The sequence below is a fragment of the Zeus faber genome (assembly GCF_960531495.2).
Source record: "Zeus faber genome assembly, chromosome: 18".
Taxonomy (NCBI): domain Eukaryota; kingdom Metazoa; phylum Chordata; class Actinopteri; order Zeiformes; family Zeidae; genus Zeus; species Zeus faber.
This window is the reverse complement of record NC_137210.1, coordinates 7,655,752-7,727,840: the sequence shown is the minus strand read 5'-3', so window position 1 is coordinate 7,727,840 and position 72,089 is coordinate 7,655,752. Positions and strand designations below refer to the sequence as shown.

The 72,089-nt window shown below is 43.8% G+C and overlaps 1 protein-coding gene across 4 annotated transcripts; it reads right to left on the bottom strand.

Moving 5' to 3' along the window:
- Nucleotides 1-18,332: 18,332 nt before the first annotated feature.
- acvr2aa (activin A receptor type 2Aa) lies at nt 18,333-64,549 on the bottom strand (the record flags this gene model as incomplete). Of its 4 annotated transcripts, none has more annotated exons than XM_080019679.1 (12): nt 18,333-18,527; nt 20,745-20,875; nt 25,047-25,185; nt 26,744-26,858; nt 27,052-27,197; nt 28,199-28,342; nt 29,178-29,321; nt 34,042-34,065; nt 40,073-40,293; nt 42,586-42,698; nt 48,708-48,921; nt 64,495-64,549. In XM_080019679.1, the coding sequence occupies 12 exons, from the start codon at nt 64,547-64,549 to the stop codon at nt 18,333-18,335; spliced, it is 1,641 nt and encodes a 546-aa protein (XP_079875805.1). The 4 variants fall into 4 exon arrangements, with proteins under 4 accessions (XP_079875805.1, XP_079875807.1, XP_079875806.1 ...); XM_080019681.1 differs by having other exon boundaries at nt 40,073-40,227; XM_080019680.1 differs by lacking the exon at nt 34,042-34,065.
- Nucleotides 64,550-72,089: the final 7,540 nt, after the last annotated feature.

The window sequence follows — 72,089 nt, the reverse complement described above, 5'->3', positions numbered from 1 at the left end:
GCCGTGGCAAACTACACAGACGACAAGAGAGATAAACAATGCTTTAAATTTACACATAGGCAATGACCGATTCGATTACCAAAACCAACATACGACAGATTTTCCTTCATACACCGGCAACATTTGGGTGATTGTGTTTTAACAACGTCAACAGGGTTAGTGCTCCGGTGGCTCAAATGTGTTATGTTTGTAAACCTACAACCGGCAACGATAGCAACAAATACACGTTTCACACGATGTGGCTTCCAGAGCTAAATTTCTGCACAAAATATGATCCCAGGAAATACACCAAGCTGTTCTTAGGAGATCAAACTGAAACCAGTACGCTATTATGACTTGGCTTCTCATGTACATTTACATTTACATTGATTCATTTAGCAGATGCTTTTGTCCAAAGCGACTTACATGAGAGGCTAGAAACAATGAAAGCATTCATCAACCACTGGAGCAAAACTCGAATGTAAGTGCCTGAGCACCTGTTTCTTAATTCAGCCCGATACACATGCAAGACAGCTGTAAGGAATTGGAATAAAAGTTGTGTAATTACTACATTTGTTTATGTTTTTAGTTTTTTAAGATGTTGAGATATCAAGAGATGCTGTTGCTGTTATGGACATATATGGAGATGTTATGGAACTGGATGCAGATATTATGGACCTGTGTACAGATGTTATGGCACTATGTTATGGACACGTATGCAAAATGTATGGAAATGTATGCAGATGGTATGGACATGTATGTAGGTGTGATGGACATGCATGTAGATGTTATGGACCAGATGTTAGGTGTGTGTGAATGAGTGAATGTGAGGCATGCACAAAAAAACATAAAACTAAAGCAGATAAAGCGCTTTGAGTTGTATGATTGGAAAAGCACTTGCATGCATGCATGCAGATGTGATGGACATCTAAGCAGATGTTACGGACCTGTATGCAGATGTATGGACATGTGTGCATGTGTTTTAGACATTTATGCAAATGTTATGGACCCGCATGCAAATGTGATTAATATGAAGGCAGATGTTATGGACCTGTGTGCAGTTGGTATGGACCTGTGCGCATGTGCAATGGACCTGGGGCAGATGTTATGAATCTGTCTGCAGATGATATGGACCTGCATGCACATGTGATGTACATGTAAGGGGATGTTATGGATCTGTCTGCAGATGTTATTGGCATGTAAGCAGATGTTATGGCTCTGTGTTCAGATGGTATCGACCTGTGTGCATATGTTAAGTGCCTGTGTGCAGATGTGATGGACCTGTATGCAGATGTTATGGACCTGTGTGCAGATGGAATTGACCTGTGTGTGTGGATGGTATGGACCTGTGTTCAGATGTGATGGACATGTAAGCAGATGTTATGGACCTGTATGCAGATGTTAGGTCCATAACCTCTGCATACAGGTCCATAACACCTGCATACGTCTAAAACACATGTAAACTGGTGTGCAGATGATATGGACATGTGTGCAGATGTTATGGACCTATGTGCAGATGTTATGGATCTTTGTGCAGATGTTACGGACCTGTATGCAGAGGCTATGGACCTGTATGCAGATGTTATTGACATGTATGTAGATGTTATGGACCTGTATGCAGATGTTATGGACATATGTATGTGTTTCAGACATATATGCAGATGTTATGGACCTGTTTGCAGATGTTATGGACTTGTGTGCAAATGTTATGGACATCTGTGCAGAAATAATGGTCTTGGGGCAGATGATATGTAAACTGGTGTGCAAATGTTATGGACCTGTATGCAGATGTGTTGGACCTGCATGCAAATGTTATGGGCATGTAAGCAGATGTTATGGATCTGTGTTCAGATGTGATGGACATGTAAGCAGATGTTATGGACCTGTATGCAGATGTTAGGTCCATAACATCTGCATACAGGTCCATTACACCTGCATACGTCTAAAACACATGTAAACCGGTGTGCAGATGATATGGACATGTGTACAGATGTTATGGAACTGTGTGCAGATGTTGTAGATCTTTGTGCAGATGTTACGGACCTGTGTGCAGAGGCTATGGACCTGTATGCAGATGTTATGGACCTGTGTGCAGATGTTATGGACCTGTGTGCAAATGTAATGGACATGTGTGCAGATATTATAGTCCTGGGGTAGATTATATGTAAACTGGTGTGCAAATGCTATTGACCTGTATGCAGATGTGTTGGACCTGCATGCAGATGTTATGGGTATGTAAACAGATGTTATGGATCTGTGTTCCCATGGCATGGACCTGTGTGCAGATGTGATGGACATGTAAACAGATGTTATGGACCTGTATGCAGATGTTATGGACCTATGCGCAGATGGAATTGTCCTGTGTGTGGATGGTATGGATCTGTACCAGATGTTATGGACCTGGGTGAAGATGTAATGGACCTGTGTTCAGATGTGATGGACATGTAAGCAGATGTTATGGACCTTTATGCAGATGTTATGGATGTGTGCATGTGTTATAGGCATGTATGCAGATATTAGGTCCATAACATCTGCATACAGGTCCATAACACCTGCATATGTCTAAAACACATGGAAACCGGTGTGCAGATGATAAGGACATGTACAGTATGTATATGTTATGGACCTGCATGCAGATTTTATGTGCCTGTATGCAGATGCTTTAAACCTGTGTGCAGATGTTATGGACTTGTGTGCAAATTTTATGGACTTGTATGCAGATGTTATGGACCTGTAGGCAGATGTTTTGGACCTGTATGCAGATGTTTTGGACCTGTATGCAGATGTTTGGACTCGTGTGCAAATTTTATGGACATGTATGTAGTTATGGACCTGTGTGCAGATGTTATGGACCAGTATGCAGGTGTTATGGACCTGTATGCAGATGTTATGGACCTGTAGGCAGATGTTTTGGACATTTGTCCAGATGTTATGGACCTGTGTGCAGATGTTATGGACTCATGTGCAAATGTTATGGACATGTATGTAGTTATGGACCTGTATGCAGATGTTATAGACCAGTATGCAGGTGTTATGGACCTGTATGCAGATGTTATGGACCCTTGCGCAGATGTAATGGACATTTGTCCAGATGTTATGGACCTGTGTGCATATGTTATGGACCTGTAGGCAGATGTTTTGGACCTGTATGCAGATGTTATGGACTCGTGTGCAAATTTTATGGACATGTATGTAGTTATGGACCTGTGTGCAGATGTTATAGACCAGTATGCAGGTGTTATGGACCTGTATGCAGATGTTATGGACCCTTGCGCAGATGTAATGGACATTTGTCCAGATGTTATGGACCTGTGTGCAGATGTTATGGACCTGTAGGCAGATGTTTTGGACCTGTATGCAGATGTTATGGACTCGTGTGCAAATTTTATGGACATGTATGTAGTTATGGACCTGTGTGCAGATGTTATGGACCTGTTTACAGATGGTATGTGCCTGTATGCAGATGCTATGAAACTGTGTGCAGATGTTATGGACTTGTGTGCAAGTTGTATGGACTTGTATGCAGATGTTATGGACCTGTAGGCAGATGTTTTGGACCTGTATGCAGATGTTATGGACTCGTGTGCAAATTTTATGGACATGTATGTAGTTATGGACCTGTATGCAGATGGTATAGACCAGTATGCAGGTGTTATGGACCTGTATGCAGATGTTATGGACCTGTAGGCAGATGTTTTGGACATTTGTCCAGATGTTATGGACCTGTGTGCAGATGTTATGGACTCATGTGCAAATGTTATGGACATGTATGTAGTTATGGACCTGTATGCAGATGTTATAGACCAGTATGCAGGTGTTATGGACCTGTATGCAGATGTTATGGACCCTTGCGCAGATGTAATGGACATTTGTCCAGATGTTATGGCCCTGTGTGCAGATGTTATGGACCTGTAGGCAGATGTTTTGGACCTGTATGCAGATGTTATGGACTCGTGTGCAAATCTTATGGACATGTATGTAGTTATGGACCTGTGTGCAGATGTTATAGACCAGTATGCAGGTGTTATGGACCTGTATGCAGATGTTATGGACCCTTGCGCAGATGTAATGGACATTTGTCCAGATGTTATGGACCTGTGTGCAGATGTTATGGACCTGTAGGCAGATGTTTTGGACCTGTATGCAGATGTTATGGACTCGTGTGCAAATTTTATGGACATGTATGTAGTTATGGACCTGTGTGCAGATGTTATGGACCTGTTTACAGATGGTATGTGCCTGTATGCAGATGCTATGAAACTGTGTGCAGATGTTATGGACTTGTGTGCAAGTTGTATGGACTTGTATGCAGATGTTATGGACCTGTAGGCAGATGTTTTGGACCTGTATGCAGATGTTATGGACTCGTGTGCAAATTTTATGGACATGTATGTAGTTATGGACCTGTATGCAGATGGTATAGACCAGTATGCAGGTGTTATGGACCTGTATGCAGATGTTATGGACCTGTAGGCAGATGTTTTGGACATTTGTCCAGATGTTATGGACCTGTGTGCAGATGTTATGGACTCATGTGCAAATGTTATGGACATGTATGTAGTTATGGACCTGTATGCAGATGTTATAGACCAGTATGCAGGTGTTATGGACCTGTATGCAGATGTTATGGACCCTTGCGCAGATGTAATGGACATTTGTCCAGATGTTATGGCCCTGTGTGCAGATGTTATGGACCTGTAGGCAGATGTTTTGGACCTGTATGCAGATGTTATGGACTCGTGTGCAAATCTTATGGACATGTATGTAGTTATGGACCTGTGTGCAGATGTTATGGACCTGTTTACAGATGGTATGTGCCTGTATGCAGATGCTATGAAACTGTGTGCAGATGTTATGGACTTGTGTGCAAGTTGTATGGACTTGTATGCAGATGTTATGGACCTGTAGGCAGATGTTTTGGACCTGTATGCAGATGTTATGGACTCGTGTGCAAATTTTATGGACATGTATGTAGTTATGGACCTGTATGCAGATGGTATAGACCAGTATGCAGGTGTTATGGACCTGTATGCAGATGTTATGGACCTGTAGGCAGATGTTTTGGACATTTGTCCAGATGTTATGGACCTGTGTGCAGATGTTATGGACTCGTGTGCAAATGTTATGGACATGTATGTAGTTATGGACCTGTATGCAGATGTTATAGACCAGTATGCAGGTGTTATGGACCTGTATGCAGATGTTATGGACCCTTGCGCAGATGTAATGGACATTTGTCCAGATGTTATGGACCTGTGTGCATATGTTATGGACCTGTGTGGCGATGTTATTAACCTGTATGCAGTTGTTATGGAGCCTTGTGCAGAAGTTATGGACCTGTGTGCAGATGTTATGGACCTGTATGCAGATGTTACGGACCCTTGTGCAGACGTTATGGACCTGTGTGCAGATGTTATGGACATTTATGCAGATGCTATGGACCTGTATGCAGATGTTATGGACCCTTGTGCAGATGTTATAGACCTGTGTGCAGATGTTATGGACCCTTATACAGATGTTATGGACCCTTGTGCAGAGGCTATGGACCTGTGTGCAGATGTTATGGACCCTTGTGCCGATGTTATGGACCTGTGTGCAGATGTTATGGACCGGTGTGCAGATGTTATGGACCCTTGTGCAGATGTTACGGTGTGTGTGTGCAGATGTGACGGGCATTTGTGCAGATGTTATGGACCTGTATGCCGATGTGATGGACCCTCGTGCAGATGTTATGGACCTGTGTGCTGATGTTATGGACATTTGTGCAGATGTTATGGACCTATATGCAGATGTATATCTGTGAAGTTCCACAAACACGTTTGGTGGTAAATGTGTTCAAACCGGGCTAATTTGCAGCAAAAGGTTAGCTCGCTCGGCTAGTAGGAAAACAGTCAGCAGCTAGACGAGTTGACTGATCGGACTCAGATATAAGGACTTAACAGAGGTCGGGGGCCAATTCATCATATTTATATAGGATTGCATGACTGGGGATAAAAAGAGAAGCCTGAGCAACCCGTCAAGCGTCAGATCGAGCAATAAAGTAAAGGCTGAGGGGGGAAGACGATGACCTCTGGTGACTAAACGTCTTCTAATACATGTTTACAATTTTGGTTCTCTTGTATAACACAGATCTTGTTGGATTCACAGTGTACTCACCAGTACAAGCGGCGCTGAGGGAGGAAGCCTCTTCTCCGTCTCTGTCTCGGCTTCAGCTGGGGTGGCGCAGGACTCGCGAACGATCCGTTCGTAGCGAACGAGTCTCTGAAATGACTCCGGAGTCTGGAGCTCTTCCGACATGACTCACAAACTCACAAAAGAATGACTGAGGACCACATTTATTTGAGCACAATTCATACGAAATGTGACTGGTTAACACGTTGCATTCCACTAAAATATAATAACATGACAGAAGTTTAGATTTCTTTTTTTTTTTTTTTTTTCATTCACACTTTGCAATTCTCTGCCAAAATGAAACATTTCGGCAGCTTGAATGATTCTTGCGATGATTCCAATCACAACTGTGTGTTCATCGTCGACAGGAAGTCCTCCCTCGCTCGCCACGCATTAAACACACTGACGCAAACCAACGCCGAGTCGGAAAATCGACTCTTTTGCCAATTCACTCGCGAAGAACCGAGTCTATAGAAATGGAATAATCTTTCATCGGTATTCGGCTGAATCTGCGTCAAGTCACCGGGAGCGTGACGCCGAGCGAGCGTGACTTTCAAAATAAAAGCCCGTTGAGCCGCTCGTAATGTCTCGCCGTGATTGCTTCTCCTTCAAGTATGATCCTATATGAAATAAAAACATAAATGGTTTACAATTGGAAAAAAATCTCATCCCAAAAAAACCCTATCCTATAGGATATAAAAAAGATATATTGACTATTTTATTAATACATTTCTAATTGTAATCAGAATATCCTTGAGCACTTATCTGCAAGTACAGTTGCATTTCCCACTCTGTTACATCAGAGCACACATTTCAGTCATCATATACTTTTACTTCGGTACCAATGTAAATTTGGTACTTTCACAAAGGCCTGAGTACTTCTTCCACCACTGCTGTTCTTTGATATGGTGTTTCCATTATTTGGTGGCCGGGTCCGCCCTTCTCTGCAAGCACGCACTGATGAGCACGCTTTGCAGTGGCAATGCCCCCAAAATTGGGAGATTGCCCCGCCGGAGGTAGAACAAACCACAACAATATTTTCCCCCATCCCTAAGGTCTCCCATTTAAAAAATAGATTCTTGCATAAAAACCTTTTACTGCAAAAATGGTAAAATGTATAGATATTGTTAAACACGCCAAGTCTAAAAAAGAACCAAAATATAGCCTGGTTGTATGGGAGTTGAGACATATTAACTCATGTAGATTAATAATACAAGCTCTGAGAGCTTTCAAACTTGACCTGCAATCAGTCAGGAAGTTTCTCAACCTAAAAGAAAAAACTGCATGTGAATATCTTGATGCATGTAGGAATCTGCCATGGATGTGTCCCAAATGAAAGAAAACGAAACACTGACATAATGATGTCTCCATTCTAACACCCATTATCAGGGTGAGAAGAATGTGGACAAATTCAAATGTTACTGCAAAGAAATGTCACTTTAGGAAAAGTGCTGGTCTATAATGTTAATATAACTGATACATTTCATATGGAAACAAAGATACAATTCAATCAGGTTGAATTCGAAATAAAACACCTTTGTTGAAATATTTACATCCATTTTTTTTTTGGGGCGAAATCTTTACTACAGAATGGAAAATAATAGTGTCACCTTCTCTCTCTGGCAAAAATAAACTTATCTTTGTGATTATAAATTGTGTGTAAAGGAAATGCTTTAAATCAGAGAATGAAAAAAGTGTGATTTCATTTCTTTTGATGTCTCTGTTGTTTGACTTTTCAGTTTGCAATCTATTGCAACACATCACCGTCACTCATCCACATTATCATCAATGACAAAATGCTGGAGTCATTGCATTTTTTCGTCTTTACAGTACAGGGTGGTGATGTCTCGGACTTCTTCAGGTGCCGGTGCTTTCGCAGGTTGAATGGGCCCATCTTTTCTGAGCCTCCACACTCTTCCAACTGGGTTCCAGAAATGAGGCTTGGCCAGATGGCTGTGATGCCCCACTGCTGTTTGGCTCTCAACACATGTTCCTGGAAGGCATCTTCCGCTGGGGGTAGATTTGTTGCTGATGAATCGTTGTCGATGCTAGTGTGTCCAGTACCGGAGCTCATCCAGGTTGCTGCAACGACGCAGCAACCTTTTTCTTTTCGCCATACAGGAGGAGGGCGTACTTTCTTGCCACTGGATGCTTTTCCAGTGGCAAGAAAGTCCTCTAGGATCCGCGCTAGGCTCCACGAGGCAAGAAAGTCCTTTAGGCTTCCAGACAGTACAAAATTGGGCCTCAAATTCAAGTCCCTCGAAAGTGAATTTAGTGATTTGTTTCTCAATACATGTTAAAACGTAATTGCTGAAAACATATTTGTGGTGTGTGGGTGGTGTAGTTTAAGCAGCCACATCTGTCTTGGGTCTAACAGGGCCCAGGATCAGGGTGACCACTGTGGCAGCGTCGCCATCCAAGTGGCATTTTCAGGGCCCTCCAACACAGAGACACAGCGATGGGCTCCTCTCCTGTGTGTGTGAGAATGGGGTTTTTACCTGTTTCTTGTTGATTGCTCTGAGCAACAGGCCTACAGCCACCTTGGTCTCGGGCCCAATTACCCAGACCCAAAAAGGTTGTGGCTGCTTAAACCACACTACCCCCACACCACAATGTGAAAAGACTGTGAGTGATGTAGTACCGAATTGTGCAGTAAGACCGTTAAACTGTTTCTCACCATTTTTTTCTCCGAAGATCATGACTCGATGACGTTGAGCGGTCGTACTTGGCATGGCCCCTCCCCCTAAGACTATATAAACGTCCGGTCGGAATTGGAGCGTGAGTGGTGATAAGCTAAGCTAACAGTCCAGAGTTTGGGATAAAACGCTGTTTTGGGAATAAACACTTGGAGTAAAAGGCATCGTCAGGGAGACAGTGAACTCCTGCCACGGACGCCTGGAACAATAGAGAACCGTCTCATTGGTTTGACCGCACAGGGTTTGGTTACATAAGCATAAGCTGCATGCTAACAGGTCCCGATGTCCTGACCTGTGGAAGAGCCAGCAGGGGCACCAGAGAGAGGGGAGTCCCCAAGCCAGACAGCGGCACATTGAGGTGAGCAACTAGACACACAGGACTGGGTTCAACACTTAAACATGGATGTTACTCCAGTGTTAACGTTTATATATTATTACATGGTTTGCGCGATTGGGCGTATTCAGCGGATACACTCCCAGTGTTCCGGAGCAGGGGGAACTACTTTTTTTTTCACAATTTTGAAACCAAATTTTATATACTTTTTTTAATCATTCAAATTTAGCTGGGTGGTTAATAACACATTTTTCTTTGGTGAGACAAACTCAGAACACAATTAAATTTTTTCTTTACAGGGACTAAGGCAGTCGTCTTCCCAATTCTCTCCAATCTGCTTGTGGTATTGCAACCCGTGAGGGTGTGGCCCACAGGTAAACACTCACAAAGTGCTGCTCCAAGCTTCTGAAATCTTTCCTTTGGGCCATGTCCAGAGTGCATGAACGCTGTTGAGGATCCAAACATCCCATTGCTCGAATAGTCGGGTTAGGGTTAGGGTTAGCAAAACCAGTACATCTGTATCATCACTTTTGACAATGAGACGAGAATGTGACCGTGCAAGGCATAAAGCATTTAACACCAATCTTGTGTCAGCCTCCTCTTGGTCACTAAAAAGACAGACAAGCAGTCAGCGCCTGACTCGCTAACCATCTTCACCTCTGTGTTCTCTGAAGCGATTCTCTGTGGCCCTGTATTGGTCATGTAGTTGCTGACAAAGCTACATTGAGCAGCCTTGTTCCCACTGATCCTCAGCCATGTCCTGAAGTTTGGAACATTTGATTTTCCTGTGATAATATGTGCTGGTCTGCTGGTTTGGATGGTGCCTTTTATTTGCCTTAAGGTCTTTGATTGAGTGTTGACAGTCATATCTGTCAAACACTATAACAACACAGTTGATGCTTTCCTTTCCCATCAACGTTATGATCTTGTTCCAGACACACTCACTCGCCCAGGTCATTGACTGTCTGAAAGCCTGAGTCATGAAGACTCTGTAGAAGAGCCATGCCATCGATGATCTAGCTGATGGTTCTGCAACATTAGGTAGCTGCTGTGTCTCTTCAACCGCAGACTCCAGTTTCTTAACAAGATCAGCTTTTGTTGTCTTCGTCATGCTTTCATCATCATTAAACAAGGGGAGGGCGGAGGGCGGTGCAGCAGCAGTGGGTTCATGAGACATCACAGTCTCCGTGGACACCTCTCTTTGCTTGGAGACGGCAGGTCACCTTCGAAAGAGCACATGTGAGTGTACTGAGTCCATGTGTCTTTTTTAGATATGCTGACTCCAACTGATGTTTTTGTGTCTTTGAAGGTTGCACACTGTTTTACTTTCTCAGGCTCCCAGAAGCTCTTAGTTGTTATGGATTTTGCCAGGCATTGTTCAAGAGAGAGCTCTTTTGCAACTTTCTAGGCAAGGCTACTCTCAGCCTTTTCACATCACATAATATGTACATTGCACAATGAAAAAAATGACTATTTGCATGGTTTTTCTTGCAGCCAATCACCACAAGCGTTCTTCGGTTTAACAAGACGTGTGATTGACTTACTACCGCAGCAGCAGTCTGTTCAAGGATAGGTTCACAATTTTTCAAGTCTGTCTTAATACCAACAGTCAGGTATCGACATGAACAGTGAATGATGTTTTCCTCGCTGTAATCATTCCTCCTGCACTGGCTATTTGTTTAAAATTACTCTGCCCGATTACTTCATTGTACAGTTTTGTACAGTTCTTTTAATACATTTTTCAATAATTTGAACACTTTCAAAATGTATTAGGATCTTTTTGGATCTTTTGGATGGGGAGGAGTGGTGGCATTTTACGCATGATGGGTATAGTAGAAAAAAAGGTATTGAATGAATATTGTTATCGTCATTTTTTAAACAATATCCAGCCCTAAATGTTTTTATTTCTTTTGTTTGGGACACTTCATACAGTGATGTAACTCCCTGACTATGCATACTTTACATATGTGGCATCGCTGGATTCAGCACAGGCTGCATATGACCCTCCCAGGTGTCACTGTAAATGATTACGTCATCTAGGTAGGCCACGACACATGCTACATGCGAACGCAGGACATGGTCCATGAGTCTCTGAAAAGTGACTGGGGCACTGAACAACCCGAACGGAAGTGGGCGAAAGTGTTACTTGCTTACTTACTTACTTACTACCTTGGAGTCCTGAGTCAAGGGAATCTGCACATTGCCCCTGGTCAAATCCAGTGTTGTGAAAAATGAGCCATACCTAACCGGTCAAGAAGTTAATTGACCCGGGGCATCAGGTAAGCGTTGAACTTTGACACCGAGTACACCTTTCTGTACTCTACGCGAAACCGGACCGACCCATCAGGCTTACCCACCAGCACGATGGGGCTCAACCAGTCATTCGTGGACTACTCTATCACGCCCCTGGACCTGTCACGCCTGCCGACAACCCCTCCATGCCAACGAGGGTAGAGGGTCCGGCGGACCAGCGACCTGGACCACGTGGCTGAGTTCCATCTGGGGGCATTCCCAGAGGCTATGGTCGCACCGCCCTCAGTGCCCGCACCCCTGCCCAGACATCTGCGCAGCTCCCTGATTTCCCACGGCGGCACCACCCTGGTAGCTGATGGGGGACAGAGGAACAGCACAGGACCCGGTTGGTAGAGGGGGACCATGCAGGGAAAGGAAAGGGGCATCCCGTGACACCCGTGGGTGCGGCAGAGCACTGGCCGTTCCCCTCTAGGGCGCCTGGGAAGGGCTGGGGACCCGGCGAATCCCGCGTGGGTCCTGGGGTCGATGTTTTCAACCCTATCGTCTGTGTCTCTGTGCCGGAGGGCCCTAATATCGCCACTGTGTGTGGCAGGCAAAACTGTCTATCTATGTATCTGGAGTATCTCTCTAGAGTATCTATACATCCATCTGTCTACATTTTTAAAAGATAAATAAGTAAACTAAACAATTACAATGCTTTTAAAATGCCCCATTTAAGAAAACAGTTTCTAAGCAAATGATAGAACAGGTCAAACAAAACAAACAAGGACTATTGTAGTTTCTTGATGAATTTGATGTGTTGATGAAGAAGGAGAGACCGCTGACGCTGACTTGAGTAAAATAATGGATTTATTACAAAAGAACAGCATCAGACCAGACTTTACCTAGGAAGTCCAGGAGAGAACCAAGCCGGAAGGATTCTCTGTTGAATGGGACACGGGCGGTTTCTTTTATACATTGCCCAAAGACAATGTCGATCATCTGCTTCCCCGACATAGGTCCCAGGTCACATTCCACCACCCTTATCACCAGGACCCCTGGCACCGTCTCTTAGTAATTATCATATACGGTGGGGCTGTTTTGGGACGCCACACATTCCAAGACACCTCACTATCAAATGGGTTAATTCATAATTTAACCATCTTTATTCCCATCCAAATGAAAGACTGAACCGATTAATCAATTCGCAAAAAGCTCTTTAAAGTGACATTCCAATTTTCTCTTCGGTTTGTCGATTTTTTTTGACGTTTAAATTCCACTCGAGGTTTAGATCTTTTGAAATCGATGTGAACGACCCAACAACTGGAGCTAATGTGACCGGGGCGCACGGTTGCCGGTCCCCTTTGTGCTTTTATTTTGAAGTCAACATAAACACAGGAAATGCAATTGTATTTATGAAGCTCTCACCAGGAGCTGTCAGTCAGAGGAGGTGGTGGGTCGGTGCTGAGAAAGCAAAGGGTTATTTAAGTATTTAACAAAAAGTTTTCCATTTTTCAACCCCCACTCTATTCCATTGTATTTCCGTTAATGGTTTTTAGGACATCACGACGTTCCTGTTGTTTTGGTGTGAGCTTACAGCGCTTTGAGTGAAACCGGTGTGAACGAAACCTTCGTTTGTCGCCCACGAAGTCGTAGTGCGCATGCGTGAAACGCGTTCGTTCATTCGTCTTCGCGCCTTCGCTTCAAGGTCGCCCGCGTCGCTCCGCAATCACTCCTCGCTGTCATTGTGACACGCACGCGTCCGTTGTTTCTCAGGCCGCGCGGCTAATCCCTCAAATGGCGAATACTGAACCTGTGTGTTCATAACCCGAGGTAATTCACCTTGCAGTTCATGCAGGTATCAGCAGGTGGGGTTTTCTGCCACCTAGTGGACACAAAGGAAACAGCCGTAGTTTTGGTGAACTCTGAACCTGTGTGTGTGTGTGTGCGTGTGTGTGTGAGAGAGACTTTGACTTTAAAGGTTAATTTACCTTCAGTAAGTCATGTCAAAGCAGCAGAAACTTGATCACGGAGGAACCCCCAAAAAAACCAGAGACAAATCACGGGTCAGCAAGAGCAGAGGTCCCTCGTCAGAGACAACTAGGTACGCAGGGATCTGTTGATTTCGTCACCGGGTTTGAGGCAGCTGCTCACTATAAGTGAAGGCCAGACTTCCTCCTTTGTACCGTTTGCCTCCTTGGAGAGAGAGAGAGAGAGAGAGAGGGAATCATCCTGGAGCGAGCACAGCACCTCCCCAACGCCCCATAGACTTCTGAAAGTGTCCAATTTGCAGGTCAGTTTGTAAAACTCAAACCACACACACACACACACACACACACACACACAGAGAGAGCGAGAGCGAGATGCATGCATTATAGTAGCGACTGCAAAAATATTCACCCCAAGCCAAATTTTGCTTCATGCTGTTGAAAGTTCTCTTTCCTCCGATATGTTAAACTGAACACGTTGCTTTATCAAGTTAAAAAAAACTGGGGCAGCACAGGGTGAGTGTTTCACTAGGTGACGAACAGCTCAAGTGTATAATTTTCTCACAAAATGATCTTGGATGACTGTAAAACCAAAACATGTGTAGAAAAATGAAAATCCGAGACAGCGTTGTGTGTAGAGCAGTCACTATACTTTATTTTTAGGGAGGGAGGGAAGGGGAGGATAGCATACATTTCTTCTGTACAATATTCAACAATCACTTCCAACCAAGCCCTGAAACAAGTTTGTTTAATACTTGCCAAAATAATAAAATAAAAAACAGTAAAGGAAAAGAAAAGATGGCGTGTTGTTTCCTAACAGTGGGATGGCTGTTTCTGAACTCCCTCAGTGTGTTTCGCTGACATCCTCAAAACCAGCGCCTTGGAGGGCAGAAAGAAAATAAAACAAAACTCGAAGAAAAAAAATAAAAAATAAAATTATATATATATATATATATATATATATATATATACCAAAGAGAAGAAAGAATGAAAAAAAAAAAAGGAAAGGTTTGCAGGTCACACGTCAAAAGGTGAGTGTTATCGTGGCAACGCTTGCTCACGAAGCCCATGAGATTGGTGAGCACCAGTAGGGATGTCTGAGGTATTATGAACCCATCCAAAATAAAAAATAAAAAAAAATAAAAATAAAATAGAAGGACTTCACCGGTGTGGGTGGGTGGGGGCGCGCGTACCACACCGCAGCTCCCCCTAGAGAGAAATTAGTGTTCTGAACCTTGGACATAAATTAATAAAAACAATGTTTTTTGTTTTTTTTTCGTTTTTTTTTTTTTTTCTAAAATACCAGTCTTATAAAATAAACAACATAAATCTTTTCTTCTCTCTCTTCAATATTAACATTATAAAGGATTTTATTTTTTCCTCGAGACCAATAAAAAAAACCCAAAAAAAAACAAACAAAAAAAAAACCTCATGCTAAAATTCACAATCTAACACAACAGTCATATGTACATACTGTGCATTTTCCATCCAGTCGTTTACTAATATCATCGAGGGAGGAGGTTTGGCTTTCCGTGCGACAGGGGGAACAAGGTGGGGCTACGGGGTAGTGAAGGTCGGGTCACTCCAAAACTAATCGCAGGGTGTGGAATAGTAATAAAAAAAATTAAAAATGCCTTAAATTCACTGTTTGACTCTCCTCGTTATAACACCCGTGCCTATGGGGAAAAATAAAATAATAATAACGGTAATACCGGAGAAACAGCAGCAGCTGCAGGAATCCCACTCTTCCCTGCGTCTCACAGCGCAGCGCCCCCCTCCCCTCGTTGGCTTTAAAAAAAGTCCACAACAAACCAAGACTTTTGGGGGCGATGCGTTGCTCTGTTCTGAAGGGGCTGCCAGTAGTTCATCGATCTTCCAAAAAATAAATAAAACACCCAAAAATCAATAACTGATGCTGAGGCCATGTTGAACCCGGTGGTACTTTTTGCTGGTACATGTTCATGTCAGGAGTCAAAGACCTCACAACAACAACAATAATCAACACAACAAAATAATGACGACAATTAACACGCTACAGTGAAGTTTGAAAGTTGGCAGGACAGTGTTTGCTCCAACTGTTTTTTGTTTTTTTTTCTCGATTGCATCCGGTTTGAAGTGAGCGGAGAAAGGTTTTAGCGTTGGATCCCTGAATGTCTCCCTGTTTGGTGGAGGAAGCACAAAAAAAACCAAAAAAACCTAAAAAATGTTTAAGTTGATTTTTTCAGTTTCGTGAAACTGAAATGATCTATTAAAAAAGGAGAGAGATGGCGAGCCAAATAAGGGGGAAGCGAGGAGGAGGAGAACAATAGGAAACGACAACAGGAGGAGAAAAATAACAAAAACATATCTGGTACCTGACTCCAGCGAAAAAAAACAATAACTGGAAACAGTGACCTCAGCCCCGCCCCCCAACAGCACTGTGAAACTTTATTTTCTTTATTTTGTTTTTTACTTCACGTCAAGCACAACCTTTCCGGGGTCGAAATGGCACAAGGAGAAGAATTTTTTTTTTAAATTTTTTTCCCTCAAAAAGTGAAGATTTTCGGGGGGACGGGGGGAGGGGTTTTCCTGAGACGGAGGTGCGGAACGGCACCGGAACGCGGGAGGGTGGGGGCGTGGGGTGAAAATGTGGAGGATTACAGTGGATAAGCCAACATCGCAATCAATCCTTTAAAACAAACAAACAAAAGGAGAAAAAGAGAGGAGGGGGCAGGGTCTCTAGAACTGACGCGAGTGTCACTCCTCAGTGTATATGTGACTATCTTCTCCATGTACGTGTTTGCATCGTAATGAAATAAAGAACGAGGAAACAACCGGGGGGGGGGGGGATAAAAGAACAAGCTAAATCCCCAAAAATAAATAAATAAAATAAGAAAGGCATGCCATATTGTATTTGTTTTTTGTGGACACCGCAAGCCCCATCATAAAACACGGGAAGTGCTGCTAGTTCTTCTTTTCTATAGATTTCATATTGTCAGGGAGGTTCCTTTCCAGCGGCGCTCACATTAGGACGAGGGGCGGGCGAGGAAACTGGGAGGAGGAGGAGGAGGAGGAGGAGGAAGAAGAAAAAGACAAAGGCGGCAAAAAAAGAGAAAACACTGCTTTGTGAATGGCCATTACCGTCTCACTGTAGTTGGCATACTCTGAAGTACCCCCACAAAAAGTTCCCGGAGCTCTCTCACCAAACTCTTTTTTTTATTTTTATCTGGATGCTCCGCGGCGGTGTCGTTGTTGCCGTAGAATAACCGTTTTATTGGTAGAATGTGAAACTGAGGTATACCTGGTTGAGAGTGTTTTCAACAAAAGGAGAACTCCCCCTGGCTCCTTTCAGCCCCCCCCCCCCCCCACCACCACCACCACCACCACCGTGCCACTCCCGTGGTTCTTTGGGTGGAACAGTCGTCGAAATATCCAAGGTGGCTTTCTGTTTCGGAACGAGCCGGCTCTGCACCGCGCGATTCCTTTCATTCGACTCGTTCCCAAACGGAGACGAAATCGCGAGCGAGCCGCCGCCGTCGTGTTGGAGAACCTCTCTCTCGCCAGCTTGAGCCAAGGCTTAATTTGGGGGATAACCTACGGTAGCCAAGTCACGACCTTGGGCTTGGACTCCGTGACTGGTCTTGGCGGCTCTTTTCTGTTTCCCAACGAGCCGAATAAAACGACTCGCCGCCAGACGATTTGCTTTATCCAGCTTGTTCCGAGACGGAACTTGATAGTGAGCGGGCCGCGTCTAAAACAGTTTCCATTTAGCGACACTACTGCTGAACCATGAGGGGGGAGGGGGTAGGCAGGGCGGTCATCCTTTCATGGAAGATTTCTTTAGAAAAGCTGCGAGGCAAGTCTGGATAAATTACCTTGATTACACACTTCTGACTCTCTCTCATGGTTTATATATACACACATATATACGCATATATATATACATATATACACATACACATATGTATACACACATATATATATACATATATGTATATACATACATATATATGTACACACACATGTACACACACACACACACGCACGCACACACACACACACACACACACACACACACACACACACACACACACACACACACACACACACACACACACACACACACACACACACACACACACACAGCAGCGATACAGACATTCAGAAGCTGTTTCTTATTGGCATTACATAGTCATTCATAGGAAACAAAAAGAAAAAAAAACAGCAAATGTGTCTAAAAACCAAAGTTGCCCTTTTTCCCCCTCTGGATACTGAATTGAATTGAACCATTATGTAAGAGGGTTTCTTGTCTCCGCGCCGCCTTTTTCTTAGAAAAAGAAGTTGAAAAGTCTGTCTGGGTAATGATGTTTTCTCCTCGAAAACAACAACAACAACAACAACAACAACAACCAAAAGAAAAGAAGCTCGTAGCCAGAGGGTCCAACGTCAGCTGTGGGGAAAGCTCCAGTGTGAGAGTCCTGACTCCCCTCTGCTGCCCCTTGGTGGTCAAACCAGGAACCAGGCGTCCAGTCTGTAGGCACACATGTAGCCAAATGCTACAGGGAGCGGGTCACAAGAAAGGAGGTGGGGGAGTGGGTGTGTCGTGTGGGGTCCCACCACCATTTGGAGGAATTTTTAAAAAATTAAAATGAAAACAAAACAAATGCCGCCGCTCCCCATCCCCCAGCATTTAAAGTAGAGTCTCATCTCATTGCCTCGGGGGTGTGTGTGTGTGTGTGTGTGTGTGTGTGTGTGTGTGTGTGTGTGTGTGTGTGTGTGTGTGTGTGTGTGTGTGAGAGGGAGAGGGAGGTAGCACGGGAGAGTGAGTCTGTAGGTCCCCCTCCTTCCCGTGTCCTGATTGATTGATTGATTGATTGACTGATTGATTGATTGGTTGGTTGATGGACTGGTGAGATTGGTTGGTTGGTCTGGTCGGCTCCTACCTCAGCCTAGTCATAGGCTGGACTCTTTGGGCGGGTAGTCTACGTTGGTTACCATGGTGACCACGGTGACAATCTCCTCCGGCGCCGTCACGTTGGTCTGCCGCTGCAGCTGCACCACACGCTCCTCCACGCAGCCGGCCGACAGCCGCGCCTCCGCCTCGTGGTCCCAGCACTCCTCGATGGTCTCGCAGAGCATGGCCAGGCCCTGGACGGCACCGGGGGGGGGTTACAAGGTCAACACAGGAGCTCCAAAAACCTTCGCCACATGCGGGACCCTTCATTTGACAAGATCTTTTGCCTCTTGGGTCCCGTACTGAGAAACATTTTTATGGTTGGATATGGTTTAGGACAAAGTTCCACACCTGTCTATACCTCACGAGGAGGACACCAGGATGAAAACAGCCATGGTTGCACATTTTCTAGTGGTGCTAACGTCTTGTGAATGAAACAACGTTGAAGCTTAACTATTGGCTATTTTAGCTGGAGACCCCCTGCAGCCTCTTGAAGGACCTGTGAAGCCCATATTGAGAAGCACTGTTCAGAGCGATAACATCGACTTTCATTCTATTGTCAATTACCATATAGTTCAACTTAAGAAACAAAAGACTGGATCCCTCATCATTGCAACACATTATTACTATTATGACTACAGATCCTGAACTGCCTTGATATAAAATGAATAATTACTATTATTAGTATTCGTATTAATAAACAAATTAATGGGAGGTCAGAATGACAAATCATATGTACAGGTAGTCCTCACTGAACGGCTGACTTCCTCCCTACGACCAGGTCGTTAAGTGAATAAGTGAGGACTCGTGTTATTTCACGGTAAGGGGGCGTGGCCATTGCCAATGCTAGTGTAGTATATATAGTGTATATAGTATATATAGTGTATATACACTATATACTATTTAGCATATATAGTATATATAGTGTGTATATATTATATAAAGTATCTATACTATTAGTATTCCTCCACTTGAAAGGCATCCTGCTGGACGCCTTTTAAGTGGAGGAAGAAGAAACGGCAGAAGAACAGAAAAGGCCTTGAATGCACAACTGTCTGTCTGTCAGATTGTTCTTTAGATCTCACTATAGATACTGAATACAGTATATATGGTGCATATAGTGTATATAGTATATATAGTGTATGGAGTTTATCATCTATATAGTGTTTATAGTATATGGTATTGTACACAGCGTACAGTACAGACTGGTCAGAGAGCTGGTCCTAAGTCTGAATGGTTGTTTAACAGGTAGGTCCTTAAGTCAGGAGTATCTGTAGTATATATAAAAAGCCAACAAAATACACAAGCTTAATCTGGCTGTAAGGATATTTTCCTTACAGCCAGATTAAGCTTGTGTATTTTGTTGGCTTCTTCTAAAATAAAGGGCTGAATAATTAATAGCCACAAAACCACTAACACATTTTTTTGCAGGTAAAAAAACCAAAAAGTGAGTTTGATAAATCAACGTTTTAGGGACAGAGTCTCTCTCTCTCTTTCAAGAGCAACGTCTGTGCCTGAGAAGCTTTCATGTTCATTTCTCTCATTCTTTCCTTCCTTCCTCCTTCCCCCCCCCCCCCTCCTCCTCTCATCTCACGGCAGAGTCATCGTGGACGGTACGGCCCCTCCGGTGCAATACACACGTGAAACGCGGTATAATGACTGCTGCATGGTACGGGCACGGCGTGCAGTAAGTGCTGCTTCCTATTCAAGTCAGCCGCATGGTGTCCAAGCAGCATTTCTCTATTTCTGCACGAGAGATCTATTTTCATCAGGGCATTTTGATCAGGGCAGCTGCCCTGGCTGAAAAGGAGCTGTCACGTCAGGTTCACAAAGCAAAGGCACACATGCGCTGCTCTGACTGTGAGGTTTAATTACAATAAATAATTTTGCTGTTATTATTTATGTGTGAAAAATACTGTTTATACCTGTTCTACACAAAAATAACTAACTTTAGTCCTGGTTTTATTCTTTTATTGCGAAACTTTTTTTTTTATTATATAAATAAATAACGGAAATTCATATTTGAATTATCCACTATCCTGGAAACCTAACTTATGATAACCCACCACTGAACTTGAACACCCCCCTGTCATACACACAGAGCGTTAACCTAGTTATTTGTGGCAGACTAACTACTACAAAAACATTTTTTACACCGTCTAACTTTTGAAATGTTTCTTCTTAAATATAAAAATACCGAAACCGTACCATTACCGTGGCCCCAAAATCGTGATCCATACGGAACAGTGAGCCCGCTGTATCGTTGCATCCCAACTGTGGTGAGGAGGTCAAGAGGCAGCTCTCGCTCAGGACGCACAAGCGCAAACCCCTCCCAGGCGGCTGCCTCGACCCAGCCCACGACCGTGACAACCACAGGAAGGACAGATCAGAATAACAACCTGGGAACTCACCGTGTGTTTCTGCCAGCACTCCCTGAGGACGGGCCGTAGCTTCTTGTGGACCACCACCTCTTGCATGTCCTCCAGGGAGGGGTGCTGGCCCACCTCCTCCTCAAATGGCAGCATGTACTCGTCCACCGGGCCTGCCGTGGGCGGAAGGAGCCGGTCAGACACTTTGACAACACTTTGGAGACATCCTGTATGAATAGATTTTATACCCCGCTAGATCTGAGAACGTTGGGAACGTTCACACCGCGACACGACATTCCACCGGGGAAAGTCGAGTCTCAGATTAGCTAAATAACCATACGAAACAGAGGCGCCAGGTCGGGTGTAGCCGGGGTTTCGTGCAATGATGGAATCATTTTTGGGCAAAAGTCTGGCTTTACTTTGAGAATCCCCGGCTCATCTGCAGTGGCCACTAATGAAATGTCACCAGGGTTTTTTTTGGTGTGTGTTGGTATATCACGGTCCAGTGGCGTGACCCAGAGGACAGTTAAGGTCTGCTCAATAAAGCTCTACAGTATGGAGCCAGGCGGATAGAATCCATATCGGCTATTTCTGACCTCTATACGATGCACACACAACTTCCATAGGTACAAAAATCTAGACTTTATACTATAAGGATGTTTTCTATGGATTTTAAAAGGCCACCAATTATGAAAGACTCACTTTTGCAGCACTTGTGCATATACATTTGGATCTCTGATTAGCCTACGAACACAAACTGTGAAATAACACAACGCAGTCAGTTTTCTGTGAGCTGCCAAGGTCAAGAAAGATGTTATTTAACAAGCGTAGATTCCCATTTCTACTTCCTATTTTTCCTACGTCAAGTAGGGCTCATTAGAATTATACCGCCCGCCACCTGAGTGTCTCCACCCGTGGGTTGAGAACTACCTTTGCAATGATGGGCCATTCTTCCCCCCCTCGCAAGCACCGGACCCACTAGCATTATGATGAAGCTTAGAGCTAAGCATGGCCCCGAAACCGAAAGAGGAATCAATACCAACTGTCTGTGACCAAACTGCAGAGGAGGGAAATGTAAGTATCAATAAAATAACTGTGGGGTGTGTTTCTTTTGCCATTTAGCACTAGCTAACGCTAATAGCTGAGGTTATACTGTATATTAGGAGTCATTTTCTAGAAAGTTAGTGTCATTATTTGCTGCAGGATCCACACTAACATTTACGGTATTCGTTTGTTAGTTGAATGTCTGTAAGTCACGGACACAAACAGCACATTGAGAAATGGACTGAACCAGAGGGGTATAGAGGCATGCCAGAAGAGCTGTTTTTGGGCCCTCAGAGACTTATATAAATGTGTTGAAAGGGACTATAATATGTGACCTTTAAAATATTGGACATGGACTTCACAGAATCAAATGGACTTTCTGGGGAGAAGGCGCGGTGTAAACATGTAACGCACGCAGCACAGGTGTTGAAACCAGAGTCAACCCTCCTGTTAAAATTCCTTTTATTTCCTAAATAAAAATGTGACACACACACACAGGATTGTTGATTTTAAGGTCACAAATAAATTAATAATAAACAAAAGTATAACAATATTTAAACAACACACCCAAACATTTAAGAGTAGTCGTTGACCGATACGTGTGTGGCCAAAGACGACATTTAGAGATATATAATGCTGATATCATGTTTTTTTGCATCTAATAAAATAAAACAATTGAATAATAATAAATTGCTGAACTTAAATTAATATTTAATTAACACTAATGTCATCGTCTGCATTGTCTGTTTGCTTAAGTAGATCTGCACTCTGTCTGCAGTGCACTTCTTTTAAATAAGATGTATCAACTAAAAAGAAAATGTCAACAGGTAAATCAAAAAACAAAAATTTGTAGAAAAAAAACAAACAAACAAAAAAAACGTGCAGGCATCGGCCAATGCCGATTATCTCAAAATGCCAAATATCGGCCCAATTAATCAGCCGACTAGTTAAGAACCTTATCAAATATCAAAGAATAATTACTAAGAGAATTTAGAATAACAAACAATAACTTACTCATTACTCTACTCTGAAGTTACTCACCAAAATGAATGCAGAAATATAGAACGCTGGTAGTAAAAGGCAAATGACTACCTGCGTCTTGTTTTCTACATCTACTAAAACACGATCAGCTCCGTCGTCAACTCTCGCCGTATGCGTCTGCGCGTCCGCCATGTTGGAGCGGTGGAGTTGCACTGGTGGACGGGTGCAGTGTGCGTTGAGGGACGCGGAGCAGCGGACAGCACCGAGCCGACCGCAGACTCAACCACCTCCAAACCAAATTCCATGAAAGACGGTTTGGAGCTGGGCGAGCTGCAGTCGCTCCACAGGCGCAGACTGCGTTTGTTTAACGGCGGATCTAGACCGCTCCAAAATGGCGATATGTCAGACAAAATACCCACAAAAATATGGGGAGAATCGTGAGTCGACTCGAAGTTCGAAATTGAACGCTCACTTTGATTGATTTTGGACTTCGAATCTGAATCTTGACACCCCTAATCTACAGTATACAGTGGGGCAAAAAAGTATTTAGTCAGCCACCAATTGTGCAAGTTCTCCCACTTAAAAAGATGAGAGAGGCCTGTTATTTTCATCATAGGTTCACTTTGACTATGAGAGACAGAATGGGGGGAAAGAATCCAGGAATCACATTGTAGGATTTTTAATGAATTAATTGGTAAATTCCTCGGTAAAATAAGTATTTGGTCACCTACAAACAAGCAAGACTTCTGGCTTTCACACCTGTAACTTTTTCTTTAAGAGGCTCCTCTGTCCTCCACTCCTTACCTGTATTAATGGCACCTGTTTGAACTCGTTATCAGTATAAAAGACACCTGTCCACAACCTCAAACAGTCACACTCCAAACTCCACTATGGCCAAGACCAAAGAGCTGTCAAAGGACACCAGAAACAACATTGTAGACCTGCACCAGGCTGGGAAGACTGAATCTGCAATAGGTCAGCAGCTTGTTGTGAAGAAATCAACTGTGGGAGCAATTATTAGAAAATGGAAGACATACAAGACCACTGATAATCTCCCTCCATCTGGGGCTCCACGCAAGATCTCACCCCGTGGGGTCAAAATGATCACAAGAACGGTGAGCAAACATCCCAGAAGCACACGGGGGGACCTAGTGAATGACCTGCAGAGAGCTGGGACCAAAGTAACAAAGGCTACCATCAGTAACACACTACGCCGCCAGGGACTCAAATCCTGCAGTGCCAGACGTGTTCCCCTGCTTAAGCCAGTACATGTCCAGGCCCGTCTGAAGTTTGCTAGAGAGCATTTGGATGATCCAGAAGAGGATTGGGAGAATGTCATATGGTCAGATGAAACCAAAATAGAACTTTTTGCTAAAAACTCAACTTGTCGTGTTTGGAGGAGAAAGAAAGCTGAGTTGCATCCAAAGAACACCGTACCTACTGTGAAGCATGGGGGTGGAAACATCATGCTTTGGGGCTGTTTTTCTGCAAAGGGACCAGGACGACTGATCCGTGTAAAGGAAAGAATGAATGGGGCCATGTATCGTGAGATTTTGAGTGAAAACCTCCTTCCATCAGCAAGGGCATTGAAGATGAAACGTGGCTGGGTCTTTCAGCGTGACAATGATCCCAAACACACCGCCCGGGCAACGAAGGAGTGGCTTCGTAAGAAGCATTTCAAGGTCCTGGAGTGGCCTAGCCAGTCTCCAGATCTCAACCCCATAGAAAATCTTTGGAGGGAGTTGAAAGTCCGTGTTGCCCAGCGACAGCCCCAAAACATCACTGCTCTAGAGGAGATCTGCATGGAGGGATGGGCCAAAATACCAGCAACAGTGTGTGAAAACCTTGTGAAGACTTACAGAAAACGTTTGACCTCTGTCATTGCAAACAAAGGGTATATAACAAAGTTTTGAGATGAGCTTTTGTTATTGACCAAATACTTATTTTCCACCATAATTTGCAAATAAATTCTTTAAAAATCAGACAATGTGATTTTCTGGATTTTTTTTTCTCATTTTGTCTCTCATAGTTGAGGTTTACCTATGATGAAAATAACAGGCCTCTCTCATCTTTTTAAGTGGGAGAACTTGCACAATTGGTGGCTGACTAAATACTTTTTTGCCCCACTGTATATATTTTTTTGACTCAAGTTCTGTCATGGCCTTAAATATGAAGTCACTGTATAACCATCTCTCATTGCTGTGTATTTACTGATACATTATACAAAGAGTGGAAATGAATAGACATTAAAGTGCTGGATGAAAATCACCGCCAGAGATAATTTATCAGAAACATTTGCTGACGTGTTCTGGTTCTTACCGTCAGCGGCCTTGCAGCGCGCGGCCAGCTCCCAGAGGACCAGGCCCAAGGCATACATGTCTATCCTGAGGAAGGCATCCCGCTGGAAGTTGATGGCCCCTTCCAGGACCTCGGGGGCCATGTACCTCCTGGTGCCCACCTGGAAGCAGCACATGCACATCGGGTTAACGCAAACCATCGGAACATGAGCTGTTTGAAGTTTAAGTAAGTTATTTTAAATATACATATTTTGGGGCATTTTCATGCCTTATTTGATAGTGACAGTGTGGGGAGAAAGGGCAGGCAGGGGACAGAGAGAGAGAGAGAGAGAGAGAGAGGATGACATGCAGCAAATGTTCTCGTGCCGGAATTAAACCCGGGCGGTGAGGACAGTTATTATAAACTGAGGACTCGGAGTATCAGAATAGTTGCATTTATGGAGGTTTACAAAAGAAACAGGTTCTTGAGTTTAATTGAAATTTTGCCAGGACTGGATAATAAGAGTTTCCAGTTGTCCCGGGCCAACTACATTTGGGCCATTGTCAACTATGTTGTACGGTGTGCCTCACCGCCTGATCTAAATCTATATCAATCTATTGATTGATCCATGGATCTCACTCACTCGATTATAAAAGTACTAAACTTCGGCAACCACTTCATCAGTATCGGCAGCCAAAAGCGAATGCATGGCAACCACTTCCAAAAGTTACTTTCTGGCCCATTAAAAATACATTTTAAAGCCAAGAAAACTGCAGCAATCAATTGTTGGACAGAGGCTGGTGTTTAACCTCAGCTCAGCTTTACACTACATGCGTGTACAGGAGCCGCATCGGTTCCCGGTTCGAGTGCTGCGTTGTCGGGCTGAAGACAAGCGTTTCCTGGTCCGCACTCCACACATTATCACCCCTTAGTTTGAGACACAAATCGCGCCTGTTATCAATACCATTCAACAAGCGATGTGGCGACACACATTTTACAATGTTGTCCGTTTGTCCATGTGCAGTAAGTGCTCGGTAAAGCTGGAACACAACATATAGAAATGGAATTCTCTCTTCACCACTGAATCCAGGCCCAAAAAAGGGGATCTTTGTATTGACATTTTATATATGAGAGAATGGTTACTTACTTTTCAGTATACCATCGATTTTTCATTCATTCTTTAAATTTTTTAGCGATACATAATTGAAACCTGTACGTGCTTATTGCTTATTACTAACAAGTTGGCTTGTGTACAGACAGTATGTACAAAAAAAAAAGAGCAAACTAATTAATTCATCTTTTGACTTTATTCATTTAGCCAACCATGTGTCCCATACTGCATTTCAGTATGTTACTTTTGAATCCAGCGTGAGGTCGATCCCCATTGAAATTCAAAGAGGTTGTTTGCAGGTCTTGAGAAGAGAACATGAGGTCCGCTATTGAAAATCTGGTTATGATGTTGGGTCGGAGACCTTTAGAAAGTCACTTCATATAAATAACAACATGCCTCATTTAATATCAAATACACAACTTTTAGTTACATACAAAGAGGGGACTATGCATGAAAAGGGTTTTTATTTTGAAGTTATGAGACCAATATTCAATACTCTCAAATCGAAGCGGACAATCTGTACTTAAAGCTTGTGCGCACACAGCCTTGAGACCCAAACTGTCACCAGTACTGGATGTAAAACCAACACGCAAGCATTCCCAGATATTGGGCGTTTCCGCGACCTCACCTGTCCGTGCGTATCTCCAGCTGACTTGCCCGCCTCGAACCTCAGGGCCAGGCCAAAGTCAGCGACACAGGCAGTCAGGTTGGTCTTGAGCAGGATGTTCTTACTTTTGATGTCCCTGTGCGTGAGGAAAACAGGACGGGGGGGTCAGATTCTCTCTCTCACACACACACACACACACACACACACACACACACACACACACACACACACACACACACACACACACACACACACACACACACACACACACACACACACACACACACACACACACACACACACACACACACACACACACACACACACACCTGTGTGCGATGGCGGGCTTGTGTCCGTCCTTCAGGCCAGGGATGTCCTCGTGGAGGTAGGCCAGGCCACGCGCCATGGTCTGGGCTATGTGGCAGAGCTCGTTCCACGACACCACGTTGGCCTTCAGGTAGTCCGTCAGAGAACCCTGTGGAAAGGGACCCGGCCACCGGTTAACATTTACGTCACATTCAAATTAAATTACAAAAATAGAGGATGTAAAAGCCTGAAGAAACATTACAATACTTACAACTACCAGTATACCAATTGAGAATTTACTGAAAGTTACTGTTCTGCATGAAAGTTGAAGTGGATAGCCCACTCTGTAGTTTTACATCAAAAAACACTGAGTTTGACACAGTTTCATGGTCAGCAACCATTTTTGTAATTCTTCAACGGCAAATCCTTTCCCAAACACCCGAATGAAGCGGTTACATGTACTTTTCGAAAAATGGGTTCTTTGAGGGTTTTAATGTGAGAGCTTGGTCGTGAAATGGCAACTTTTAAGACCCAAACTGCCCTTCAAAGCCTGTATGAAACCTGCACTTAGCCCGACATTACTCTGAGTGCACGTAGTTTTTTCTTCTCCTTTCTTTTTTATTTGTATTTTACACATAGGGGTCTGGCTCTGTGTTTTGCGCCAATTACTTGTGATATTTCAAATGAAAAGTGGAAAGGAATGGACATGGGATGGTTATGTGGAGCATTCCTCTTCGCCGTGTCTGATCGCAGAGGGACGGGTTGGCTCAGCAGGGAATGAGAGGGACTAACTGTGTATCTCTGAACAGGGAAGTAAAAAAATGGCTCCATGGCTTCTATGGCTCCACAGTCCACATTGCAGTTTGTTGGGTTTTTTTTAAGGATGATAACACGCTGAATAACGCTACAAGTACAAAGATGTTATAGAGGTCACACTTACAAAAATCAGATTGCCGAGACCGGATCTAGAAAATATTCAAATGACATTACTATTAAATTTGAGTTACAGTTACAATACAAATGAGGAATCTGAATTGTAAGTACCTCAGGATGGGGTGACGATGGGGTAATACTGGGGTGTTTTTCTTTGTTTTGTTTTTTTTCTTTAAGCAAAGCTGTATTCCGTTTATGATTGTAGTGCTGCGGTGCGTCCAGCAGGGGGAGCCTTACCTTGTCATGGTAGGCGGTGATGAGCCACAGCTCGATGTCCATGTTGGTGCCTCGCTTCTCGGCGCCGAGGAAATGCAAGAGGTTCTCGTGCCTCATTCCGCTCAGGTTGTAGATCTCGTATTCGTTCTGCCACGACTGCTTGTCCTGAGGCCCGGCCAGAAAGAAACGAGTCCCAGTTTTTTTTTTTGGAGTGTGAGCTTCCAATTCTATACTACCAAACATACAGGCAATGGTGGCACTGGTAGTATACTATAACTACTTATCATGGAGTAATATAGTAAAATGTGTTGCATATTGTATGAATGAAAAGAAGACAAAACATGGCGGCCTTTTCTCCTGTCAAAGGTCGTGATCAGAGCAGAGGGAGACCAATGTTATGTTACGGGGACTTGATTCAGAAAAAGTTTTTAATAGGACGCTTCAATGAAAAGAATCCACCACCGGAGATCTCTCTCACTCTGACCTGGTACCGGTTGGTTGACGCGGCACGCAACCGGCGTGCGGCCTCGTGGTCAATTGAGGCCACGAGGGGCTTAGCGGGTGGTGATTGGCCTAAGCTAAGGGGCCCGGTCAGCCTCGGGGGATTAAGGCCTGGAGCTTTAAGGCTGACGCCGGCTTCTTTTTCCATTACCCCCCACCCCAGAAAGACACACATGGGGGGGGAGCGGCTGTATGGGTGGTAAGAACCTGGAAATATGAGCTGCAGTTTGATGTATCACAACATGTTGGGTGCTATTATGCTATTAATATGCAGATTTATTGTTAATTCAGCTTGTTGGGATTCTTTAAAAGGCCGACCAATGCCCGTGAAGCTATTATTATAACAGTTGTCACATTATGAATGACAATGTACTGCTATAATAGTGCAGTACAACTTCCTAGCCATAGGTTACAGAACTGATTTGGGAGTGTTGTAAAACACAGAATTATGATACTCAGGTGTACTTATATTTTGGAGAAAACACATAAGAGTTGGTACCTGAATGGGGAAGATCTTTACGGCCACGTACTCGCTGAGCAGCTGGGCCTTCCAGACGCAGCCGAAGCGCCCCCTGGCTTTGATTTCCAGCAACTGCAGTGGCTTTTGTCCCAGGATGGGGGAGGGGGGCATGGGGCCGGGGTCCTGCGGAGGAATGCCAATCACACAACACGGGTTTAGTCACGCAGAGACAGCTGCCGGCACAGGCCGCTGAGCAGATTGACCGTGAGTTGAGTGAGCGTGCGGGTTTCTGCGCGTGTTCAAAATGGCCGTCGCATGTGCGGTGCCGCACGGGGGCCCCGGGAGCAGAGGCCGGTGACGACGTGGAGGAAGTGGGGAGAGGAAACTTGCGTGCAGCTGGTACCAGCCGCTGTGAGGGTTTGACAGAAGGGGCTTATGGGCACGAGGGAAAGCCCTGAGCTTGTTAAACTAAATCACCAACCTCTGTCTCTGGACTACTGAGGGGATGGAGGGATAGTGGGATTGAGTGATAGATTGAGAGATTGATGGACGGATGGATGACCTACATTTTGATGTTGGGGGGGGGGGGGGGGGTCCTTTGGTGAGCCAAGTTAGGTCAAGGTGCTTTTTGAGAACTCTTTGAAAGGCAGGGGACTGATTGGCATGTATAGAACTTTTGCCCACTACTGATATTATGATTTGCACTTTTTTAAAGCCAAGCTTGCAATATTTCCTGCATAAGCATATTTCTAAATAGACACTTTCCCATTTTTTCAAGGGTAATATAAATTGCTCGAGGCGTTGCTACAAGTGTTAGGTTATTGACACTTCTCGAAGTGGGAATGTGCTATGCTGAAGGTGACAACCAATCTAAAGTATTCATTGTTGACATAAGGAGTGAAGAATCAAAATAGCCACAGGATTTTTTTGGTGGCTGTCTTGTCTATGGTGGTTAAAAATTCAGGCTCAGCCGCTTGCTATTGTTCAGTGTTGGTGTCTTAGTTTGCATTACTGTGTTGACTGTACATGTGTTTTTGCGCATCTTGGCAAAAGCATTCTCCATAATGATTCAATACTATTTATCCCAAACTCTGGCATATGTAGGATATATGAGCCAGACTTAATTCTATTACACCTACAAATCGCAATTTGCACTAAAAAAACTGATTCATCACTCAGTGTTAGTGTGTACGTGCATCCATTGGAAGCAAAAATCCACTAGTGCTTGAAATAGGGTTGTGACGTGTTGTACTGTTTTGAGATGTACATAGATTGGATGCTCTGCTCTACTTTGTAAAGGCCACTAATAGCGCGGGTTCTAAAGGGACCTTTGCCATGAATTAATCAAGGAAAAGGACTACAAAAGGCCGGGCGACTGCGCTGCCGATGGCAGACTGATAAGGCCCTGGGAATCCAGCTCGGGGATGACCTTTCTTTCGGGTTTATTGCCTGAGATAGCGCTCCATTGTAAGCCTGGAAGCCAGGCTCCTTCAGCCATATGCACCCCCTAAATACGACTGCTGGAAATCTACTAAAACCTTCTGCATCAGATGTGTCGCAGTGGGGAAAAAACAAGGCTGTCCACTCTACTCGTACGTGGGTTAGGGGTGAGCAGCAGGCCCGTGCAGAGACGTTAAAAGGGGCAGGTGCTCAAAAAAAAAAAAAAAAAAAAGGCACATGGAACCAGCTCCGATTTTAGCCATTTTGCTGCTTCAGGCAGTCTGTCGAGGGGGGTTGAGGACGTGTCCCTGTGACGCACTGTCTTTTTTGTTTTGTACAATAAGGAAATGGAGCGGCACGGGGACGCAGAGCAGAGCGCAGATCACGGGCGCCCAGATGCACGCCATCACGGGCGCGCCGAGGAGGCCGTTCTCATGAATATGCACATTTTTGCCCAGAAAATACCTCAACCTCATTCACGCTTAAAAAATGCGCCTGATAAAAAAGGGCACCATGGACACCAAGAGGCACTCGCCCCCACGCCCTCTGAACGTGCCTGGTGAGCAGTGTTGCAGTATACTGTGCCGCACAATTACAATGACGTGGTTTTTCCTGTTTCACAGAAGCTGCTTTCACACATGCACTACAAACCTGAAATTACCCGGACATTACCCAGTTGACCTGTATGTGTGAACACAATTATCCAAATCATTTGGCCTGGACATTAAGCAGACTTTACCCGGCCAGCACCCGAGTACAAAGTCTGCGTAATGTCCGATTGAGCGCTGTGTGTGAACAGAGCAGCTGATTGTCCGGATCATTCACAGCAAGCGAGTGGGCGTGTCGCGTGATGATGTCTCTCATGCGCCAGGTATTTACCTTCTTGTGGATCTTCGTGCACAGAGCGTAGCTGCTTTATACTCCTTTCTGGTTTCTTCATATTTCCTTTCCACTCTCGTTTATATTGCAGATACGTACAAATACATGGAGTATCATCGCAAAAAAAAGGTAAACTACTGATAAGTCTGTAGCCTCGTCTGACATCTTGGGTGTGCTGTAAAACTCGGCAGCATCATTGTGTCCCGTCGTGCCTCCTGCACGCTCTACCCTGGCTCCACCCCTCGTCTAAACAAAAATGTATTATTTCCAGGTAGTGTAAACACGTCTGACAATCAGATTTTTTTACTACATGTGTGAAAGTGCAACTCTGGACAAAATCCAGATATCAGGTCTGGACATTATCTGGACATTGTCCGGAGTTCATGTGTGAAAGCAGCTTAACTGAACATGGACACCTGGTACAAAATGGGCGTATTTTAATAAAATACACATTGCGAGATGCGCTGACAAAAATACAAATGCTCTCAATAGAACGAACAGGTCGTCCTTCAAATCCATTGTGAGGGATCGGCTCTGACGCACAATAACCTGATAACGCATTGTATTGGAGCGGTGGGGACGGAGTTTTGACAACAGTAGTCAAGCTTGAATCACTTCGGGAAACTTTCTTGGGGGAAATTTCACAGGAGCTAGGCTGGTTGAACCTCTCTGCAGCCTTGTGTTGAGGCTAACAGCTAGCATGCAGCCCGTCAAAATTCTGGACACGGGATGAAATTGGTATCGACTGAACTTGTCTGAATCTGGGCGAGACTGACAAAAAGCTTATCTCTCAAAATAAACTGGAGTATCCTTTAACCCCCCTACCTCATGACTTGAAACGAAGAAGGTAACCACATTCCCTCAGATGAGGAAAGATGGGAGATCGGGTGAAGGATGATCAGCAGCGGTATTTTAAGAATAGAAGTATATATGTAGCTCATCTGCCACCTTCGACAGCCTTGAATTTTATTTCTTCCCCGTTCGTGTCTTGTAGGTCAGAGGGGACTTGTTATTGAACTCACTGTGGTTGTGATTAAAAAAGAGGGGGGGGGGACGTGAAAAACTAGGACACCGCTGTGCGTAAGGTACAGTATATGGTGTTTGTTTTTCTACCTTGGGCTCGACACACAGCCCAGGGCCTGCATAGGAACAGAACTATTTGTGCTGTGTCGTTGAAGGGGGGTGAGTCACTGAATAACAAGCGCAACAGGGATGGAGACGGGAGGAGGAGGTAGGTGGATGGAGGTATGGGGGGAGGTCAGTATATAGATAAGACAATATGACACCTATGGGCCCAGAGGTGGGAGCCGAGGAGGGCTCGGGCTGGAGACGCCTCCGGTAAACGCCGCCCTCCTCCACCCACTTGCCCTCGGCCTCAAGGTCATGTGTGTATGTTTCCATGACCTCACCCCCCTTCGCCTGTTGTCAATCATTTTGCGTCGGCATCAAAAGAAATAAATTTGTAAATTAATTAGGTTTATTGTACATTACCACGTTTTCCTTATCCTATCGTTTTGGGGTTTTTTTTCTGATTTTTTGAGGTTATATGTGTTGTTTATTATTAAGTTTCGTGTATATTGCCATATTTATATTATGTACAGTGAGTTTATTGTATATTTTTTTTACATTTCGTCATATAATGCCATTTTCTTAGTTATATTTTTATGATTGCCTATAGCATTTTTGGAAGTAAGCTGCTGTGACTGTAATTTCCCTCCGGGAACAAAAAGTATTTATCTATTGATCAATAAACAAATAAGTAAACAAAGAAACTACCGCCCTCTGCGTGGACTTGGAAGGACGGGCGTTAATTTTATTTAGGAGGAATTTTGTCATCTTCAAAAAAAGGGGGGAACAAAGACCAAAAGTTGAAAAAAGAAATCGATGCTGTTTACAGGCAATTCTGAGGAGTTGAGTGTGGTGTGTGTGGTTTTGGATTGGAAAATATCCAAGATATATAGATGTGTGTGTGTGTGTGTGCGTGTATTTGCATCCTTATTGCTGGTGTTTTCAGGCTGCATTGGCATTTACCATTAAGTATAAATAAACAAACAAACAAACAAACAAAAAATATTCATCGCATGCTCAACCTGGCATTTCTGGGCGGTGAGTCATCTATGGGTCCATGCACATTGGTCCGTGACCACCCCCCAATTATGACAGTGATTCACACAAAGGCCATCCGTGCACAACAGTAACAACCATACCAGGTCCGGGAGCATGGCAAAATAAAAAAAATAGGGTAAAGGAGCACAAACAACTCATCTGGAAAATCACGACTTAATCAAATTTAAGATTTAATAAGGGAGTGAACAAATGAAATACAGAAATAAAATAAAAAAAAATGTTGACGCTGGCAGGCTCAGGCTCAAGCTTGGAGATACTGATGACGAAAAATGGAAGATGCAAAATTAAATTGATCAAAATCAAGCCCACAAACATAATGGGGGGGTAAAAAAAAAACAAAAATATAAATATTTATACTGTATATCGATGTGAAAGGCTCAAAGGAAGAAAAAAAAAGGGGGGGGGGGTTTCTGGTGAAGTTGACGAACCAACAGCTGTATCAGACTGGTTGTCTTACCTCGATCATAATATGAAAGGCGTGCTGGTTGAGGAAACGGAAGGCAGAGAAACAAAAACAGTTTTCGGCATGAGTCATGGAAGGAAGGCAGGAATAAGTGGCAACAGAATGACCCTGGACCTCCTCAGCATCGGCGCGCCCACGCACGCACACACACACACACACACACACACACACACACACACACACACACACAGCAGATCCACGTGCGACAACGAAAACAAACTAGTTGATAAACTGAGAAAAACAGTGAGCCGATATGAGTAACAGGAAGCATTCCGTCCCATCGCACATTGGAATGTCCTGCTGATATGCTTTCTCTCTCTTTCTCACACTCACGCTAAGGCCAGCTGAGGCTACACGGCGAGGAAGCCGCACCTTTCTCCGCGCTGCCTACTGCCAGTGTGCTCAGCCTTGGGATGCTATAAAAGTGACAAGCTGACGGTAAGCGTTTCAGCAGCTGCCAGCAGCCTCCCACAGAATTTCGCAATGGTTGTTAACGGAGTGTGATTACGTTCCCAGCCCACCCCCACGCTGCATTAAAACATACATACATACACGCACAGGTTTTGTAACGTATGTGCACACACACACCTGCTCGTGCAAAACAACTAATGGGCTAACTGAGTACACAGCACAAAAAAACAAACACCATGGAGGGAAAAAAAAAAAAAAAGGACCCGATCTGTAAATGAAAGGGGCGCAACGGAACAAAACTCACGGTTTGGATTGTATCATGGTTTTGAGTCACAGATTGGATAATTTTTCAGATAAGAAAAAAACTAATCAAAAACAAAAAGGGATAACTTCGCTTTCCATTTATTCCGTTAAACACTTAAAGCAGGAACTTTTGCCCATGGTCTTAAATTAAATCAACATTCAAGATGTCCAATGTTTAAATAAAATCTTACAATATATACAATATTCAATCAATACTCAATTGTTAAATTAAAATGCAATACGAGGCATGTATGAAACCTTCTTCCTTTAAACATGGTGGATGAAAAAGTATGATTAGATCCGCCCCCAGTAACTGAATTTAATTCCAACAAGTATCATGATCAATTTCTCATGTTTATAAAAAAAATAATAATAATAATTTCATGAAAACTGGTTCAGAATTAAGCACCTACTGTTGATTTTGTAGAGCTCTCTCAATGTGTGTGTGTGTGTGTGTGTGTGTGTGTGTGTGTATAGAGAGGCTGACTTTGCTTTTACGCAGATGGTGGAGTTGAAGTTGGGCCAGCTGGGATCGAGGACTCAATTTTGGCTGATGCCGCAGCACCTCTCACTTCGCCTCAAAAAGACAACAGTTGTGAAAATGACAAGATGCCCCAAAAGACCCTCGTGATTACGGAAACCCAGGCAAAATAAACACGTCAACAAATTCATCGATGCCGATTGCTTTTGTATAATAACTTCATAGCACAGTAGGCTGTACCATATATATCGTAAGATGAGAGAACAATTATAATGGTATATATATATTTCTTTAAGACCATTTTGTTATGTTGCAAATCAGCAGTAGAATTGCTTTCTATCAAGATCTTACGCCATTTGGAGTCACGTTTCCTTAGGTTATCTGCACGTGGGATCGAATGCAAACACAGAAGAAAAAACACGCTGTCCTTTGTTAACAAAACTATTTCAAGGTTTGTTGACAAAACTATTTCAAGGTTTGTTGACGAAAAACATCTCATGTTTTGTGGCTAAACATTAACTTGTGTGATAAGGATATCTATATCTCAAATTGCACACATTCATTGATTATTTTATTTATTTTTTTAAATCATTTTTTAACATGTTTGCCAATCGCATTTAAGGTTCAAGGTTTCAGTGGATGTGGTTTAACATCTTCAATTTAGCATATATGATAAGTCAAAATCCACAAAATATGAACATCGCTCATTTTGTACCCACTTATTTTACCCCTCCTGTGAATTTGAGATCCCCAGTAAGCGCCTTCTTGTGCTGCGTCACAAACAGGCTTTGCCATGCGTAAAAAAAACCAGATGAATTCATTTGATATACAGAAAATGTGCTAGATATCGTTAGAGGTATGAAATTACCGATATAGGAATAGAAGATTTTGGCTGTATCGCCCGGCCCTACACCAAATTACAAAGTTGATTGCAGCGGGTGTTTGTAAGTTGTGATTTCTTGGTATGCATCACTATTCAATGTAGGCGGGGTTGTCCGGGGACGATAGATGGGCATTTCTTTTTTTTGTGGTAGATTACTAACAAGCATTTCAGTCGATTTGTCAACTAGCCGTGACGTCATCACACCCCACCCAACGTAAACCATTAACCGCATGTAAAAACAGTTACCAGTACATAAATAATATAACTATAACAGGTGCTATTTCAAATTATTCTTTTATCTTTCCAAACAGACCAAGTGCTCATGGTTGACCGATTAATTCTCTTATCGATTCTGAATATTTGAAACTCTTTCAATACCCATTTTCCACACTATATACACCGGTAGCACCAGCGCTTCCTCGCTCTCTTCCCTCTGACAGCGAGTTGACACACACACCGCTGCAGCGGCCACATAGGCCCGCCTCCTCTCACTCACTCTCTGTTTTAACTCTTCTCATTTGCCCCAGTTTGTTCTGATATCAGCTCATTGAAGATGGCAAGTACAGAGCCTCCGCGACTGGAGTGCTGCTTGGAAATACTTTGCATTTGAGGCAAAACGTAAATGTAAATCAGCTAATTCAAGTGAAGTTTTTTCTCCTCCAGACAGCGCTGTAACATGTGTGCGTTCCGTGGTGATTGTCCTGTCTTTTTATTTTGGATCAATTTATTTTTGTGTTTCCGAACTAATTTTTTTGAAAAACAACTGAGTTAAGGGACAGTCCCGTCCCGTCCCAAACAAAAACCCAGTGTGTCCCATGTCGCGTCACAGCGTCTCCCTGTTGCTTTGGTACTTCATTTTGGATAAACTGGATGTTTTTGTGTAAATACTTAACTAGTAAATCATAACTCCTGCACTTCTGTAATGGGAAGACTATTTCCACAACCATCAACAAATTGAGGTACCGTGTGCTTTTGAGGTACGAACAAGATAAATTGTTTTCAGAAGAAAAATTGTGACAACAAATCTGAAAAGCGGCTAATTAGCCACTCCTTACTCCATTGCGGCTCCTTGCTATGTAACGCGGCGGCAGTGGGAGACTCTTCCAATTGGTAAGAATCCACAGAAGGAGAGTTTGTTTACGCTCCTCTGCTCACCAGGTGGGAGCAGTTCTCGGAGTCTCTACATAATGGCCGCCCACCTGGCGAACGTCTCTGCACAAAACAAACCGAATCCCCGGTTTGTGCACGAGAAGTACCTGAGGCCAACACGCTGCGTTTGATGCATCACCGCACATAGACACCCACGGCAGAATGCAATGGCAGACTATTCTAGTGTCTGTTTTCGCTATACTAAAATAGTGATGAAAAATCGGACAATCTGTGGCAAGAATTGATGAAAGGTTCGATATGGTAGGTTCTTGAAATTTTGGGACTGATGGTTCCCGATTCCCTTTGTGTGGTAGTCAGGCTAATGCAAGCTACCATCATTAGCATGGCTGTCTGTTTTCTCTGTGTGAGTCGCCATGTTGGAAATTTTGAAAATAAATAAATAAATGAAGGGAACCATGCAGAATTGTGCTGCTTTCACACATACACTGCAACCCTGAAATTATCCAGACATTACCCAGGGGAGCTGTATGTGTGAGCGCAAATGTCTGAATCATTTGGACCGGACATTAACCGGACTTTATCCAGCCAGCCTCTTATGTGTGAACAGAGTAGGTTATTGTCCGGAGCATTCACGGCGAGGGAGTGAGCAAGTCACATGTTGATGACATCTCTATCCTGCGCCACTTATTTACCTTTGTGCGGATCTTCGCGCACAGAGAGTAGCGGCTTCGTACTCTTTTCTACTTTTCTATACATTCCTTTCCACTCTTGCGTTTGTATTGCCGATATGTCCAAATACATGGAGAATCAATGCCAAAAAAAGACAAGTCCGTGGCCTCGTCCGCCAGCGTCTGCAGCGTCATGCGTCATGTCCTGCCTCCTGCATGCTTTACCCGGGTTCCGTCCTTCGTCCAAACCAAACTGAGTATTTCCAGGTCGTGTAAACGAGTCCAACACGGACAGTCTCTGGTTGCGTGTTACATGCATTAAAAAGGCAACTACGGACAATGTCTGGACCTGATTATCTGGACATTGTCCAGAGTTCAGGTGTGAAAGCAGCTTAAGTCAGAGTTGTCAATTTGGAAACATGCGTTGAAATGACAAATACGTGTGTTTTTTTCTACAGAAGATAGCGAGGCATTCCCAAGCGCGTACGCTGCAGGCTTTATTTTCCATTCCAATGTGCCACCACCTCTCTATGGCCAGTTGGTTGGTCTCCCCCCCCTGTCTCCCCTCTCTGCTGAAAGCCATGCTTACTCAGAAGGTGCCTGTAGGAGGCCGATGAATAATGAACAAGCTCTTCCCTGCTTCTTGGATCATATTGCACTCTGGGAATGGATGTTGGGAGGCTGGGTGAGGCCCAGGTCCACACCTCGCGAGGGCCCCTGCTTCTACAGCTGTGCACGCCACGCGCTGCCATCTAACCATAAAAAAAATGTAATAACAAACATGCACGCACGCACGTACGCACGCACGGCATGGCAGCGGGGGTGACAGCTACCCTAACGGTGGCCATACAGGTGTGACTCTTATACACTTGGCTTGATATCGATCAAACATCCGCTGTAGCTCGCTGACCTGCATGCAGCCTAGCTTTTTCGAAGTGCTGTGGTGGGGGAGGGAGGGATGGGTGCGATCAAAAGAGCTTGCAGAGCGCGAGGGGAAAACACACACACGAGTGGCAGAGCGAGAGCGAGTGGGAGGGAGGGAGCCTGCATTATTAATCCGCCCCCTCCCCCCACTCGACACGCTCTCTTGCACTCAGTGTTCTGCACCGTGGTGTGGGTGATGAGTGGAGGAAGACCCCACACACACACACACACACACACACACACACACGATCAGCGGGAAGTTGATAGGGCGCCTGTACACAGAATGGTGCCCATCCACCCATGTGGGCGGTTCTCATCAGGAGATGCCCCACAACCGCCTGCAGCACAAGTCCACGTATGCCTGTACGGCTGTTTGGGCGTTTGAGGGGTTTGTTTAAGGGGTGGGGGTCCTAGGGGAAGGGATAAACAGGCAAAGGTTTAAGGGCTTCCTGGTCGGTCAAGGGCTGATGCGCGGTTGGCGAATATCGGGCACGTCCACCTCCGATATCAGTGGTTAGGAACTCCGAATGAAGAAAACGAATGAAGAAAAAAATCAGGGGGATTTTCAAGGAGACAGCACCCATTGCCTCCATCTTGGATAAAGTAAGAAGCACACCTGAGCATCAAAAACTACTAATACCAGCTGATTTATCGCTCTACAGAGTTGGAAGAACTATTACGATTCAGGGCCAGAGCGCAAGAAAACCTGAGTTAGTCTAAGCACTGTATTCCGCCATGACCCAATAAACACTGTATCTGTGGGTTGTATTGTCTGCGTCTCCGTCATCCACTCACCTTCGGAAGCCGCAGCCCTTTCCAACCACTAAACACGGAATAAGTCGCCCAGGGGAAAAACTGCTGAGAGTTTGTCACCTGGCGGGCACACACCTCTGAATGCGCCAGATGACAGCGATAGCCCAAAGCCTGTCGCATCGGTTGGCACCGGTTTTTAACAAATTGGCAGAAGGGTCGCTGAATGGAAGGAGCGAGTTGAGGCATTTTTAGGCACCATGTCACTCTGTCAAGGACTAAAATAGCATCAAACACCACAAAGTGAAACTTTTGTCCCTTTTCAAGAGGAGAACAGCTACATTAGGGATTGGTTCAGCACTCATTAAAAACAAGTCACCAAAAACCATCACACACACACGACACCGCCCAACATGACCAAAAAGATTTAAAAAAAAAGAAGAACGTATAACAAGAACATAATTCTATCCAGCCGTCTCTCTGGTGGTCTCTCACCTGGGTGGGCACCAGGACGGGTGGGTATGCTAGCTTGTGGTGGCGGTACATCCAGAAGGAGAACAGCACGAAGGCCGTGATCCCCATGATGGGCACCAGTGAGTACATCAGTGTGGTCAGCACCAGGGGCTTCTGGGGGCCCGGGTTGGAAGTAGCTGGTGGGAGGAGAGAGAGAGAGGGAGAAAGGTCAGCGCGTACCAAGATGCAGCGACAGCCAAGGGCTACTGTAGCGGGATGGCTCCAATCGGAACCTTTTCGGTTTGATTGCACGGGTCTGCCCACGAGCCAACGTTAGCAGGCCAACATTAAGAGAAAACTTAAGTTGGCCCTGGCACAATGTCAAGATTTTTAAAGGCCAATTAAACTCCCCGGCAGCAAGAAATTTGACCCTGGGTGAAACTAGACTAAACTCAATATATCATAACATATGGATATATTGTTACATACAGTATTTGCTATTTGGTTTATTTCCTGCTGTATTGCAATCCCAATCTTCGACAAGTTTGCCATACTTTTTCCACACCGTGCAGCCTTAGTAGTGAATAATATGTTAATCAAGAGGATCTTGAAGTCGACAGGGACTGAACCCCCGAATGAACCTTTCAAAAACAATCTTATCACATTTATTTGGCATTTTGAGGATCACAGTCATTTCATGTTTGCCTCAATTGTTGACAGGCAAAGCCTATTTATGCATTTTTCTTCTAGGTCGCCAGCATTGGTCAAATAACTTGTCCATTTCTCCTCAAGGTTCACAGATACATGTGACACAAAAATATATAAATTAATTCATTTAAAAAAAATGGCCGGACAGACACTGTCTAATTTCAGATGTCGACCAATTTGCTGCGGAGCAATACAGTCCAGAGAAGGGTCTGTATTGCGTTTCACAACATCCGCTCCTGACATGATCTCACACCAGCAGTTGCCGTGTGCATCTATCAAACTGTGTGCGGATAGATGGAGAGCGATGGAGATAGTGTGCAAGTGTGCAAGAGAACGGGAGAGCCAGTGAGAGAGAGAAAGCTGGAGAACGAGAGCGAGAGAGATGACCTGAGTTGCACCGGCTTTCCTTTGCATGGCTGCAGTTTCATGACGCAACCATCGCTAAAACGAGCAGAGCACGCTGTCCCCAACCCCCCTCGCTCCCTCTCACGCACGCCTGGCAATGCTTCCCCCAAACCCTCAACCCCCACCAAACCTTCACTTCGTCACACTCCCGCCCCCCAACTCTGCCTGTTTTTTTTTTGGGGTTTTTTTTTCAGCTCGCCGGTCGGGCGCTCAATTTTAGCTGCGTGCAGGATAAGAGCCCGGATTAGCCCCTTTGAGCTGGAAAACACAGCAGCAGCTCAGCCCTCTCCACCCCCCTCCCTCGTGCTGCTTGAACACACACACACACACACACACACACACACACACACACACACACACACACACACACACACACACACACACACACACACACACACACACACACACACACACACACACACACACACACACACACACACACACACACACACACACACACACACACAGCCCCGCCCCTTGACCGCGGGGCATTAAGGATCACCACCGCACGGCACACGCCACTCAGCCCCGGTCCAGATCCCTGGTCAGCGGGTCACTCTCTCTCCCTCCCTCCCTCCCTCTAAACCTCTCTCCCCAAACCACCCAACCCCCATCCCCTCAGACCCCAGATAGGCACTGTTGCTGGGTTAAAAAAAAAAAAAAAGGCAGCAGCCCTGTGCGCCGGCCAGGCTCGCTTGTTTGCTACGCAGACTCTCTTGTCATCAGAGGGGCGATGAGGATATTTTTTTCTTTTCTCTCCCCCCACCCCCACCGCTACTACGTTCCAAATATCCAGGGCATTCCACATCTAGTTAGCCGCTTCCAAAAATAAACCACGGGTTGCATAAGTGGAAGGCAGAGGAGAGAATAGGAAAGAGAAAATAAGATAGTTCTCACCAAACAAAGCCCCCCCTCCCCTTTCTCCCGGTGAAGCTTTATTACACTCCATTGTGCAAGCCTGTTCCTGGCTTTGAGGACACACACACACACACACACACACACACACACACAAAAAATCTCATCTCCTGAAAAGAGTGGCGTGAAAAAAGATGCTGAGGGTAAAGAGAGAGAGAAAGGTTGGGGCAGGACGCTGCAGCTGAAGGTAAAACATGGCCGCTTTCTGATTGAGTAGTTATTAATGCGATATAAAATGAGGGCTTTTGGTTTGTCCCCAATGGTAGATGTGTATTTATTTGACCGAGACAACCTTGGCGAGGTACGTTTTTGTTTTTCAAATGTAACAATGAGTGGGAAGCCAGCTAAAAGCTTAAGGAGAATACAATTGTTTTGTTTCACCAGCCTTCACCAGGCAGGTGTTCTGGGCACCCAGACAAAAAACAGGAGCTAAAAAGAAAACCAACATTTTTTTTCCAGGTTGAGGAGCACATGTACAAACATATACACAAAAAAAAATAAAAAATAAAAATGAACTGGAAACGTACTTGGAATCAGGATCACCTTGTCCGGGTTGTAGAAGAACTTCTCATTGCACATGCTACCCTCACAGCAGCAGAAGAACACCTCTGGAGCTTCTTTCTTCTCTACACACTCATTCCTGTAAAACAAGGAGGGGACGGAGGGTTATGTGGGTCAAACTTGACATCTTTCAAAACCATTTAAGTATGGCATCGCGTTACAAGACGACATTTGGTACATGGCCGGCTGGTCGTAATTGGCCCGGTCGGTCTACTGGCTCATTCTACCTCTCTGGACACAAGACTACCTTCCGTGGAAGGAATAAGACGGCAGATTTCGATGTGAAGTGTGCTGCAGAAAGCGAGAACAAAGTCTGGAACAAAGCACCCCTGTTCTTTGCATAAATTAATGTCAAACAAGGAAAGGGCTAAAACTAGAATCAGCATCAAACCAGCATTCCACAAGATAAGAGAGCCCCCAAAGAGAGAGAGAGAGAAAGAGAGAGAGAGAAGACTTGAGTTGGATTCGGGATTCTGATTTGGTTTGTTTTGATTTGATTCTGATAAACTGATGTAGTGGTCAAAAATAACACGTTGGCACTTTGAGTAAATAGTGAAAGGGTTTCTTCCAGAATCTCTGGTTGGGTTCCGATGAAAGCAGTGTTTCCAGCAACTTTGCATAATATTCGGAGGGTCTCGTGAAGCCCCGCGACACAACCAAAGTAATGCAAGATCCTGGCCGTGCGGGGCTCGGTGCACCACTGCCTCCGCCTGGTCCATTGGGAGTATATTGACTCATTTATATATTTTGATTTTGCGACTTCATTTATTTCAGGATTTATTTCATAGGCATATTTATTTTTATTTGCAGTGATGATGGTAATGAGCTCAATACCGTGGTAATCCTAACCAGAGTCAGTTTGAATTACCGCAGAGCAAGATCGCCCGTTCCTGTGGGCAGTGTGAACTGTGAACATGAAATCTTCGCTTTTGGTAGGTGAAAAGGGACCTCGGGAACAGGCTGCGGGGAAAGCACTTGGGGGGCCTGCATGAAGATTTCAATAAATTGGCCGCCTGTGGCAAAATCTCCATATCCTGATGCCATGGTGAAATCTTTCTCCAAGCCATGGAAGATAGTGAAGCAATAAATCATGCACACTGTGTTCATGATGTGCTTATATTTTACAAAGGTTATTGGTTAAACAGCTCGTTTTTATTCAATAAATGCAGCTTATTAAGTCATCCTCTCCTTGTGATTACCTTGTATTAAGTTTTAATTTGAACGCAAATATAAATTGAAGAACGCCTGCTGCACCATCTGACCGAAGCTGCGCCATCTGATCGAAGCTGCGCCAATATGACATCCCGTGTGCCTCCTCTGTTTAGGGTTTTTTCGTTACGCCGCAGGCTGAGGGTGTTTAGGGTTTTTTCGTTACATACCACCAGGCCTGAAAACAATTCCAGGGGAAACACTGGAAACATTAGGGGAGAAATACTTGACGCCTCAAAAAGTAGCAATTGTTAGCAAGTGAAGGGCTTGACAGTTTAATGGCTTTACAGTAATACAAGACCTCTGAGGTGTAAATTGGACACTTTTCTTTCTTGGGCCAGGCACAGTTCTACCAGCTCACGTGTGTGCTATGTAATAGGGCTGGAAAATATATAATATTGATATTGTCATACCAGACTAGATATCATCTGCGATTTGAGTTATCACATTATTGTGATATAGTTAAATGTTTTGTTAAATGTCTTTGAGGCTGCATTACAATATTGCAATTTTCTGAAATTTGACAATAGCCGCTCTAATCAATGTCTCTAGCTGCTTGGTCGCATTACTAATGATTGTTTCTCAAATATTTCTTATGAAAACACCCCAAAATATTCCCAAATTCATCACTAGAGTTATTTGATGGTTGGCATGCTGGAATAAACAAGTTTAAATGTAAGTGAACCACGTGGACAGTACCCTTGTGGAGAGCAGATTCCTGCTGGCGCCCAAGCTAAACCGGATCGAATGGATTTTCTGTTCTTTATTTCTCCTTTACTCTCCACCAAAGCCAGTCGACACCGGTGGAACTCCTGTGTTTCTCTCCTTCGCTCCAACCCACTCGCACACACTTCAAATCCGGTTTCAGGCCACACTCTCTGCCGCCACCACCACGCCCCCTCCCTCCCCCAATTGCGGCATGTGAAGCCGCAGGCTGAGGCACAACGACTCCTCCAGACGCCTGATCCATCGCTGCAAACGTTGCTTTTTACGACAGTAATGGGAGCATATCTGATGAAGGGGGGAGACGACGACGACTTATTTTAACAGCACAGTGTTCCTTAACTCCCGGCAACAAATGCCGGGAACAAGATCTCTACAAGAACCCCACCCCCCCTTCGTCTTTTAAGAAGAATCCCAAATGAGGACTCTGGAGCTGGTTGTGTGTGTGTGTGTGTGTGTGCGCACGCATTGTTTATCCTGACGCTGTGCGGTACGGAGTGACTGAGGCCAGAGTCTGTCAGCACCCCATCCCCTCCAGCACTATTTTACTGTTGCAAACGGCTGTTGGCAGTGAGCCAAAATCCAATGTATAACATTGCTATACTTTTTAAAGGTTGCTTCCGTCACATGGAACACAAGCGCAGATATGCAACAATATACTGTATGTTCTAAGGTGACAACCTTTAATCCTCAGCGAGCACCATGTTGATGCTAACATGGCAGACCAGAAGTGCACACACATGTTCATAGGGCTCATGGAACATCCCTGTAACAGTCGTCTCAATACATTTTGGACGGCAGCAAAGGTAAAAAGGAAAAAAAGCGCCAAAAAGATGGCGGTTCTGCGGTTAGTTCACAACGTTATGCTTCGGGGGCATGAGGCACATGGAAGAAACATGAAACAACACAATATAAACAAGCTCATTAAATGCCTTGTGTGGAGAAAATAAAAACAGACTCATGAATCTGGAGTAATTTTGGCTTTATTGATTTTGTGTTTTGAAGGGGTGTTCGTGTGAGCTGTACCTAGCTGTTGGGAGCTTCACTTGAGTGCACGCGTCAGTAAGACGTGCGCTAGCTGTTACATTTTTGTGCTGCGGTAAAGACATGGAAAGACGCCACACATGCTAAAAGAGGGGAAGAAAAAAAAAAAAAAAAAAAAAAGGAAAGCAACTCGATCCAGTTCCTGCAGGTGGGAGGTAAACGAGTTCAGCGGCATGCTACGACAAGTCCCTCTCTGAGAGGGGGGGGGCGAGAGAATGTCAAGTGCTGTAACACTTGAGCGAGGTGATGTGTCGGTGAGCCATAAAAACGTGCATAAATACACTTTTTTCTTTGTTAAGGAACTGACGGCTTTCAGGCTATTTCACAATATGTAAATGTGAAAAATATTACTTGAGAGCAAGTGTGGAGGGTTCTTTTTTACAAGTTCAGAGAGTGTTTTAACAAGTCGAGGCCGCAGTTCAGCGACGTTGGCCACTGTCAGAGGTCCACAACACTTCTGTGCACTCAACATCTTTTTACACAACTTAAAAACCCCTCCGTCAATCACATCCGCCCCACCGGCAAGAGTAGAAATTCGTTTTTATGTAAAAGAACGCTCCATCTAGACGCTGGTTTGAAAAAAACCTATTCTAGAAGGAATGAAACTTCCTCACCTGACCTAAAACATCAAAAAAACAAAACAAAGATTTCATTGCATGACACGCTTTTATTATTTTAACTGGAATTGACTTTCTTGTTGTGTGTTTTGCCTCATGCCGCGGGGAACCTTGTCGTCGCTAAAAGCTAATGCACAACGCATGGCCTCCTCGAACAGCAAAAAAAGGTCAAACTGTATTGGCTGTGGTTGTCTTGGAAGAAGAAAGCGCCATTTTTATTTATGAAAATAAAGCTGCTGTCAAAGAGGCTGCCTGATTCAACAGTGACCCAAATGCACTTTGAAAGCCGTTGAGGTGGCGCCTTTTGGGCTACCCACTTGTCCAGATTTCGGAAGGCACGGTGGCTTCGATTGTTCCCCTCAAGTGGAACGGGAATTCCCCTCCTAAGCATTTTCCCCGTTCCCAGAGCCTACATTTAGAAGTCTGGTTATTTTTAAGAAGCCAATTCATTATTCTTCTAATCAAAGCTCAACTTATATATATATTTTTTTTTAACACCTCATACCACACTTTATCCAGCAAACGCAACCCTGTTATACCAGTGTTGGAATGTAGCAGCAGAGAAAGAAATGGAAACACATGATTCCCATTGTCTATTTAATTTGTTCTCTACTATTAAAAGGTCTTACAACAAAGCCTTCTTCTGGTTATTTGCCAGAGGAGTCCATAAAGATGTATTGCAACATCACTTAATTGAACAAAAAAGGACAATTATCATTTTCGACTGGTAATATTGCATTACCCGCAAGTGGCTTTCAAGGTTAGAATGAGGAATGTACCACAGGGCAGCAGGGTTAGCGTTTGTGTCGACTGGAGTCCCTCCTCTCTTTATTTGAGCCTGTAATTGCTCAAAAATTGGTGGATTTCTTCTGTCCTCCTTTGTATGAACGCATGACCTAACAACTTCACCAGATTGGTCAATTCCAATGACAAGCTCCAAATACACATGAGTGGTTGAGAGGTTGGAAGGTCAACACATGAATCTTCCTTCAATAAAAGAGCATAATGGCATCTCCTGTTTTCACTTAATGAGGCCTCCCACTGTGCTTGACAGAGAAAACGTGCTTGGAAGTTTGAGTTGGAGAACTGACCAAAGACTCCCTGGGCTGTCGCTATAATTACATTTCAACGCTTCAATCCAATGACTGCAGTAACTTGATGATTGAAGTAATTATTGCATTGGTTTGCATATACACGCACAACGTCGCGGAATTTAAACTAGATTTGATCTGAACTCAATATCACACAAGAACAGTTGTCGTTTAGAGGTCTTTTTCTACTAGGTAAATCTAGTTACCCAAATGACCTTCCTAAATCGTTGACAGATTTACCCCCCCCCCCCCTTTTTTTTTTTTTTTTTTTTAATGAAACAATCTGCTCAATATCCTCTTGTTGTCATCACCTCAATGTCAGCACACCTGAATACCCAACCATCTGCATATGTTAGGACACAGATTTTAACTGTTCAAGTGAATTTGCTCCTGTAGCTCAGTCTTTCTGTTAATGGATATGTCCTATCCAGGGTGTGCTTTGCCTTGATAAAAGTATTCAAATTGGACTAACTGCATCTGTGCGGCTTCAGCACTGAGCCAGGCGTCTGTCCTCCTTTACACTCATTTTTACTGGGATGGTGACCCACAACTCTTTCCCTTCCACTTCTTTCAAATTAACCCAAAATCATGCAATGAAAACAGATGCAATGAAATTGGGACATAATTGGGAGCTTTCCCGGACGGAGACTCACGTAACGTCGCAGCTGCTGGTTTAAATTTGGTCGAAGACGTCACCCGGTGGCATCAGTAAGAATAATAAGCCCAACATGCTCGTCAACCTGTTATACCGACATTAACACGGACACGTTCTCACCGGGCCCACTGAAATCATACTGGCTTGGAGTCGGGCTTTTATCTCACAGATAGCTCAGACTCAGAGCATCTGCTCCTTTCTCTCCAGTGACTCTCCTGAGAATTTTAATTTAAGTCCTCACCAACAGCCAACATGCCCTCCACTCAAGGCATGAGACGAGCAGACGGCAACAGTTGTGGGGATTAAGTCATTTAACAATGTCTATGATGTAAACAAGATATGACTGCAGCAAACGTGTTCACTGGAGTTACGCAGCCCTCAAACTCAATCTGCTACCTGGGGAAGTGAAACGTTTGGTCTGTGTGGATGGAGGAGCTATGACTCGACTAAGCAACAACAATAAGACATGCATTTGTAGGATGAGTTGACATCGAGAGGTCGTTTTGGGCCAGTTTATACATCAGGGGGCCAACTTGATCAAAGTCCAATTCTTAACATTTAAATTCTGTTAGCAAACCGGTTTCGCTACACTTGGACGCCTTTTTTGTCATACGGTTCGCTTGTTGTTATGCAGAGCCCCGGACTACTCCCTTTTCACCCGGTTAGCTTTTGACGTTTTAAAAATAAACCAGAAGCTCCAAAGCCGAGAGCAACTTCGAGAGGGGAGTAGGAGGGGGCGGGGTCTTTACCTGTCATAGCAGTTAACGTCATCGAGCCAGCAGCCCTGCTTGACAACCTCCACGGTACCGGATATGTTCCTCCACGTGGCAAAACAGTGGAGCCTCTTGTCCTTCTCGCCGGGGCATGTCTCGATACCACTGCGGTTGAGTCGGCTCTCCGCCCCCGACGGGTTGTAGTTGTAGTGGACGCACTCCTGTGGTTCGGAGCGGCCGAGGATGGCGCCTGAGGGAATAAGTTAATTAACATTAAGAAAAGTAGTATCCTGCTTGAAGGTGGCCAATGAATGTATAGTGTGCTTTAGCAAGGGAAAAACAGGCATTTTTTGGGGAAATGGTCTTGCTTTGAAATCTGAAGTGAAATTTCATCCGACCCAAAGTGAGCTACATTCAACATTTATTGGCGTCTTAAATTAACAGTTTTCACTTCACAATTTTCAACTTCAATAAAAAAGTGATGAACGATGGTGAAAGGTTTGGCGGAGTTTGGGTTTACAAGTAGGTTGGAAGCACCATGAATTGAGAAACAGCAAAATGATTAACTTTCAAAAGTGCACATTGTGTCTGAGAGTAACTTCCTTGCCTGTTGGCAGTGAGGTTACCCTCAGGATTGGAGGATTCCACATCCAATCTGAGGCGGTATTCTCAGGTAAACCAAAGCCTGCTGTTTCTAAACGCCGGTGATTTTTCATTGAGCTGAGCTTGGGAACATGAGGTCCATGTTTGAGCTGCACTTTAAGCAGCGTGAGGCAGAGGTGAACTGACGGCTGTTTCCATTTCATGTGCGCCCACTCTTTAAGTTGTTTAAAAAAAATAAAAAAACACACCACCTGAAAGCCTGTAGCCTACAAACAGTACTCATGGCCTTAGAAAGGCCATCTTTGCGTGTTCTTTGTATCTGTAGGCTTTTTTTGACCTATGAGCTCAGTTCAAAAGAGTTTGTTTGAACATAAATGTAAAAAGAAAGCCAGGTTATGTTTCCGATATGCAGTCGTCAGAAATGTTCAAAACCGATTTGAAGAGGGTAATCAGTAATCTGTTACGTATTACATTGCAGTAGTAACCTTTCCAACGCTGCATATAATCCCTTTTTCCTCCCTCTTCAATGGCAAGACATCTAGCATGCTTTGCGTGTCCAAAAATGCAGAAATTGAAATGGCATCATGTGTGATTGATTATTTTGGCTTTATTAGATTTTTGTATCTGTATTATTGTATTTTGAGAACATTGTCATAAATTATTAAATCTAAATCATGAATAGTAGCACTGGTGGTGAGTAAAATAGGGCTGCAGATATTCCTCTATAATCACATTTGAATTTGTATGCTTTGTTATTTTTGATATTGTAATATATAAAAAAATGTACAGCTCAAATTTAGAACCAAATTAATAAAACCTAAGCTTACATGGGTTTACCGTTATTGAACTGCATGGAGATCTAAATGTATAAGACATTGGCTAAACTCAAACTTATTCGGTGTAAGTTAGGGAAGTATGCGCAAGTGGCTGGATGCAAGGTGACGTTACATAGAGATTAAGGATTACACACTAGAGGAAACAAGGTGTGGTTGATTGATTATTTTAGAGTAGGACATAACCATTCGAAAGGCAACTTGTCCACCATAGAAGACGTGATGCGCCTGCCAGGTTTCAGCAAATGTTCAAACAGTAACTAAAAGGACTCTAATGGGAGACAAGTAGGTCACAATAAGTGTTTTTCGCACTGCAGCAACATTTTCATAGTTCTAAAATCCTTTTGGAGGAACAGTCCCTTTTTTTGTCCGCACTGCAGGAACTAGGAACGTTCGTAGTTCTTAGAACTCAGTTTTGAGGAGCATTTTTTTAGCTCCTCCTCCAGGGCACAAGGGGAACCATCAGTGACGTAACTGCATGGTGATTGGTCCAGACGTAAGTTCACAGTCCCTTGCCCCCAGCGCACTAAGGACAGTCAGCCCGGTCGAGTCGCATCACTCTGGGTGTGGACCAGCCCAGGTACAGTACATTCAGTGGTAATAAAAAAATAAAAAACAATAAAAAAATAGCATTATTATTGCAGAGGTATTTTTCATTTATTTTATTGTCTGACATTAACTGAATAAATTAATGTGGGCCCCGTAATCCCTGTGTACTGTTGCGATGCGAGCCCCGTGCCTTACGAAAGTTGGAACAAACTTTTAAATTAGATCTAATGTGTGAAGATTCAGCAACTGAATTGCTTATTTCTCACCTCAAATTTTTTCATAAACAAATTTTAGTGGACTGATAAGGTGAAATAAGTGAAAGTTACGGGGTAAATAGAACAAGGAACATGTGATGAAGCCCCATTGCCTGATGTCACTTCAGAGTTTGTATTGCCAGTGGGAATATAATCAGAAATAAAAGCCCTTGACGGTACCTAGTTCTTGGGGGACCTCCCGAGTTCATAGTTAGCCTTAGGGAGTCCCAGAACTGTTCAATGCTTCTTTCCCAATTGCACTGAAAGCCGTAAATCTACTGGCAATGTTCTGTATTGGCGTCATGTGAGAACAGGATCCGGTCTCCATGTTTCGTCAAGGTTGTTCCATTAATTTTCCCACTCTCTACCTAATAATTTCCGGCAAACTGCCGGTACAGCTGTGAATGGAACTGTGGGGGATGGGAAGCTGTAACATTGTCTATATGTAGGGGTGGCAACAAATCCAAATAAAGCACAAATAGTGTGTTTTTATGAATATTTATTTTGTACAAAAAATAAAAAGTTTTTTTTCCGGGAAGAAACTTAAACATGTTGAGGCTCTATGGAGACATGTCTTTATATTCTTAAATTTTACTATTTTCTTCTTAAAAATGCAACTCAGACCCTAGACGTGTCTTTTATAGTTAGGGGTGCAGTGCAACCATGTGGACAGGTAGAATGGGGGGAGAATGTTCATTCTCTGGAGCCAGAGTGTGTAGGACAGGTTGAAAATGATCATACTAACTTAATAACATTGGGTTAGGGTTATTGCATCAGGGGACTCTGTCCCCGCTCCGTCAAAGAAGGGAACCGAATCCGCGAGACGGGGAGCGACATTCTGGTCTAAAACAAAACAAAAAAAAATAATAATAACAATTTTGCCTAATCTCGTGTGATATTAGATACCTCTCGCGCAAGCGTTACATACAGCATCCGTAACAGTCATCTATGTGGGTAGACTCCATACAGAATTTTTCCTTAAAGAAAGCTTTGTGGGAATGACTACCTACTGCATTTTCGGATATTTTTTAATCCAGCAATGTTACGGATTCCACTTGGGAAAGGGGCTAGAGACTTAGAATGACAGCTTGGGTGTAATTGACCACAGACAGGGATCCATGTTAATACGGGCTCAGTAAAAAGCCTTCAGTGATGAAAGTCTTCATATTGGCTGAATGTAACAATCTTATGTAATAACTCTATGACTGTGGCAGACCAAGGGCCGTGGTCAAGCCACGGCCGCAGACAGCAGCACGGCTCCCTTACCTGCGGCCGCCAAGCTGCTTCCAGTTGGTCTGACTCAAGGAAGGGAGCTTTCTTAATGTTTGTCTGTCTTGCAGAAGGAATTGGTGCATAGGCTCATCAGCCGACCAGGAACCAGATTGGAAACGCCATTCCTCCTGCGCCCGAAATCATTATTCTTTATCATTTATACTCGTGGCCAGTGAGCCTTTTTGTTCCACTTTATAATATAAAAATAAATAAATAAATAAAATAGACTCTCGCCATGTTGGCAAACTACGGCCAGAAAGACTCCGTCTCCCTCCCTCAACCCCTACCTGTGGGCAGAGACTCCCACAATGACCAAATCCATATGGAACTTAAATGTACAGTACAATGTATCCCAATATCTCTGAACTGCTAAAAGAATGATTCAGGAGCAAAATTATTTACCCAAAAGCCATATGTGCTTTTCTATTGTTAGTGAGTCAATGAAAACTGTAGGCAATGTACAGCCTATATTTGGCCCAGCAGCAGTTAGTGAAGACAAAGAAACAAACTTTAATGATCATTTAGACTAGATTATAAAAAAAAAAAAAAAAACAATTATACCGATCGTTTTGCTACCGAACCACATAGCCTGGTTACAAGCTAATTTATTTACATACGATTGATTATTTATTTACATACGATTGATTATTACATTTATGGCACAGCCAACAAACCATTCAATGGGACTTCCATTTAAGCAGAGCGTCATAAACATTCCATGGCTCAGTTTTAATTACAATGTTTTAAATACACCACTTAGCTAACCTGTTTGCTAATGTATATAAATGTGCCCTACTTAAAATGTGTTTGCAGGTTAATATAGGCTGGCCGGCATTTGCAAACAAGTGCTTTGTTGACTGTACATCACTGAAGATTATGCAATGGACTATTGTCTCTTGTTTATATAACAAAAATGAGCGGCAGCTTTTTCAAGCAAATGTGTCCTGTTGCATGGTGTTTGAGTATGACATGCCAAGTGCCTGAGCTTACTTCTTCTACGAACTGTTTTGTTATTCCGCATTGGAGACCTTAATAGAAGGCAACACAGCCTCTACCAGTTTACTAGCAGTAAAATTATGCCGGCTCCGTCGATATTTGGAATTGGAGACGGGATCCTGAAAGTAGTAAATGCATGCATCACCAACCTGGATAAAAGTGACAATATAACACACGTGCACACTTGTCAGCGTGCTCGCTCATAGCTGCTGCAGCGCGGCGCAAGGAGGGAAGCTGTGAGCGCTGCAGGGAGCCCATACTGATCACCTCCTCAGACAGCTGTCATCAGACTCCAGCGGAGGAGCCTTACTGTGGCCCTGTAATTAACCACAACTGATGAAAGCCTCTGGAGGGAAAGTCTCTTCATAGGGCACTGCCTCGCTGAGTGCAGCCTGCCACTGCAAGGGACGCGCTGACTTTGACACATTTTCACACACACACACACACACACACACACACACACACACACACACACACACACACACACACACACACACACACACACACACACACACACACACACACACACCTCCATGATCTATGTTTTTGAACACTGTCATGTTTCAGTCATTGGTGTAACAAGGCTGATGAAAACACTGACGCATGGGCATACAAAGCCAAGCGAGGTGGAGAGAGGATCTTCAGGAAGCACATCAAACTTTAAAGTGGACCTATTATGCTCCTTTTCAACAGGTTAATATAGGTCTCTGAGGTTTTTGTTGAAAATACCACTCAGATTATGCATTCTAGCCATTCTAAGATGCCTCAAAACACCTCATTCTTGTTTCAGTGTGAAACAGCGTGTTGCTTAAAATGAAAATGCTGCTGCAACTCTGGAACCGTTTGCCCCAGTTCTGGGAGCCAGTCACCTTAGCAGTCCACCCAGATGTGTTTCTAAACGAATTGGAGGCGAGAAATAAGCAATCCATTATCTGAATCTTGACTCATTAGATCTACAAGGCCTCATTTGTTGTAAGTTTGTTCCTGCTGCGCGCGTCCCGCCACCTTTTTTCCCCCCTTACATATCCCTTGTCTGGAGTTTTGTCACAAATAGTTGGTATTAATTCCTCTTTCTTTTAAAAAGATTTGTGCTGGTCTGCGAAGTCAACAGAGCAGTTCCTGTGTTATTTCTCCAGCTGTTGGTGGAGTTACTCAGATTGGCGGCGGTTCTAATTCTGAGTCACCATGTGACGTAGGAAGGAAGCACAAATCTTAACGGCTTGTTAAATTACATGTTTACTGAAATAGGGACCCCGCAAAAAGCTGACTGGGTTGTTTCATTTCACAGTTTTTGTGTTAGTGGGTTCATCAGAGACCCAAAATGTATGTGCACAAGCACTGAAAAAGTGACGAAACGTATACTTTTGTAAAGCTTTAAGACAGTGTGCAATCGCCATAAACAGTTTCAAACTCTTTTCACAGGCTTGAATCAGAGCCCCGATGAACGAGAAACACTCGCTGTGGTTGTGCCGTGATTTGCTGGCTCTTTGATAGGATGGAGGCAGATAAGAGGGTAATGGGATAGTGTTCTCGTTCGGATTGCTGAATCTCCCGTTCAGCGTAATCAAGGCTGGCGGAAAACGGACGGCGGGTCTTTCAGTGTGCCGCGCTCTGCTGTACTGCAACACAGCTGCTGGGTCTGGTGGCCTGCGAGTCGCCAAAATATTGGCATAGATATATGCATGTGATTAAAGGATATTGCTTTATCATTTAAGAAAATTACAAAATGCTCCCTGACATAACATTGTAGGTGCTGGTCGAAAATTCCTTTGTGTCCAGCGAGTACCAATGGCACAGTTTGCCTCAAAAGCTATGAAGGATCAATCGATGGTCTGCAGTCAGGGGTCTGCAAAGTAATGCCACACCATTAATCAAACTCATCGAAAACGGAAGGTGCATAACAAGTTAGGAAAATCCCCAACCAACGAGGAAGCACCCATCTTAGCAGCAAAACTGAAGGAACTAACGAAACACTAGGGCTGCCCCTGAAAGTCGAGAAGTCGAATCATCAATCAGAAACCGGTCAGTCGACTGGCATTCAAGTCGAGCAGTCGTATTCTGTCCCCCCCCCCCTTCCAGTCAGTGTGCATAACATTAACAAGATAAAACAAATAGAAGTGTGGGGACGGGGCACGACATGTAGCCTTGTTAAGGTAATTTCCTGCTCATAACGTGTATAGAGGGGGTGATCAGAAAGAGAGCCACAGAGAAAGTGAAACCATTACGCAACCATTTGTTCCATAAGCAGGCGTAAATTAAAATAATCTAGATCTGAAATTAAAACCGAGTGTTGTCTTTATACTAAACCAATTTTATACGCATTAGGCCATGACACTGGGGTCTCTGGGACCAGTCTATATTATAGTTAGGGAAATAATAGTGAAACTATGGTCAACAGTCATTATTGTACATTAAATAATGGTGATGAACTATTAATATTTTTGCAGAGAACCAGTGCTCTCAAGAAGAGGCTGATTCTTGCGTCTAATGTAATCCAAAAGCAGTTTGAATGCAACACTACAAAACCCAACCCTGGCCTGCGGGCACTGTAGGGTTTTGATGAAACAACAACAATAAGCCGGGTTTTTGTGGTTAACCCCTGACAAGAAACCTCAAGTGGCTCCTCTGGCCAACAAAACAAAAAGGCTCGTTCAGTCAAAGGATGTGGCGGCTGTGGTTTCGGAAAAAAATGGCAAGCAACACTACGGCTTGCGAGGGAGTGAGAGGTGTGACAAAGCGAAAGGCAGACACACACATACACAGACTGTGGGCGTACCTAGCACAAGTCTTGCCCAAACAGTCCATGCTGGTTCATAGCCTAGAGCCTACCAGCTCCAAAGGACGGTCCAACTGGACACGACGCCTATTCTGAGCCGATGAGGTGGACACCGAATCAAGTGGCTGGATAAAAGTAGGCGAAAGGTGTGCTGAAATTCCATGGAGGACAAAAAATAAATAAAACAAGAGAAGCTGGAGAAATCCCCCCCTCCTCCTTTTCATTTCTCCCCTGTCTAACGAGGGCCAGGGAGCAGGGAGGTACAGTGACATTTGTGCTAACAATCAATTATGAATGACTGAACGTGTCAGCTAAACATGGAAGACAGCGCCTTGGGCCAGAGATGGGGGTGGAGAGCTCGTAACGCAGGTTGGGTGAGGAGATGGTTAGCGCCCAAGGTCCCTCAACAACAGTGGCGCTGTAATTTTTGCACCCCTGTTAACGACCTAATGGTGATTTATGAGCTGGGTATAATGGATGGGTGGATGAATGCTGTCTTTTTCAAGCCAACTACTTTTACATGAAAAGAAACCACCAGAAAATGTAATTAGCAAGCATAGTTGCCACTTAATTCTTGAAAACAAAAGGCAATAACATCAACCTCCTACGTTTTAAAAACAATACAAATAAAAAATTAGGCAACCAAATTAATATGACAATCTAGAATTGCTTAAGTGCATTCAAGGTTTGAATTTCACACAATAATTCATATGTTCCCTTCCTGGTGAAATCCACACTTCCTAGTGATGCCAGTGGGAGGAAGCCAAATCTGATGTGCATTTTAATGGCTCTTGCATGTCATTCTGTGTGGACTGGGACTGCCCAGAATCCATCCCGATTCAATAAAAGCCCAGGATATCTCCTTTCATCACAAGCTCATGTAAACACAAACGGCCAACAACAACAAAAACTATTATGGCGCACCTAAGTGTGCTGCGCCGTTGGATCAAGAAAATTATTTTGGGGAGGAATTAATTTGCTAATTGCCCCTCGGTGGGGATAAATCCGAGGGATTAGTTCCGGCGACACAAGTCACCATTATCAGGATTACACAGAATCTGCTGGAATTACTGTCACATCCGCGGCGGGAAGATGGAAGTGGGAAGACACTAGGAGAAGATGCACATCAACTGCCGAGGTCTCTCTGCCATGATTACAGAACTGGGCCAGCAAATTGAATCAGACAAATTGACCCAGAAGCTTAGCACAAATCACAAAGGGGGGACCACCGCCACCCCACCCCCTGCTCCCCGCTCAAAAGTCAATGTTGATTATTGACTACTGAGGTGAGAGGGATTGTCCAGGACCTAAATGAAAACGCTGAGGCAGTGGTGTGGTTGGTATCCATTCAGCGCTAGCGGTCCACCGCATCGGGAATTATAATGGAGCGGCAAAACGCATTTATACACAATCACATCTAAGCACATTTAATGGAGTTAGAGTAGTGGTGGTGGACTTCCCCATGGCATGGTTTTTCCGAAGCTTAAATCCAACCCCCACCTGAACTTTACCAGGTCATCAAGCCTATTGCGGACTCCTTCTGATTATCTTGCACCTAGTGAGATAGAGAGGGATTACGTGAGAGGGGGGGGTTCTCTGTAAAAGTGCCAACAGGGTAGCATGACACTTTCTCCTGCATGCCATGCCAACCCGCAGGATGAAAAGGCGTTCCCCGAAGGACACAAGGACAGAGGGCTTAAATTTATTCCACATTTGTTTACAGAAAGCCCAGCATATAAGTTCAAACCCTGGATCAGATTCCAGCGTGTCAGGCATTAAATGGCACCGGGGAGCAACATCAAGTGACCTCTTCAAAACCCCACACAGGTGGTTTTGGTACAGTGACAATGAAAAATGTGAGCGTTGCAAGCTGATACCGACCTATATAGATATAGAAGAGAGGTAGAGGCTGAGAGTCACACGGTGGGCTGTTTAAACGCTGTCCCAGCAGAGAAGATTTTGATTGCATCACTGCACGCAGCTATTAACTTAAGCAATGTCAATGACATGCCAATAAAAAACATGGCAATATGATTCCCTTTAACAGGAAAACAAAGCCCCTTTCCCACTTGCACTGAAAGCCATAAATCTACCGGCAATGTTCCGTATTGGTGTCATGCTGGAACAGGGGCCAGTGTCGATGTTGCGAAAAAAAATCTTTCTGTAAATTTCCCCACTCTCGACCTAGTATCATTTCTGTGGAAAGCCGGTACGGCTGTGAATGGAAGCGTGTGGGAATGGAAGCAGTCACATGGCCGTAAAGTAGGGGCTGGGCCACATCCAAATAAAGCCCAAATTGTGGGTTTCTACAAATATTTATTTTGTGCAAATATTGTAAAAAAAAAACTTTTTTTCGGGGAAGAAAAATAAAAATAAACCCATTAAAAAAAACTGCCAGTCTGATCTGAACCTTGGCGCAAAGACGAGAAACAAACACATTCAGTGTTTCAGTCCAGTGTCTCCTCCAGATAGGGAGAGGTAGAACGGGTGGTGAACGTTCCCTCTCCGGAGGTAGAACATGTTGAAAATAATCACAATGATTTCATAACATTGGGCTCGGGTTAATGGGTCCGGGGATGGGGGGCTCTGTCAGCGGGGGGAACCGAGGGTTAGCGGAGCATTGGTCTAACAACAAAACCAATTCTGTTGCCTTTTCTCGCGTGATCGACACCTCTCGCATGAGCCTTATGTCATGTAACAGTCATCTATGGGGGAACAGACTGCATACGGAACTTTTCCATAAAGGGGGCTAGGTGTTAATGACTACCTACTGCCTTTGCTGGATATTTTTTAATCCTGTAATGTTATGGATTCCATGTGGGAAAGGGGCTGAAGATGACTTAAGAATTGGAGACTGACCTAGTGAAGCAGGACCAAAAGTTAGGGAATAAAAAAAATAATAATAATAGAATTCAATAAAAAAAAATGGGGTGCTTGTCCATGGTGGGTTTGGATATGGTCCAATGTGAAAAAGTCTGTCAATTAGATCAGGCGACAATTACTGCCAGTGGGCCGACACAAGCAACCTCTTTAATTGCTTCAAGGTTAACTATGTGCCTGTAGATGAAGAAAGTATGTAGAAAAGCCACAACGCAGATACCGCTGATTGATACCCGTTTTCCACTGCATGAAAAACCCACCAACACCTGGCTTTTCTCTTTGGTGGGAAAGGTTACACCCGGCATTCAGTCCTGGGACATATGACCCTGCAATAGTCATGGGTTTTTAAATCAGCTCCAGCCGATCGGCAGTGATGAAAACATGACACCCAAGTAGACGTGCTAATTTTTGCCCCTTTACCGGCGTTGCAGTTCCAGACATTGGCGCGTAAACAGACAGGAATATCCCTGTATCAGTCGATCATTTCAGATCAGATTTAAAATCGAAAATTAAAATAATAAGTTATTTACTTTTTTTCTCCACATACAAGACCATGAAATGTTTTGAGTGTAGGGACCACAGCAGAGAACCCCCCAAGCTCCTCACCAGGCTCAAAGCCACTCCAGCACAGCCCCAAGCCGGTCTCCGAATCGGAGTAGTGTCTCCGCTCCCCAACACTGAAGGACATGGATACTCCTCCATGCTGCTTCTACTGCCCCCCCCCCCCCCATTGCACTGGAACCATGACACGTCCCTTTCCCGGCGTGTTCATGATGTCCAACATGACACACCAGAAAGAAATAAAAGAAGGCATACTCAATGGGAACGGAGTCAATTGCCTATTTTTAGCATGGTTACCCGCATTTAAAAAACCTACGTATAGGTGGTAAATTTGGTGTAAAAACAGTATTAGACACTACTCATTGTCTTAATGACAAAGAGAAGTCTGTGGTACACAAGATGAATATTAACACATTAGATGATAAGGGAAACTTAATTTATTCATTTAAGTTTGGAGTAGTGTAAAATAAAATATTTTTTTAAATAAGAGCTCACTGTGAAAAAAGTTGCAAAATAATTGTTTATTTAAAATAACTTTTAGAAAAATACTAGGTAATAGTTAGTAGCTGTTATGCATAGTTAGAGTATTATGTGCCGAGAGTTCAACTGGAATTTAAAAAATAATAGAAATAAAATCGGTTTAGTGTGCTGATATCTATCTATCTATATCTATATATATATATATATATATATATATATATATGTCCATACAATTTCGCCCTATGCTTTCGGTCCTATATCAAACAAAATCAAGTTAAATGGCAATATAGGTCTTGCATAGAGGAGTGGGTTAAGTGTATACTTGGACACACCTTGTCCCAGACAAAAAGTTAATAGGTTAACGAGAACAATTAAAATGTCATTCTTTTGTTTTCAGGAGTGAACGATCAGGGTTTGGTGTGTTCTTTGGCAAACACAATGAACCTGACTGTGTTGAAGTGGTTATAGTTACCACACATGCAAATGAGTGCCTCTGCAGGTTTTCAACTGTAAATGTCCGCAAAACTGGCCTTGTTTTGGTCGTCTTATATTTGCATGCTCAGCTTACTCCTGTGTAATAGGCTCTGGATTGAGCCTCTAAAAAAAGTGCCTCATTACGCTGCAGATGAAATGCCATTTAAAGCTCTTCCTGGGGCAAAACTTGGACCTACTCATCGAGATCAATGCTGGGGAAAGGAAGAGGTTGTAGTGATAAAGCAGCATAATTGGAGCAGAGACCAAGAGGCTGCTGGACATTCCAGCCAGGATTAAGAGCTCTGACTTCATCCCTGCATTGGGCCTTTTACCGAATGAATAGACTTGCGGTCCTTGTGTCTGACGAGCAGCATTAGCACACAAGGTCAAGAATGGGCCCGTTGTTAGTGAGAACGCCTGCTTGGGTCCCAACGAGTATGTGCTACTACATCCGCTTCTGCGATGATGCATTATCGGTAGAACAGCCTATCGAAATGATGAAGTAGTAAGTGTGCTTGATTATGATATATTAGGAAACAGATATATATCCGATATATCTTTTTCAGAGAGTTAATTAGGAGAATGCTAATGCTACACATATAGGAATGGTTAGCCAGTGGTGGTCAGTAATTTCTGGCGGGTGACCAGGAGACATTCTGTGTGTGTGTGTGTGTGTGTGTGTGGGGGGGGGGGGGGTGCAGTCATGAAATGGCATTTTAGACAATTCTACCACTGACTAATTACATGCACCCACAGCCCATTATTTCCCCATGTTTACACATAGCTGACTGACCATTATGGTAGTTAGTTAAATGCTCTCCTCCACTAAAATACTTCACTTTGGAACAGACACTCAAATCAAACCCCCTCTTGTGAATTGAACTTGGAAACCCAAACCGCACAGTGGTTCCATGTGCATCCAACTGTTGTCACATTTTGGTTCCAGCCAACGAGTGGAGGAGGGGCTGTAAATTGTCGTCTAAGTCGTTGACTAAGAAGTCTAAGTGTTTAAAATTCCATACCTACATCGAGCCCAAGCTCTGCGCAAGCTACTGATGAACAGAGTGCTCTCAGAGGTGGGAAACAAGGGCAGCATGGAGGAAACCAGATGGGAACAAACAAGGCATGCATGTGATTTTCAAATACGCTGCCTTTAACTGTGAGCAATGTCAACTCTGACTGCATGTCATGAATAAATCATGTGATCGTGGTGGGATGGCCTGTAACACTATCTTGGTTGTTGAAATCCACCTCTACAATACCAAAACTAGAATGATAACAGTCAATATTCAAACGTCTTGGCAAAATTAATGCAGGGAGTGGGTGTGTCTTGCAATCTTTTGCTTTGCCACACTCCTGGATGCCTGAAAACCTTGAACCTTGAGCGGGCTGTACATTCTCCAAAAGCTTGATAATGATCGGGGAGAACGGAAGACAACCCCAGTAAGAAGCGCATTCAGCCCTGGACTATTTGTTGTGGCAACTCTCTAGCTTGGAGGGGGCCATGGGTGGTGCTAATGCTGACAGGATGACAAGGTCTACTGTCGGTCAAGTGGCACATCTGAACTACATGGAATCCTAAGGTGACAGATAGGGGCAGTAGACCACCTCCGTTGTTGGCTGGAGATCGAATAAACAAAGTGTCAGGAAACCCCCTGACCACAAAATGAGGGCTGTGCTCTGGTATGTGATACTGAGAGGCAGGCAAATGTCCATCACAGGGCCATTAATGAATCATGTTGAGGCAGGTAGGATTATATCTGGCAGCATACTGGAATAAAGGAGGGGAAGGGCCACGACAGAAGCACTGCTTTAAAAAAAGCAACATTTTGTAGAGTAGGCCTGTCCTTTCACTGGGTGATTTACCATTTAATGACCTGATATCAGGCAACACTTCCTCTGGGTGTTCAGTTTAGGATACTAGACCAGGAGCTTGATTACAAATGGGCCACTGATCACCTCATTTGAGTACAAGAACGCTCAGTAATGAGCAATACACATTCTCAATTGTGCTCTTTTGAGGGTGCCTCTTGTAAGAGCCACAAGGGGTAATGTGATAATTGTAGTTGTAGAGGAACTGCTTAAAATTCAGAGGGCAAAGGGAAAAGCAGGATGGTGTCCTTTTGTTGTAGAATTTTAGAAGAGAATTAACATGTGAGAAGCAGCAAGAGGGCCAATGAGTAAAATGGGATTTTGTGGAGAGAAAAACCAGTCGGTCAGGGCCCGTTTAAAACACAACAACCAGCTCCAGCTCCATAGCCAAGCTGTAGCCTGTTTGGCCTATTTCTTGGTTGACAGAGTATTGCTGCCAGTGCTCTTTCCTCTTGCAGTTCAGCAATAGTAAGCGCAAACAAAGAATGCCTCCAAAATGCACTAAAAAAAACAAAAAAAAACTCACCATGGATAGGATGCACAAAATAACGTTCATAACTATCATTAATCATGGTAAAGGTCCTTACATCACACTCCGCTAGAGAAATGTAATATTCTTTGTAACCTAATCTTCCATAAAGAAAACATTCACAGCTTTTCAAACAAAAACTATATTCCTACAGCATTTAATGAGGTCACTTAAGAGCACTAAATAATAATATCAAACACTGATACAAAGATATACTTTTACCACTGATTAAGAGTAACATTTTGGTTTTGACTTGACTGTTGTTGTGACAGAAATACCAGCGTACATGTTTGCCTACTGAAGACGGAGTAACATCATATATACTACAACCTTTTAATCCCTAAGAAAAGATCAATTCAACCACTCAAAAAGCCAGGCGTTTAACATAACCTTCAGCACAGATAGCATGTGAGTCCACAAACAGGGATTTGGGGCCTTAAGTGTGCATTATCCCTGGCTACTGCATCGAAAAAAAAAAGATAATTCTTTGTTTCAGGAGGATTTATAACAAAAGTGGTGTCATTCTCTAATGGTCTCCTGCCGTGCTGACCGGGTGAGTACTGCTGGGAATGACTGTACACAGTGTATCATGTCTGTCCAGCTGTGCTTGGAACAAGCTTTGCCCTGCCGAAGCCTCGCATGAGCGGGCAACAGTGTTACAACACAACTTCCAGAGTATTAGGGGGTGGCCATTGCTGTTATTTATCTATTGTTTAGCTAGAGCAGGCTTACACGGTTAAGATGGAGGTGAGTTTGTCAAATTTATGAAATGACAACTTTTCTTCTGTCCTCAAAATGACGTGGGGCTTTTTTTTTTTTTTTACTGCGATTGCTAGGGCTAAAGTCACAAAAGACATAATGTCACTATCTCCATAATCAGGTCAAAGTCCATGGCAGGTAGATTCTTTGGGTCTACTGGCCTCCAGTTTAACGTTCACTTTGACTTATGTATCATTATTTGATTATGATAATTACATTGAGCTAAATAGTGAATTTATTAGACAATGCCTCTCGGCTCAAGTTTTACAGTATTGGCAATAGATAAATGTCTAAAATAACAATCTTATGGCGTGAACATTAGATAAAGGTTAGGCCACATACCAAATTTGATAAGATTTTGTCTCTGGGACCCGAATCTGTGAAGATTTTGATTGTCAACATGGGATTTAGCCCAAACTTGCATTCCTTTCGATGCCATCGTTCAGGAGATAAAAGTAAAACTACAACCAAAACAGTCCTTATCGCACATTCTCCAAAGTGAGACCGACCGACGTCCCACATGAAATATAGAAGTGGAACCATTAATCATTTTGATGGGGAGACCGGGGAACTCTTGGAAGCCCCCCTTGGTGGTCCCTGGACCCCATGTTGAGAACCACTGGCATATAGGATTCTTAATTCGGAACCAGATTCGTTAAATATGCAGGAGTTTGGGGCATTGCATGCAAAGCACACAATGCATAAATCATTGCACGATATGCATTATACAACCGGCCGCTCTGAAACAACGTTTTGGCCACTTTCCGCACAGAGGCCCGGGATCCAGCTGGATCCACGGGTCCCTCGATGGGTTCAGTTGACTAGATGACTGATATACTGCTACTCTGGAAAACGTGGAACTGATAAATTTCATTTTGAGACGCACAAGACAGGAATACAGCTTGCCCCAATTTGCCCAGTGTATTTATTAACCTTTTATATCAGTTTGATATGCACCCGCTTCGCTCAACTATGTGGAACCCACCTGATGAGCAGGAGATGAGGAAAACGCTGAACGCCAGTTTGGTCGCTGATCCCATTTTCGATTCCGATGATGACTCCTTTCGTATTTTGTTTGTTTGATTAAATCCCGAAGCAGAGCCTCCTGGGATTAGCGTCCGGGAAACCTATTCACTTTGTAGGGCAAATGTGTACCAGTTGAGCCGCAGCACGTACGGAGCGGGACGGAGGCTGGAACATCCACTCCACGACCCAGAATCAACTCCGGATAGAAAACGTCCCGACTAATAACAATGCCCGCTCGGCTGTATGCGATCGGGGAGCCCCCTAAAGACGAGAACGTGTTTCTCCAACGCGGATCGCATGGGGATGGCTCACGTCGAACTACTGCGCGGCTGCGACGGCGCGCCAACACGCCACATCGTGCGTTAAAGTCTCAGGTTGCCCGAGATCAAGGACGAAACGGAAGGTCCGAGTCCCCGGTCGCTCACGCAGCGAGCCGCAGACGACGACCCGCTCAGTGCAAACGCAGGGGGCAGCGCTTCTCAAAACAGCCTCCGAGCGTCAACATTTTCTTTCCATTGCTAATTTGCATAGATGCGCCGCTCTTTAAACGGCGTCGACGGGACCATGGTGAACCAGAGCTCCGAGTATTCACGACTCAAGCATCCGTTCGTGATGAGCTGACTCCGGCGTGCCCTTTAACTGAAAGACACTCGACTTCTTCGCAGCCACGCACGGTCGGTCCACGGGAAAGTTGACACTCCGGAGAGCAGCTTTCAGCCAGGCCCATGCCACACAAACTACTTAGTCCCGTGGCGATTGGCGAAACGAGAGCGAGAAACTAAAACGCCGAGCGGAGCTTCGACTCCAAACTCAGCGCCTCCGCTTGCCGAAATGGCGAATCAACGCCCCCGACAAACTGGCCCGGAGCCGCACCGACGGCGGCGAGCGTGAACGAACCGACCCAGCTAGCTCCGATGCTAGCTCCGGTGCTAACCCCACCGATTCGCTCAATTCGCGCGGATTCATGAGCCGCAACAGCGACTACGGCAAGGGGCTACACTTTTGAAACGACGGGTCCCCCAATCCCGGCAATTGTTCCGTCGTGTGTCCTTAATTAACGTCCGAGGTTTTCGGTAGTCACGTTCCCTCGCTCTCCTTGTCCGAGCGCACGCAAGATGGCTGCTCGCACCGCGACACTGTGTTTGTTTTTTTCCACACTCATCTGTCACTATGTTGCCGAAGGCTGAGCGACGGCGGGCGCCGGCCAATCGGGCGTCTCGTCGGAGCCCCGCCCTCGCCCGGCTCGGCCAACCACGCGGAAGCGTCTGTCCGCTTTATGACACGCGACGCCGGGACTCGCAGGCAGGCGGACGGCGGCCGACGAAGGATGTCGCCCGTGTCGCTTATCTGCGACCTCGCGTTGTTTGAATAACCAGGAGGCAGAAGGCTTTCAAACGTATACCCGCAGAAAACCCTATTGTGTTTGTGCGGATGATAACAATCATATCCGTTGAAGGTGCGATCTGTTCCCGCAAAAGAAAAAAAGGGCATTCATCGGCCAGATGGTGGCGCTATAACGACCACTTTTACATTCTGTCGAATAACTTCTGAACAGCTGGTCGTAAAAATGTAGTTCGTGCACCCATGGATTCCTTGGGTCGTGTCGGCACATGCGCTTGTATTATGATGGATTTTCCGCCATTTTGAACTTTGTCGAAAAGTCCCCAACCAACTCCTCCGAGATAATCACCAGAACTGCCCAGAATCCAATGGACCTTTGCTACGCCCCACAGTTTGGCCACAATACATTTTCCAAGTTCTCCGGACGGAGCCTATTTTAGATAATCTGCCATAACCCCTCTACGCATTGTGTCACCATCCAATTTGGTAGATACTGTATGTGCAGTGTGGCACCCACAGCGGCAAATGGCTCTGGATAAATTAAAATCACCAGAGAAAGTGTTCAATATAACAAATGTCAGATTTTATTTTGCCAAACAAAAGGAATAAAATAATCTGTAAAGCAACTGAGGTTGTTCCCGGACCGGGGTAATCGCTTCGAGAGCTCACTCCATGGACTGGGTCCCGCAGCGGACTCGGCATCTATGCCAGCGCTCTGAGAGATCCCTCCCCTCGCGAGGGGGAGAATGTCAGGCTTAAGTCGGCAGGTAAGTGGGTCACTTCCACTTCAACTGCCAGGTGTTTGCTATTCCCAGGTGTTTGAAATTGGTCAATAGGTGGCGCAATGGCAATCGTATGACTTTCAATGGTAATGGCTCATTCGGCGGCCATTTGGTCACGATTTGTCCACCATTTTGAATTTAGTCCCAAATGTTGTTTTTTTTCGTAACTCCTCCTACAATTTTGGTCCGCATAAACACAATGGCCACCAGCAGCCAATGAAATTGCGGCATCAATTACACAGGGTTAAGAATGGCTGATCTGCAGTCATTTGATGGTCATCAAATTAATGCACCCTACAGTACCTACAATTACTCTGTCAAATGAAGGAGGAATCGTCCATTTTTATCATTTGGCTGTGACTTCTACACTGCTTCATGTAGAAAAAAAAAAACATTTCCCTGGATTCCTTAAATGTAAATTTTGTCTTAATTTAGTCTTAAACTGATCCCCTTGTTGCCATTGATGCAATTGCTGCGACTTACCTGGACCCTGTGCATTGCTGCCTGCAGCTATATTTATTATCACTATTATTATTATTATATATTTGGTCATTTTTGACTAAAGAAAATCTACAAAAATGATCAAAACATCATTCTAGTTGGGCCTCCTATTCAAGTTCATTTAATTTCTCCAGCCAGTTAATAGGAATGAATTGTGGTTACAATCATCACCGTCATTATAATAGTGGCCTCTTGAGATAATGGGAAATTGATTGCATTTGCAGTGTAGGCTAAATTTAATGAAATGACCATTGTGAAGTGGAGATAATCTACCACTCTGACTCAAACTTCAATTATTCCCGCTTGCTCCAAAAACGCATTATGTCCAAACTATCCCCCACTTGTTCAATGTGATGCAGCAGAATGAAAAGAGAAAGCCATATGATTTTATCGCTGCGGCACACGTGATTGACCTGATTTCAATCACGACTGAGCGTCCCATTACATACAGATCAATTATGATCCATCCTATATATAATCCCTCCTTCGATAATCCTCTGCACTAGTTCTCATCTGCCGTACTTTTCCGCTGACGTTTTTTTTTTTTTTTTTAATTCTGTGTGTTTAAAGTGAACTTTAAAGACCAGCAGGCCTCTAACAACCATTAATCACCAGTCGCACAACAACACTGCCCTTTCCTCGTGCTGATCATTTAATTTAGCTGTTCCAAATTCCCAGATGATATTGCAAAAAAGGCTTTGGAATTCCCCGTAATTTGAAAGGGTGGCATCAATCCAAAGACATTAGCCCTCGATATGAGCCTTAAATCTTAAGCTTGTTGCAGCTTGATAACATCTGAGGATCATTTTATTTTAAGAGCAATTATTGCGTTAGTTTTCAAATAATTAAAACAATGTTATATACACACACACACACGCACACACACACACACATAAAATCTTGTCGCTTTATAACGATCTGTTTCTTATGTAACCGCAAAGTGCACAACAGATTACAGAAGGGCTCGTAGTACGAGTTCACTTTTAAAAACCTTTTTTTTTTTTTTTTTACCAAAGTGTTTATAAAGTGGCTTACAGTCAAGACCAGCCCTGTTTGGATATTAAACCTTGTTTGGGAAAGGGAGGAGTGTATACGTGTGTGTGCATGAGTGTGCGCGTGCGTGTGTGCGTGTGTTGTGTTTTTCCTCGTATGAATATATATTGAAAAATGTAATACACACACACACACACACACACACACACACACACACACACACACACACACACACATACAGTATACTGTACGGTATATATACTGTGTAAACTACAAGATGTTTGTTTGCACTGAAAGAGTTAATAAATAGGGAGGCACGAACAGGCTGTAACCGAATAACGGCAATGACAAATAGAACATGCAACGATGCTAAAAGTGGGGCTAAGAGACTCTGTATTAGATTAAAACGGAGAAGTGGGTGTTGCAGATGTATCAGAGTGGGTTTGTCTTCTTCTTTACTGCGCTGGGGATAAAGCGAGTGTATACGACTCTGACCCGGCGATCAATTTGTTCCCCAAGACGGCAGAAATCTCTCCTCCGCGGCCATTAGCCCCTGACAGCCTGCGGATGTAGCGAGTGCTAGAGTATATGTATATGGGTGTAGGCCAGTGTTTCGCGGTCACTGTGCATGAGAGCTCGCCAGTTGTGCCGTGAAAATGCTCAAAATCCCGCTTGAAATGCACAAATAATGGAAGTCAGCTCTTGAGTTACAACATCAAAATTGCAAGGCTGCATTGATTCTTCGTCAGGTTTCGCACCAAAAGGGAGAACTCTGAGTAGCGAAGAAAGGTCAGACTCTTTTTTGAGATTGTTTTTTTGACGAGTCACTCAGTAAAGAGGAAAGAGCTTTGCGGTTTCCCTAATTTTCAGCTGGCATAACACACGGTGAGCGAGGGAGGACTCCGTGTGAACAACGAATGAGAGCCAGAAGAGTCGGTTGGGCTCTGAGCGGTGAATGGAATTCTCTCAAGAATCTTTTAATTAAAATAATTTCTTTTGGTGGAATGCAGTTTCACATTCAGTATGAATTACACCAGAGGCCTTGGCTGTTTGTTTTTTTGCCTCGGGCTTTAATTCAGTCCTTTGTGATTATTTTCGGTTTGTGAGTGGAAAATTCACTCGCTCGCCCACTCTTTCGACGGAGTGACCCCTGAGTCATTTAAAAGATCTGTTGGCCACGAACAAATCGTTTGCAAGATTTGCATCACAAACTATTAGAAGGCCATAATACTAATCACCGTTCTATGGGTTTGTGACGTGTTTTGCGGTTACAGGATAGTGGGGCGTAATTCAGAAAAAAAAAAAAGTTTGGGAAACATCGATGTGGGCGATGGGATATTTCCATGGCAAGTTTTCTTTTGCAGAGTTTGTGATCTTTTCAGACGTATATGCATGCTCTACCAGTTATGTGCGGGGGCGCCCGCTCATTCTGACATGGACTCCTGCGCGGCAGTGACACCTGACCTCCCAGCCTGCATGCTTACAGCCCTGCTGGCTTAAATGGACTCTGTGGTGACAGAGGAAAGTCCTGCCGCTTGTCACCCAAGCCTATCTCGCTGCAAATACCAGGCTCACTAATGGAGGGCAGAGGGGTTGGAATTTATAGATCACTCGTTTTATGTTTTTGGTTTTTTTTACCCCCCTAGTGAGTTTTCAGGAATTTCAGGTTTTTGTAAAGGAGTATATACAGTAAGCCCAAGCATTTTTTGTCTTGTTTACTGTACATTTTTACTGTAGTCCATAGTGGCCATGCAATATTATTTAAAAAAAAGCACAAGTTGTTGCATAAAAAATCACCAAAATGCAGGAAATGAAGTGTTTCCTGGGGGAGGACCCCCCAATGTGAGCCCGCAGACTTCTGTACATTTTTCCTTTATTTCTATTGGGTTTTATGTCAATTTCTAGGCTTATTTTTAATGTTTATCATTAGAATTATTGTACAGTACTATACCAACTTCTTACTGTTGATTTTTTATCTTCAGGTTCATTTTCTGGTTCATTTCTATTTTAGTTGATGGTTATAGTTCATTTATTTTATGTTCATTATCCATGGAAAAACGTATCTATATTATTCTTGTTTATTTTTTTCGGTGTTTTTCATTGCTTTTGGTACTTTTTAGGTTCATACTTCTTCTGTATGATTAGGTTTATTGTATATTACAATTTTTTATTTCATTTTCATTGGTAACTGTTGGTTTATTGTTATTGTTTATCTATCTATCTATCTATCTATCTATCTATCTATCTATCTATCTATCTATCTATCTATCTATCTATCTATCTATCTATCTATCTATCTATCTATCTATCTATCTATCTATCTATCTATCTATCTATCTATCTATCTATCTATCTATCTATCTCTTGAGGTGTTTGCCATCTGTTCTCTCCCAGACAGTCCATGGCAAGTCTGTTTGATGCTGTTCTTACTTGTAATAAATGTAATATTATAATCAAGTCAGGGTCAGCAGAGAGTCCTTCTTCATCAACACATCATCGACAACAAAGAAACTACACTATCTATCTATCTATCTATCTATCTATCTATCTATCGATCTATCTATCTATCTATCTATCTATCTATCTATCTATCTATCTATCTATCTATCTATCTATCTATCTATCTATCTATCTATCTATCTATCTATCTATCTATCTATCTATCTATCTATCTATCTATCTACTGAATACGTTAATAAACAATTAAAATAAACATATAAAGTGTAAAAAGGTTCTGTGTGACTTCAGGAGATTTCAGGAGAAGAAAAACAAAGGCATTCGCTAATGTAAGGATCTAACTGACACTTGTCTTGAATCCGAACCAACCAACACCAGGAAAGCTGCGGGCCCAGACGGCATATCTGGGCGAGTACTGAAAACCTGTGCTAACCAGCTAGCTCCGGTGTTCACTACAATATTCAACATCTCCCTGGCTGAATCAGTGGTCCCGTCTCCTCACTTCATTCACATGCCACTTTAATGCACATATCTTTATATACATAATTGCCTGTTCCATATACATAAGCATATTCCCTTTATCTATTCTATTTTATTTTATTTTATTTTATTGTATTTTTTTTTATTCTATATATTTTTATTTTATTCTATAAGTATTCGACTTACTGTATTACGTTTTAGGAATCAATTAGTCGGTCTATTAGAAATACATTTTTCCCTTTGAGATTTTGTGTGTTATCACTGGGTGCGTTGCATTACATTTCACTGCATATATGTATGAAAGTATGTATATGTACGTATGTGACGAATAAACCTCTTGAATCTTGAATCTTGAATCTCGGCTGAACTTACATCCTGCCTGCTAAACACCACCCCGCCCCCCTTCCCCCCTGACACTTAACTGAAATATGCCAACCATTTTGTTTTCGCGGGGGTGGGGTGGAAATAGCGAGGGTGGCCTGGCTCTGCAGCATTCTTCTCCCGGTGAGCCTCATTAACTTTTAATCAAAGTTCTAAAAGTGAGAGAGATTATCCCCGATGGATTTCAGTGAGATGTATGTCGGGGGCGGAGGTCAAGAGGTCAGAGGTCATTCGCTACGCACATGTGCTGGAGCCCGTCCAAAGTGGTTGGTTATTCACATACCAATGGATGCAGACATTCGGAGCAATTAGAGGTGTCTTGCTCAAGGACACTTCGGCACGCCAGCAGGAGCTCCAACCTGCAGATTATTAGACGACCACTCTACTTTCTGAGCTACTGCCCCCCACATTTGTATTGTATCATTTTATTCTATTACTTATATCTATCTATCTATCTATCTATCTATCTATCTATCTATCTATCTATCTATCTATCTATCTATCTATCTATCTATCTATCTATCTATCTATCTATCTATCTATCTATCTATCTATCTGTCTGTCTGTATGTCTGTATGTCTGTCTATCCATCTACCCATCTCTATCCATCTATCTACCC